This window comes from Episyrphus balteatus, chromosome 1, assembly GCF_945859705.1.
Source record: "Episyrphus balteatus chromosome 1, idEpiBalt1.1, whole genome shotgun sequence".
Taxonomy (NCBI): domain Eukaryota; kingdom Metazoa; phylum Arthropoda; class Insecta; order Diptera; family Syrphidae; genus Episyrphus; species Episyrphus balteatus.
In genome coordinates this window covers 131,656,574-131,717,882 of record NC_079134.1, presented here as the reverse complement: position 1 = coordinate 131,717,882, position 61,309 = coordinate 131,656,574, and the positions used below count along the sequence as shown (strand labels likewise).

Here is a 61,309-nt window from a genome sequence, read left to right as displayed (position 1 = left end):
GGACATCTTCGGGACATGCTCGGGACATGCTCGGGACATGCTCGGGACATCTTCGGGACATGCTCGGGACATGCTCGGGACATGCTCGGGAAATCTTCGGGACATGCTCGGGACATGCTCGGGACATATTCGAGACATGCTCGGGACATGCTCGGGACATCTTCGGGACATGCTCGGGACATCTTCGGGACATGCTCATGACATCTTCGGGACATGCTCGTAACATCTTCGGGACATGCTCGGGACATACTCGGGACATGCTCGGGACATGCTCGGGACATCTTCGGGACATGCGCGGGACATCTTCGGGACATGCTCGGGACATGCTCGGGACATGCTCGGGACATGCTCGGGACATGCTCGGGACATGCTCGGGACATGCTCGGGACATCTTCGGGACATGCTCGGGACATCTTCGGGACATGCTCGGGACATGCTCGGGACATCTTCGGGACATCTTCGGGATATGCTCGTTACATGCTCGGGACATCTTCGGGACATGCTCGGGACATCTTCGGGACATGCTCGGGACATGCTCGGGACATGCTCGGGACATCTTCGGGACATGCTCGGGACATCTTCGGGACATGCTCGGGACATCTTCGGGACATGCTCGGGACATCTTCGGGACATCTTCGGGACATCTTCGGGACATGCTCGGGACATCTTCGGGACATGCTCGGGACATGCTCGGGACATCTTCGGGACATGCTCGGGACATCTTCGGGACATGCTCGGGACATGCTCGGGACATCTTCCGGACATCTTCGGGATATGCTCGTTACATGCTCGGGACATCTTCGGGACATCTTCGGGACATGCTCGGGACATCTTCGGGACATGCTCGGGACATGCTCGGGACATGCTCGGGACATGCTCGGGACATCTTCGGGACATGCTCGGGACATCTTCGGGACATCTTCGGGACATGCTCGGGACATCTTCGGGATATGCTCGGGACATCTTCGGGACATCTTCGGGACATCTTCGGGACATCTTCGGGACATGCTCGGGACATCTTCGGGACATGCTCGGGACATCTTCGGGACATCTTCGGGACATGCTCGGGACATCTTCGGGACATGCTCGGGACATGCTCGGGACATGCTCGGGACATCTTCGGGACATGCTCGGGACATGCTTGGGACATCTTCGGGACATGCTCGGGACATCTTCGGACATGCTCGGGACATCTTCGGGACATGCTCGGGACATCTTCGGGACATGCTCGGGACATGCTCGGGACATGCTCGGGACATCTTCGGGACATGCTCGGAACATGCTCGGGACATGCTCGGGACATCTTCGGGACATGCTCGGGACATCTTCGGGACATGCTCGGGACATGCTCGGGACATGCTCGGGACATCTTCGGGACATGCTCGGGACATCTTCGGGACATCTTCGGGACATCTTCGGGACATGCTCTGGACATCTTCGGGACATGCTCGGGACATGCTCGGGACATCTTCGGGACATGCTCGGGACATGCTTGGGACATCTTCGGGACATTCTCGGGACATCTTCGGGACATGCTCGGGACATGTTCGGGACATGTCCGGGACATGCTCGGGACATCTTCGGGACATGCTCGGGACATGCTCGGGACATCTTCGGGACATGCTCGGGACATCTTCGGGACATGCTCGGGACATGCTCGGGACATGCTCGGGACATGCTCGGGACATGCTCGGGACATGCTCGGGACATCTTCGGGACATGCTCGGGACATCTTCGGGACATCTTCGGGATATGCTCGGGACATCTTCGGGACATGCTCGGGACATCTTCGGGACATGCTCGGGACATCTTCGGGACATCTTCGGGACATGCTCGGGACATCTTCGGGACATGCTCGGGACATGCTCGGGACATGCTCGGGACATCTTCGTTACATGCTCGGAACATGCTCGGGACATGCTCGGGACATCTTCGGGACATGCTCGGGACATCTTCGGGACATGCTCGGGACATGCTCGGGACATGGTCGGGACTTCTTCGGGACATCTTCGGGGCATGCTCGGGACATGTTCGGGACATGCTCGGGACATCTTCGGGACATGCTGGGGACATATTCGGGACATGCTCGGGACATCTTCGGGACATGCTCGGGACATCTACGGGACATGCTCGGGACATGCTCGGGACATGCTCGGACATATTCGGGACATATTCGGTACATGCTCGGGACATGCTCGGGACATGCTCGGGACATCTTCGGGACATGCTCGCGACATCTGCGGGACATGCTCGGGACATGCTCGGGACATGCTTGGGACATACTCGGGACATGCTCGGGACATGCTCGGGACATCTTCGGGACATGCTCGCTACATCTTCGGGACATGCTCGGGACATCTTCGGGACATGCTCGGGACATGCTCGGGACATACTCGGGACATGCTCGGGACATGCTCGGGACATGCTCGGGACATCTTCGGGACATGCTCGCTACATCTTCGGGACATGCTCGGGACATCTTCGGGACATGCTCGGGACATGCTCGGGACATCTTCATGACATGCTCGGGACATCTTCGGGACATGCTCGGGACATCTTCGGGACATATTCGGGACATCTTTGGGACATGCTCGGGACATATTCGGGACATTGTCGGGACATCTTCTGGACATGCTCCTGACATCTTCGGGACATGCTCGGAACATCTTCGGGACATCCCTACTAACAATTTTGCTTCTATAATGCTTTACAGAAGCAACAATTGCATCTGTTAAGCTTTATATAACCAAAATTGTTTGTCGGGATGCTCGGGACATCTTCGGGACATGCTCGGGACATCAGCATGTCCCGAAGATTTCCCGAGCATGTCCCCAGCATGTCCCGAATATGTCCCCAGCATGTCCCGCAGATGTCCAGAGCATGTCCCGAAGATGTCCCGAGAATGTCCCGAAGATGTCCCGAGCATGTCCCGAGCATGTCCCGAAGATGTCCTGAGCATATGTCCCGAGCATGTCCCGAAGATGTCCCGAAGATGTCCCGAGCATGTCCCGAGCTTGTCCCGAAGATGTCCCGAGCATGTCCCGAAGATGTTAAGCCCAGGAAAATATCTTCGGTCTAAACAACTAAGCCCACGAGAAAATCGACTACAAAGTTTGGAGCATCTGAATTTCACCCTTTTTTTATGTATTTTAGCATGAAAATTGAAAATTAACTACCGTTGCTGAATAATCTATCGATTCAAATGTTAAAACTCCTTTTTTGATGTTGGAAATCTGTTTAATTAACGTTTTTCTGTTTTGAAATAGAACATTTATGTGATTTCCTTGCATTTCGAGTTGATTTTATTGTTCTATGTTCGACATACAACATTATAGTAATGAAAATAACCAACTTACAGTCAAGACAAACAATATTTTTGGAGTATTATATTTTAAGCTTTTTGTTGTTGTTTTTTTTATTAAAAAACATAAATTAAATGAAGTGCATCATGCCCAAACAAGTTCAAAGATTTCAAATTAGTATCTCCCAAGAAATTATCAAAAAAAAAATTATAATTACACAGCAATTATTTAAATAAACTATTGCTGATTATTGTCAGTAACTATTTCAAAAAAGCCATAATCGACCTTTCAATATTGCTTTAAAGGATTTTATTTTGGAGTCCGGCAGCTTATTTATAAATGTAAAATATTCTATGTAAAGCCTAGTATACAGTTCTTCTAGCAAAAAAAAAAAACCAATGCATTTTTTATGGGAGAGATTTTTTCCCAAAACAAATATTTTTTAACTCACCACAGCTGTAAACCAAAATTGAAAAAAAAAAATTATACTCACCACGATTTTTTTTCTCGCAAAACAATGTGCAGCCCATTGTTTTTGAGGAAAAAAACTTACAACTGTCATCTGTTAAACACAGATATTTTTTTTTTTTTTTTCAAGAAAAAAAATTTTTTTTTACCACTCATTTTTTTTTATCGAAAAGAACTGTATACTAGACTTAAGCCTGGTACGCTGCTCGCGCTAAATTTTAGCTCCCATACAAATTATCTAAAATTTTTAGCCTAGATAAAATGGATCCCATACAAGTTATCGATAACTTGTATGGGAATTTTATCTCAGCTAAAATTCAGCGCGAGCTGCGTACCAGGCTTTAACTTAAAAGTAGTCATTTTTGTATGGGGTTCAAATTAGGCAAATTGTTCTATGTCAACTAAGAACTTTATAGTACTGAGTATAAGCCATTCGAAAAGTGAATATTTTGTGGACACAGTCTTGAAGCCATTGAAAAGACGAAAATTTTGATAAAAAAAAAGTCATTTTTAGTAGCACAAAATGTACTTAAAAAATTCCCTAAGGGAAATTTTATTTTACCAAAAAAAAAACCTCCTACATCCCTGCAAAAAATCAATATCACTCGCAGCCAACTTCACTTTTCATCTGTCAAACAATTTTTTTTTTTTTACAAATACAAAAAGAAAAGAGTTGACTTTGCGAGTGCAGGTTTTTTTCATTATACTCTCTTGTTATATATTTCTTTTGTGTTCTTCGTTGTGTAGAAAAAAAGTTACAATTTTTTTTTTGCAATTGAAAAGAAAACCCTTTTCCTCAAAATTAAACGAGTTTAAATCGAGAATTACAAATAAAAGAAAAAAAACCCATCCCAAATGCGTAGTGATTGTATATTTTTCAACAAAATTTACAAATAACCTTTATACCAAATAGCCTATTTTGGTGTCTCGTTTTGTTACCCCACCCAGCTCCGAATGCATACTACCAACCAAAGGTGCACTTAAGCCCGTGTGTGCTTCACATTTTTTCTTTATTGTTGTGTATTGCCTTTGTGAGTTGCGAGCTAAGTTGGTCCCCCAAGGTGCTCCATCATCAAATGTAAAAAGGAAAAATCCATCTGTGATTTGTGAAACAGCTGCAAGGAAAAAATTAGAAAAAGAACAAAATGTCAGCAGACTCTGATATGGATTATTCGGATAATGATTGCGAGTACGATGATTATTACAACTCAGGTGAGTCCTGCGATAACCATCATCATCTTCATCATCAAAACCACCCTTTTTCTGTGTGTGTTTGTTATGTAGTTCTGGTGCACTCCAGTCCAATCTTTTTTTTTTTTTATAAATATTGATTTTTCATTCCTCTTTTTTCCTCCTCATCATAAAAGACGAAGTTGGTTGGAAAATGAACTGAGAAAAACGCTCCAACAAACGAAAAAATCAATAAAATACTCATCGTTGGGTCGTTGTCGTAATCTGGTTTCTCTCGTAGTTTTGCTGCTGCTTCTGCTGCGTTTTCTGCTACATCATGTGTTTAACTCTGTTTTGGTTTGTTTTTTTTTTTTTATTATCCCTTATTTTCTAGCCTCCACTGATTTACTTTTCGTGGTTTGGCATTCGAAAAGTTTATTGCCATTGAAACTATACACAAACTCCAAATTGATATAAATTGGCCTTCGTTTTTGGTGTTTTTTGTTTCTCCCCTTTTTTCATTTTTTTGTATATATGAAAATATATAGTTCCAATCTATGTTACTGATGTTTCTTTTTTGTTTTTACCTGTCGTTTGTTGTCTGTTGGTCGTCTACCTAAATACAGCGTTACCGTTGAAAATTTTTGAAAAGTAGCTAAAATAATCGCTTTCAGAACAAAAAGTTCGCAAATCAGAAAAAAACAAAAAAGTTGTATTATAACGAGGTTTTTTTTAACAACAACAAAATAATTAGTTGAGAAGCTAAAAAAAGTTTTCATTTTACTAATATATAAAGTAGAGATGCCGCGAACAATTAGGCCACTATTCGGTATTCGGCCTATTCGGCCTATTTTTCTGGTATTCGGTATTCGGCCGAATAGTTTAACTATTCGCCTGAATACCGAATACCAAATGGAGAAGAAAAAAGACTTAAATTATAATACCAAAATGTGTGTTTTATTAAAAAATTGTAATTTTAGTACTTGTAATCTACTAAAGGCAAGTTGTGGTGAATGAAAACTATTTGTTCCGCATTTGTTGTGTAGTAAACGATTACGTTTATCTTCGTAGACTATTCCTGCTTGGAAAAATAGTCTTTTACTGTAAACACTTGTCCCAGGAGAGGAAAGGTAGACTTTAGCAAATGTTGTAAAAATTGGAAATTTTGTAGTATGTGTTGACCACCACTTGTAAGGGTCCGCTGTTCGATCTTGGCGAACAGTCCTCATATCAGTGTTGCCATGAAAATGTTTTGAAAAATCTGCTGAAACGACGAAAAAAAATTTTCAATGCAGACTTTTTTTTTTAAATTTGGGACACTCAATTTGAAAGTTTGCGAACAGGTGTCAGCAAAATTAATAACGAGAATATTTTTCCTCGCTCAAATTGTTAAATTTTCTTAATAGTTGTATTGTTATCCATTTTCCTCTATAAAATTAAAATCGTACTGAATTTTTGTTACCTACAATTTGCATTTGAGAAAATGAAATGTAAAAATCAAGAAGGAAATTTATACAACGTTATGAACAAACTCCAGCTGATTTGAAAACTATAGTTAAATAATAGAAAAAATTGATAGTTTTGGCAAAATAAATGATGTCTTAATTCATCCTAGGCCTTACTTTAATTACCATTTTATTAGATTTTTTGGAAACGTTAATTATTTATTTCCAATTTTTGTCTTCTTCCCAAAGCCTGAATAATTCAATCTTGTTGATGCGACATTTGAAATGAGATAGTTTGCGTAATTATCTCAATTGGGCTCTAGTAAAAACAGGCTATTAAACACTGTTAAGATTGATATCTTCAAGCTGAGTATAAATCACAGAGCCTAAGTGCTTATATTCAGAAAGTGAATTTGTGTTGATTAAGCCTAATCACCTTGATTGGAAAGCTCGCGTTATTTAACCCCCTGAAAACCATATAAATCCGCTATTTAAAGCTGCCAGACTTTTGAATTCGTTCGTTAATAAAGCCCATAAGGCTATAAAACTGGATACTCACATTTCTGTTATACATCCACTCCCAAAATTTGCTTTGGGCTCTTAGACTATATTGTTTTTGCCAAAGATACCAAAGATCACTTGCACATTCGCTTTCCCAGTTGACACCAAAGAATTCCAATTAACAAAACTGACCAAATCAACCACCAACCAATAGCAAAATTTGTCAACTTAAACCCGAAAAAATACGCGCCTACTTGAGTATTGAGTCTGCCTGATAATATATTTGACATCACAATGATCAAACATTCATATTTTTCGACAGAAAAAACAAAAAAAAAAAACATAAAAAATGTTTCACAACAATAGAACACTTTGATTTTCAACAAAAAATTGCGATTAAAAAACATTGTTTGGTCTTAGAATGTTAAAAATTTAGAATTATATGTATTTTTCAATAGTGAATTATAAAAAAAAATTAAAAAAAAATGTTTTCTCAGAAATAAAAAAAAAGTTTATGGTGGACAAACCTTACCATTAATGTGTTTGAAAAATAGATGTTGGCCGATTCTCAGACCTACCCGATATGTGTACAAAGTTTCATATAAATCGGTCCAGCCGTTTCAGAAGAGTTTGATAACAAACACTGCGACAAGAGATTTTTATATATTAGAATAATATATTTAACCTTAAAAATAAAACAATTACCAATATTTAACAAAAAAAAAGTCGTTTTAGACCAGTGCCAATCCGGTTTTCAGAGGGCAAAAGTTGAACAAATTATTAGCAGCATAAGGGTGGTGAGAAAATTTAGGATAAATGGTATATGAAAGGGGAAAAATAAATTGCCCACAAAAAAATTGGGGGAAAGGGGGTGGGTGGGCGAAAAAGTGGGGTGGGTGTCAAAAATCATGGTTTTTTACGATTTATGTCAAAACTAGATGTCCTATCGAAAAAAGTCAAATGCAAAAGTTGTAGGTAATATCTCAAAAACGTGATGTGATAGATTTTTTCTGACTTCGGATTCGAGTTCAGCGCACAAAAAACCATTAGAAAAATATACTTTGGTTTTTATAAAAAAAAACTTTTTGACTAGTGAATTCGAACAAGGCATTCGATTTTTTCTTCCCTGTTCGAATTCACTAGTCAAAAAGTTTGTTTTAAAGAAATCAAAGTTTATTTTTCTAATGGTTTTTTGTGCGCTGAGCTCGAATCCGAAGTCAGAAAAAATCTATCACATCACGTTTTCTGAGATATTACCATGCAAAACCTCACAAAAATAGTGTTTTGGATGTTCAAAATTCAATATCTCAAAAACTTTTCACGTTAGAGCTATTCTAATGCTAGATTTAAATTAAGAAGGTCAAAGGCCATTAGAAAAGTATAATTTAGTTTCTATGGAAAATTATTTCTCGCCAATATTACTGTCATTTACGGAAAAATCAATCTTAAAAATCATTTTTTTGTCTTTTTCAATTTTTCTCAATATTTTCTAAAACAAAAGTATAGTTTTTCCACACAATCTTAAATAATAGGTTTTAATCTAAATAATTTCATTCCAAACTTTTCAAAAATCAAACATTTTTTCGGTAACTTTTTTGATTGAAAAATAGGCTATTTTTTTCAAATTAAATTCGTCAAAAATCCAAAAATTCACTTTTTGCTCAAAAAACATTTTAAGTAGATAGAAAACATAACAAAGTAGTTTTTAACCAAGTTTTGTTAAAATCCAATCATTTTTGTAAAAGATAAAAATAAAAAATCAAAAAATCGTATTTTTGCATTTTTTCCAATATTTTTGTGGTTATAGAAAAAAATTGTTTGAGTAAAAGTTGTAGACATTTATACTACCTACAACTTTTGCATTTGACTTTTTTCGATAGGACATCTAGTTTTGACATAAATCGTAAAAAACCATGATTTTTGACACAAACCCCACTTTTTCGCCCACCCACCCCCTTTCCCCACATTTTTTGGGGGCAATTTATTTTTCCCCTTTCATATACCATTTATCCTAAATTTTCCCACCACCCATATGCTGCTAATAATTTTTTTATTTTCAAAAATTATTGGCACTGGTCTATTTGTGGTTCTAACAGAATAAAATGTTTTTTTACTCGACTTAGGTCCAATTTATTCACACTCCATTAAATTTAAAGTCGCCATTAAAAATGGGAAATTTTAAAATTTGTAAGCGATTTGACAGTTTTATAATTTTTAATGGAGCCTTTAAAAATAATGGAGAGTGAATAAATTGGACCTTAATCATTTACTAATAAAACACGGCTAGTCAAACACTCCAGTAAACTAGCCGGTTGCATTATAAATGCCAGGAATTTTTAATCCTCAAACGACAGACGTCAAAAAAGGCACAGCAAAAATCAACTCGTGAAAAGTCGGCATTACCCATTCCATGTTTTCTTTAATCCGCTGTATTTTGCTTTCCAACAAAAGTAGTAAAAGTCAGAAATATTTTTCACAATTAACTCCGAACTACAGCAAATATGCATTTGGCAAATTTGAGAACTACAATTCCTGCCACAAAAGATATTTAGTAGGAATTAAAAAACTTAACCATGTTGCTGAAAAATAAATGAATTGAAATTAATGAATAAAATGAGAGAACAAAAAAACAACTGTCAAGAACATTATATTTTTAATTTTCTCAACAATTTTATGAATACAAGTTGACTTAGTTAATGTTTTTCTTCCAAATTCCATTGAAATGGCTGATCTCAGAGCTAATGCAACATCTTTTTGAGAGATAGAAAAAAGTCGCTATTATGAAATTTTAAAAAGGTCGCTTTTAATAAAAAGTCGTCACTTGGTCGCTCAGACCTTAGGCTTAACGGTAACGCTGCCTAAATCACTTACCTAGATTGTTACTCTATCTGCTCTCCTTAGTACCTACACACAGGTAATTATTACCTGTTTAAATATTCGACCCAACTATTTATTTCCCATTTATCGCTGGTTTTTACTTGAAGTCTTTTGTCAAGATTCGAAGATGATTTTAAATCAAGGTCAGGGTGCAATGGCACTTTCACACAATGACGACAATTTCAATGTCTAGCACTATTTTTTTTTTTTAAGGCTTGAAAGGTTTTTTTCGCAGCAAGCAAGTTCATATACCTTTATGTGAGTTTATGTCGTGTCTGTTTGGAGTACAAAGAAACACACATTATTCTGTTGTGTATTGTTTCATTGAATGTGTGTTTGTGTACATTTGCGTCATTGCTGAATCAAAAGGCATCAAATGGTTGATTAACTTAAGTGCGATTTAAATATACGACAACGACGATGTAGCGTATATAAAAGGCACGTTTTTCACGTAATTGATATTTGATGATGAAAATCCCTATAATCTCTATATTTTCATTTCAACAAACCAATCAAACCGTCAAAGGTTTTTGAAATAAAAAAATAATATTTTTGTTTGTTTTGTATTTTAGCAGGTTTTTTTGGGTGGACGTTGGTCGAATACATACAACGAATGGGTTAAACTTATTTTAATTGATTTAATTTATAAATGTTATGATAGATTATAGTAGGAAATATAAAATTTAAAAAAAAGCACGCATGAGTGCGGAACAAATTGATAAAAAAAACACATACATAAATAAAATTTTGTCATTAAGGGCGAAACTTAAATAATTTTTGTAGAACATAAACTCTTATTATCTACTTTTTCCTCTGCGTAAACTGTCACATGAGTATTTATGTTGGACATAATACATAAATGCTTAAGTTTCGATTCAGCAAACGGCTCTCAGAGGAATTTTTATGATTAAAAACTGAATTTATTAAAAAAATTTAATGTAGTCATTAGTCAATGGTAGGGGTCCCGGTTTACCCGGGACTGTCCCGTATTTTTTATTTAAGAAACCCGGGACGTATAAGTGCCCCGTATTTTGTAATTTGTCCCGTGATTGTCCCGTATTTGCACATTCTCTGATTTTTGTATTCAATATTTTAAATACTTTGTACGGAAAAAAAAGAAATAGTGGTTGGAAATTAAAATTTTTCGTTGTGCTGGTTTTGTATGAAAATTTTCGTTTCGCCTCTAGACTAGGCTATAGTTTTTTTTAAATGTTCGTCAATTATTTAGTTCAAGCTTCTGTTCTGGTTGCTACACCAGGAAAAATGTATTCGATTAAAGAACAACATATGGAAGAGTAAATAACCCAGATAAGTTTCAAGGCTTTCAAGGACATGTTAAAAATTGTGTTAAAGATCATGCAATTTCAAAATCATTTAAAATAAAATTAAAATGTTAAAAAGCAGCCCTCCCGATTTTGATTAAAAAAATATTTTTTTTTGAAGTTATTAGCAGACATTATTATAAAACCATTTTCTTGATTTCTGATTTCGTAAACGATTAAATGATTTCAACAAAAACGCTTCAAAAAAATCGTTCTTGATATCAAAATAAGAAAAAATTATGAAAAATCATTGAAAAAAAATTGAATTTTTTTTTGAAAAATCAATATTTTCAAAACGATCCAATGAATTTTGTATCTGTCCCGGGTTTGGCTTCCAGAAATATGGTCACCGTAACTATAGGGCAAGTTTAAGATTCGTAAAAAGAATCGAACTCGAGATAACAATCAGACATGACATTACTATGAAAGAGAATGCTAAAAAAGTGGGTCCCGCAATTCCCGCCTGTCTATTTGTCTGTCCCTATTCCCTAGAGGGGAAATTGAATTTATTTTTGGACCAAAATTAACGGTACTTGCCATATGACTAAAATGGAAGAGGTTAAGTATTTTTCTCAAAAACGACTCTAACGATTTTGATTACAAAAAATATCTACATGTACTGTGGCAACTACTTTTGAAACAAAAAGAAAATAGAACCGTTTTCTTGATTTCCGACTTTTAAACGACTTAGTCGATCTTAGCGAAAAATTTTATATAGTAACCGTAATATTAAAATGTCTTAAAATTTTCAAAATTTTCAGTTTTGGATTTTTTAAAAAAATTTCAAATTTTGTTGTTGTTTTGAAAAACCAATTTTTTGAAAACGAGTTATTTTTTTTTTATGTAGCATACCAAATATTTTTCTGAAACTTTTCTGAAGTTTTTATAAAGAAAAAAAAAAACAATTAAAAAAAACGGTTCCTACAATTTTCGAGAAAAAAAAAATCAAAAAATTCTTTTTTATACAAGTCACTAAACTGCATACTCAGTTTAAAAAACTTAAATCATTCAAAAGGTTGTTTTCGTTGTTTTAAAAACACTTTTTAATCCTTTTTTGCAGTTCTTGTAAAATCAATGACAGAATTGAATTTAAAACTAGTAAAGAATTAAAACTAAACTAATTAAATTTTTTGTTTTACATATATAAACGCTATAAGAAACTTAAACATTTTAAGCAGCTTTTAGCATAAGAGCAAGTTTATGCATTTTATTTTATAAAACAGTATAAGCACAGGACATTCGAAGGCAACACAAAAAAGAGACCTCCACTCCAGATCCTCAGAAGAAAATTTGATTGGCTTTTGAAGAGATGCTATGGTCCCAAACTATAAGTTTGTGAAAAACTACAAAATACGTTCATCTTTGTAGTAAAAAAAGTTGAGTAGGTGAACATTGTAAAATGAGCAGAACGTAATATCGAATTAAATCACCGGAAAAAAAACATTGCCAATATGTCTGACTGTCTAGGTGCCATAAAATCACTTAATTCCTACACAATTGACTTCAAGCTAGTATTGGAGTGTATAAAAAACCTCAACGACCTTGGCAAGACAAACAAAGTCACTGTCGGGAACGAGAAGGCAAAAGCGCCCCCTTTAATGAAAAAAAAAAAAAAAACTGCCAAAACTGAGACATTCCAAAATGCTTCTCGGCAATTACAACCAAGAACGTTTCAAATTCTGTATCAGCTTGAGTAGGAATAACCTCAGGATAGTCAGAGGTCTCCTCACGGGCCACTGAAGAAGCCATCTGATATATTTTTTTTTTCAACACTAGTGGTTTAGCCAGGTAGCCCTCGTTGACTGGCTTTGCCACGGTTTACAGGCAAGCATTCGGCCTTATCACGTATTCCATTCGTATCGGAAATTTGCTACGATTCCCACAAAAACAATCACGGAATCCGTTCATAATGGAAAATTTCATACAAATTGTCTCTACGATTGGATTTTGTGATTGTTGTTTCGTGAATCGTAGAAAATTTCCGATACGAATTCGTGGTAACGCCGATAAATTTACAAACTATCTTCTCTTGGGATCTCTACAAAATTTCAATGTATTACTGTGTGCTAATGACCTAGTAAATCTTGAGCAGAAATAATTTTAAAAAATGACCAAAATTACTTTATAAATTTATCACCTAGAAAGGGCTTCTCTTCAATTAAAATATTTGTTTCAATTCATATCAAATTTGTTAAATATTGAATCGATGAGTGAAAGAACCGTTAAAGTCCAAAAAAATCACTTTTGAGTTGAGTATGCAGATATGCTCTACGCGTGAAGACCTACCAATAAGCAAAATAACAGTATATTAGAGAGTCAAATTAATACAAAACAAGACCCCCAATATTTGTCCAATATTAAAAATCGTTTTTATTATTACGTTCTATATCATCAACTCCAATAGCAACAGTTGAATCAAAATTTTACGATATATGTGTGACCTACTTTTGTTTTTTAATTACATTTATTTTCGTAAATTTGACCACAACCAAAGTTCTTATTTACTTTCCCATGTTTGAATGAATTTAAAAATTTATAGCACAAAGATAAAACGCAAACAAAAGTGCAATTTAATTTATTCACCAATCGCTGTTGTTCTTGATTCTTATTTAAAAGTTTGGAATTGATCGTTTGGTATTTTAATTTATACAAATAAATAAATTAAAAAAAGAGAAACAATATTATTTCCACTTTTCTTACGTCGTCACGAGAATATTTTTTGCATAATTCAAACTTTTTTTTTTGTATCAAAATACATACGTTCGTCACTGCCCCAGGTGATTTATGCGAAGTGTTTTGATTGCATTTGCATATTAATTTAGCTACATGATGATTTTAGTCGAAGAACTAGATAAAATGATTTTAATAGAAACAAACATATCGCAACATTTTTTCAGCAAAAGTTATTTTCACTTTAACCTTTTAACGGTAAGGATTGCCTTGTTTTGAGATCAATCTTTGTATACTAGAACATTACAATGTTTGGCGATCACTTTGTAAAACAAAAGCAATTTTCTATTTGAGAGTTAAATCTTCTTAACTAATTGTAAACGCGACTTCGTTCTTTTGGGTTACTCTCTTTAAAATAGCTTTCTCCTTCTTTAGATTCACTATCAACAAAGTTTTTTTCAATTTTTTATTGTATTCATTTCTTCAAAAATTTTAAGTATACCTTAACCCTTTAAATAATTAAAATGCAATTTTGTTGTATCATTTTAGGTGAAGATTGCGATGTGGAACGAATAGATCCAAGAAAAACAGATCCAGAATACTTCGAATATGATTGTCTAACAGTGGAAGAAGTTGAAAAACTTCTCAATGAATCTGTAGAAAAACTCAACACAATCCTGCAAATAACGCCATCATTGGCCAAAGTACTCCTGCTCGAGCACAAATGGAATAATAAAGAAATCACAGATAAATACCGCGAAAATGCATCAGCTTTACTTATATCAGCGCGTATCAAACCGCCTCCAACCACATCAAGTGCCGCCGCTTCATCGTTCGCCTCGTTCAGTAGTTCCTCTTACAAACACATAGCCGTATCCGCACTGTCCATTTCCGCCACAAGCATTTATCGTAGTCAAATGTGTCCCGTCTGTGCGACCACACAGCTCGGCGATAAATTTTATGCGCTCTCATGTGGTCATTCATTTTGCAAAGACTGCTGGTCAATGTATTTCGAAACACAAATCTTCCAAGGAATATCCACTCAAATAGGTTGCATGGCACAGCAGTGCAATGTTCGTGTACCCGAAGATCTCGTTCTGAATTTGGTGACGCGCCCGGTGATGCGCGATAAATACCAACAGTTTGCATTCAAAGACTATGTGAGATCTCATCCAGAGCTGCGCTTCTGTCCGGGACCGAATTGTCACATAATCGTTCGCTCTGGAGAGATATGCGCCAAACGAGCTATTTGCAAGGTGTGCAATACATCGTTTTGCTTCAAGTGTGGCATGGATTATCATGCGCCCACCGATTGTCAGATAATCAGGAAGTGGCTGACTAAGTGTGCCGATGACAGTGAAACGGCAAATTACATAAGTGCCAATACCAAAGACTGTCCCAAATGTCATATTTGCATTGAGAAGAACGGTGGCTGCAACCACATGCAGTGCTTCAATTGCAAACATGACTTTTGTTGGATGTGTCTTGGCGATTGGAAGACTCACGGCTCGGAATACTATGAGTGCTCTCGCTATAAAGACAATCCGAATATTGCCAACGAATCGATGCATGTGCAGGCGCGCGAAGCACTCAAAAAGTACCTTCATTATTATGAGCGTTGGGAGAATCATTCGAAGAGTTTGCAATTGGAACAACAGACGCTTGATCGTCTGAAAGCTAGAGTGAACGAAAAAGTGATGAAGGGGCGTGGCACATGGATTGACTGGCAATATTTATTTAATGCAGCTTCATTGCTTGCCAAATGTAGATATACACTGCAGTATACGTATCCATATGCATATTTCATGGAGGCTGGACCCAGAAAAGTTCTCTTCGAATATCAACAGGTAAAATACATTTTTTTTTTTTTTTTCATGTCTTGAATATAGTCAAATCGACAAAATTGAGGTCTTCAGGTTGGTGACCTCAATTTTGTCGATTTTATTAAGTTAACTCGAGCGATTCCTATGGACCGCTTTTTTTCTAAATCACTTTCTAATAATATACCCGGTCCTTGGAGATATACTTTAGGGCTCCAGATCTTCCCAAGTAACGCCGACTCTTCCTCGGTTTTCGGTGGTCCGATTGATTTTCAGACTAATGATTTCTGCTTTCCTCTAGATGTCATTTCATGCTGATCCCTGATCCTTTGAGAAAATAAGCATACGTCGTTTGCATAACACTGGTTTACAAGGGTTTTGTTGCCGAAACAAAAATATACTTTTCTAATGGTTTTCGGTGTGCTGAACTCGAATCCGAAGTCAGAAAGAACTAATCAGCTCCCTTTTCTGAGATATTACCGTTAGAAAATTTTTTTGAGTTATTCGGACCTTATTATTTTGTATAAGGAAAATTGTTTGAGCATATTTAGTAACAGTTTCTATAAGAACTGTTTTCCATCTTTCGATACCTATTTAAATCTTTTCAATATCTTTTGAATTGCCCGAGATATCTTAAAATTAAGTAAGTGGGTTTGGCTTCATATATCATAAAGAAGATAATGACGTTATAAAATTTATAAAAATACCAAACAACTGAGGATATCTTGGGCAGTAAGAAAGATATCGGAAAGATTTAAACAGATTTATAAAGGTGGAAAATAGTTCTTATAAAAACCGTTACCAAATATGCTCAAACAATTTTCCTTATATAAAAGAAGTACCTGGGTGACCGAGCTTTGCTCGGTATCTTTAAATGTCATAACTTTCAGTGCAAAAAGTCAAATGTAAACAGCAATTTTTTGGAGTGGGTTTGAGTTTGCAAAGACCAGTTTTTTCGCGGGTTACAAAACACCACATTCCCACTTTATAATCCAGTTTATTTACGTTTGAATACACATACGACGATCAGTAATGGATAGAAGGGTTACAGGAATCTGCATTATCGAAAATGCCTACAGCAATGAGATCCCTTTTTGTTCAAATTTTAATTTACGGGTCAGAAAGTTTTGGATAGTGTACATAAAGTTAATCTTTTTTTCAAGTTAAGCCTTGTCGGCTTGTTGTGAGTTATTTTATTTTTATACGTTAACAATAGTTGCATTTAATCAAAAGAAAAACGTAAGACAAAGGTAATGTGTGATACCTAATTAACAAATTACTTAAAAGTTTCAATACATGATCAAAAAAGTCATGATCTAAAAATTTTTGTTTAGTTATTGTAACAAAAAGAAAAAGAACAATGCGTAAAATATGGAACCATCCTTCAAAATTTTATTGAAATCGTTGAATCTGTCTCCGCGAAAAAAAACTAATGTAAGAGAAAATACTTTCAAAATGTTGTATTTGCCTAGAGGAAAAAACCCTCAAAATTTTATCGAAATCTTTAAAGCAATTACCAAAAAACTAATATGTGAGAAAAATAAGCGTAGCTGTGAGCGGATGTTTCTAAAAGTACTTCCAAAACATTTTATTCGGCTAGGGGACCAAAACCTTAAAATTTCATCGAAATCCTTAAAGTTGTTACCAAAAAAAATTCCATGTTAAAAAAGTGGGCGTGGAGGTGGGCGGATTTTTCCAAAAATACTTCCAAACTTTTTACTCACTTAGATAAACAAACTCCGAAAATTTCATCGAAATCCTTAAAGTGGTTACCAAAAAAAAATTCCATGTTAAAAAAGTGGGCGTGGCAGTGGGCGGATTTTTCCAAAAATACTTCCAAACTTTTTACTCACTTAGATAAACAAACCCTGAAAATTTCATCGAAATCGTTAGAGCCGTTCCCGAAAAAACTTATATGTTAAAAAAGTGGGCGTGGCAGTGGGCGGATTTTTCCAAAAAAACTTCCAAAACTTTTGACTCGCTAAGATAAACAAACCCTGAAAATTTCATCGAAATCGTTAGAGCCGTTTCTGAAAAAACTTATATGTTAAAAAAGTGGGCGTGGCAGTGGGCGGATTTTTCCAAAAAAAACTTCCAAAACTTTTGACTCGCTAAGATAAACAAACCCTGAAAATTTCATCGAAATCGTTAGAGCCGTTTCTGAAAAAACTTATATGTTAAAAAAGTGGGCGTGGCAGTGGGCGGATTTTTCCAAAAAAAACTTCCAAAACTTTTGACTCGCTAAGATAAACAAACCCTGAAAATTTCATCGAAATCGTTAGAGCCGTTTCTGAAAAAACTTATATGTTAAAAAAGTGGGCGTGGCAGTGGGCGGATTTTTCCAAAAAAAACTTGCAAAACTTTTGACTCGCTAAGATAAACAAACCCTGAAAATTTCATCGAAATCGTTAGAGCCGTTTCTGAAAAAACTTATATGTTAAAAAAGTGGGCGTGGCAGTGGGCGGATTTTTCCAAAAATACTTCCAAAATTTTTTACTCGCTTAGATGAACAAACCCTGAAAATTTCATCGAAATCGTTAGAGCCGTTTCCGAGATCCCAATTTTATATATATTTATATATATATATACATATATATAAACAATTTTAGCTCGTTTAAAGTTATAAGATAAGGTCCGAAGTACTGCATTTTCTAACGGTAATATTTCAAAAACGGGAGCTGATTCATTTTTTCTGACTTCGGATTCGAGTTCAGCACACCGAAAACCTTCAGAAAAGTATATTTTTGTTTCGGCTACAAAAAAAAAGTTTAATTTTGTTAACCAGTGTAATCTAGGTGTTTTAAATTAGATGTCAGACTCCATCGATTGCCTCAGTTTCCTACACAGTACATCGCTTATCACCAAGGAGAACTAAATTGGACCCAGATTTTTCTCTACGAGCGGTTGCACTAATTTGCTCGTTTTCGTAGGCGCTGCTTGTAACAGTTCTGTTCTTTAGTGTTTTGATCGCGGTACAAATCTCATCTCTAGGGGTTGCCGCTTCTTCAGGGGAACTTTATTTAGACAAAAAATTATATTATTAATGTTTAATGAAAATAATTTAAAATAATAATAAATTAACTCACTTTTTTAAATAAAAATTACAAATATTTTAACATTAAAAAAAAAAAAAAACAAATAAATAGTTTTAAAAAAAAACATTTTTAACAAAGAATAAAAGAAAAATTTACACTTCTGATAAAATTGAGTCTTTTTTTTGTCTAAATAAAGTTCCTCTGAAGAAGGCAGCAACCCCTGCAAGTTAAGTTAAGTCGGGAAAGTTAATGTAACTTGATTGTTTCATTGCAATAATCAATGCGACCAAAAAGTCCGCATCTCTACAAAATTGAGAATTTGGTGTTTGGGCAAGTCAGGTTGCAAATTTTCAGTGTTTTAAAATCGAAGCAAAATGCATTCACTGATCTTTTCCCAGGTGTGAGTTTTTTTGATTTTCTTATAGACTGTTTTACTAGCGCACCAGTTTGCGACATCTTCTGCTTCTGTGAAAACGCTTGTCACGTCGCACACTGCGGGGAACCCCCTTAGTCTTCATGTGGTATGCAGATTCCAAATTCTTCCTCTCTTTCCTTTTTGCAACGACTACCCGAATCTTTAGATCTTTTCTTTCCTTGATGCTTGCCCAGGTCCCGATGGAAAACAAAGTATTGGCTCTTGCAGACCGAAAATTCTTTCAGCAACTGATATGAAAATATTTCTCTCACCACTCCAGTGGTCTTCGATGGAGTCGGGTTCTGAGCAACAGATTGTTTTCATATCGTTAGGTTTTAGCGTGTTAACTCGGTACAGTTCGGCAGTGGCAATTCATAATTTGATTCAATTGAGCGTTCTTTGCTGAAAACCTTCGATTGTCGATCTTGTCGCCCCTGTCGTTTTTGTCGACCTTGTCGTTTCTTTTCTCTTGTCGTTCTTCGTTGTATTTTATTCACTTTTGTCGCTCTTGCCGCTTTTTTCGCTTTATAAATTCTAAAGAGCCCCAATGCGAAATTGAATTGTTTTGCAATTGAGTTTTAAAGATTTTATCAAAATCTTAAAAATAAGTTTTTTGTTTGCAAAATGTATTCACAGTAAAATTAAAAATGAAATTATTTCTTTTTCTTTAACTTTCAGGCTCAATTAGAAGCTGAAATTGAAAATCTCTCATGGAAAATAGAACGTGCCGAAACGACTGATTTAGGTGATTTGGAAAACCAAATGGATATTGCCGAAAAAAGACGAACAACTCTTCTAAAGGATTTCTTTCCAACAGATACGTTATAATAAACTTCCATAGGACGAATTATTAAAAAAACAAAAAAAAAAAAAACAAAACAAAAAAATAACCCTTTTCACATACAAACAATTTCCCAATAGCTAAGATTTTTTTCAAAATGTACAATTTATTACAACTGATCATATACAAACATTAATAACAACAACAATAATAATAATTAATTAACAAAAAAAATATTACAAATATTAAAAAAAAGGTCAATAATGCCTTTAAATTTATCAAACATTAGGGTAATTTATGAATTGGCAGGGTAATTGATGAAACCCTGGTAAATTGCTCTAACACATGTTAGTTCATGAATATTAAATGCATTTTACCCGGGTTTTATACCATTTTATAAATACCCAAAATAGTTTAGAATAGGTACAACAATTATTTTCTATTGCTTAAATTCTCAAAAAACAAAAATACAATTTGAGCTACGTAAACATAATGCATAGGGTTCCAAACAATTTATTTCACTCATGAAATCCCATTTAATTATAAGTATTTTTTGTTTTTAATTTAACTGTGTGATCGTTGTAACTCTGAGGGAGAAGGAAGGGAGTATTATTATTATGTGCTATCTGCAGTTTGACTGAGTGCAAAACAAGCAAATCAAACACAAACAAAACAAACAGCATTTTTAAATAATTGCCCATAGGTCTTGAATAGAAAATAAGTTATTGATGAATCTATTTTAATTCAAATAGTGACGACGACGTCAGTGTCACCTCCTCTGGCGGAGATAGAATATCCAATGTTCAGTTGGTTTTGTTTGTGATTCTTTTGTGCACACACATTAACCTTTGCAATGATACTTTAATTATTATAAATTACATATATACATTATATACATACATTTACACATAAAAATTTATATATTCTTTTTATTTTATTTTTTTTTATAATTTTAAAAATTTTAACAAAATTATTATTTTTCAAAAAACATTGAGTATATTATATATTATGTTCTATTATTAAGAATATAAGATGAAAATAAAAAATAATTTCTAAGATTACTATTATAATATTAATTGCAATTGAAATATGTGAAAAAATAAAATAAAACATAAGAAAAAAAAAATAAGAAATCATAGTTTATTTATTAATACAAACAATACAATTTATTTAGTTGATTTTATATTAAGAAAAAGAAAATACATACAATATTTTCTAGTAGTTAAATGTAAAACTAATATCGATACAATATGAAAGATAATGAAATCGCAAATAAAGTGTATGTAATAAGATAAAACTAATGATTAACAGTTTTATTTAAAATTATAGTTTTTGTTCTCATTTTGTGTCTGTAATCATTGATTCGTTTACATATATAAATTTACAGCAAACAGATTCACAGGATTAAAAGCAGAACTTTGGCATTTCACAAAGTTATTTACTTACCATTAAAAATAAGAAACCAATACTCTGAAGATAACTACATTGTCAGCTATAAATATAAAGTAGTAGTACGAAAGGCATTATTTCATCTTTTTTTCTTCCAAATTGGGTAAATTTTCTGCAGAAATTTGAAGCTATTTATCCTTTGTTTGTAAAGGGCCATCAATAGTGTAAAAGTTTTGAAAACAAATTTTCTCTGTAGAACACAACAAACGAATACTTTTGTTTTGGTAGCCGGGCAAATTTTACTGAGCTAGGTACTGAGTAACTACAAAAAGCACGGCTAATATGTCTAAAATATCCATGGTTCGTATATAACTCTTTAGAAGTATGTAGTAGATTTCAAAATGAACAAACGATTAATAGAACTCAAGATATTAGCGATTTTGTTTTGGGGACTTCTCTTATTTTTTTGTTTTTGTTTATTTTAATTCAAAATTCTCCAAAAATAGAGCCGATATGGTTACTTATTATCTTCAGACTTAGAGAAAATGACAGAGCATCAATCCTTATATTCAGAATGTGAAATATTCTAAATTAAGCCTAATCACATTAATTGGAGAAATCGAGTTGTTTAACCATATAAAGCCACGATTTAAAGGTGTCAGACTTTATTAGAACGCATAAGACTATAAAACTGCATACCTACTCACCTCCTTTCCCAAAATTTTGCTCTGGGCTCCAGCCTACATTGATTATTTTTGTAAAAAATTAGGAATAATACAATTAAATCCTATATTCTCTTAATGATGGCAAAGAAACCGTTTAATTTTGAAATTTTCAAGAAAAATTATTTAAATTTACTGCCATTTAAATGCTTCTTATTTAAGACTTTGACGTGAATCGGAAAGCTGAATAAAATAAGCCCAAAAAAGGCAATGTCTACAAGTGTCAGGACACTTTACTTAAGCAGCGTTTTTAGTGAAATCGATTGGGAAATGTATAAGCAATCGAAAAATATCCGCAAAATTTCGCATCAGTTCTGTTTTTAGTATTTCCCGAATTACACGGTTTACATCTCATTCAAACATTTAAAAGAAGATTGGAAAAATGGTTTTTGAAAAATTCAAAAATTAGGAAAAATTAATTTTTCCGAAATAATTACCAAAGTTTTGGTGAAAGAATTGTAACAAACGAAAATCAATTAAGAAAAGGTAGCCAAAATGCTAGTTCAATATTTGAGTTTTGCTATTTTTTCACAAAAAATAGAAGGCATAGGAACATATTGGCAGTTTACTTTAGCAATCACTTTTGTAATGAAATCCACAGTATTCAGTGTGGTTTTTAAAACTTTTTTTCCCCAAAAGTTAACTTTAAAATCGATTATTTCGAAAACAATTGATAAAAATAACTTGATTTGAAAAATAGTAGAATGGTTTTTGAATACGGTATCATTGATAACTGTAAGTGTTACCGTTGTTTTTTAACTATTTTTTTTTTAAGTCATTTTTTACAATTCTGGGTGCCTAAGTTATCATACTTTGAATGAATTTTTCACGAAAAAACACGTTTAAAAATCTAATGCTAAAATTTAATTATTGGTGAGACCTCCAAAAACAATGCCTGACCTTAAACTTGTTCAAGATCACTGTGTCTCCCCTTTTTGATAGGAGGTCCTCAATTTCTTGGTATATTTTTTTAGATCTTGCACCCACAATCATTGTATGAATAAAAAATGAAATTAACATTCCTACAAATTGCATTTATTTCTACAACTTCTTTATATATAATTTGTATATACATTTAAAAAACGCAGACCACGAGTTACTTTCAAAAAGCAATTCAATTGCATTTTGCTAGTAGAAAAATTATTAGGTATAAACTAATATCTCAAACATTATAACGATTTATTCATATATCTAACTCCGTAATTGTGCTTCATTGCACTTGCTGCTGCTGCGTCAATTGTTGTAACCAAAAAACTCGTGTGGTTCAAATCCACTTAATTGTTCGAATACCGCTCGATTCGGCCCACCACTCCCGTACATCCTAATAAAAAAAAACAAAGTTAGAAAGAATTTTTTTTTAAACTAAATTATACCCACATTGGATCGATTTTAAGTTTAGCTAACGTAGCTCCAAATGTTGCTCTGTAAAATAAATAAATAAATTATATTACATACAAATGTCCTCTTCGACTCACATCGCTGGTTCTATCTTAACCTTTGCCACTGTAGCATCAGCCTGCTCCTGTCTAACTGACTCCTTTTGATGTTTATTGAGATGCTTCTTATAGTTCTGAGATTGTATGAAAGACTTCTGGCACACACTGCACACAAACGGACGAAATCCTTGATGAGCCATCATATGCTTTTTAAGATTGATCCTCTGTGAGAACGAACGATTGCATCGTTCACACTGAAATGGCTTCTCGCCGGTATGAATGAGCTCATGACGACGCAAATTTCCTTGTTGTGTAAAGGATTTATCACATAATTGGCATTGATATGGTCGATCGCCATTATGAACGGAGTAGTGACGTTGCAAGTTCACAGCTTGGGCGAAAGATTTATTACACTCGTTACAGATGTGAGGTCGGACATCGTTGTGTACTTTCATGTGACGCTCTAAATTGCCATGATTGGCAAAGGTCTTTTGGCACAAATTGCATACATAACTATTTTCAGCTGGATTTTGATCGTGTTTCTCTTTTTTATGCATTAGTTGATCGTGTTTTGAGGTAAATGTCTGCAAAAAAAAAAAAAATTGAAAACAATTAGATCCTTGAGTAACCGGTGGTATATGACCTGTATTTACTTGCTTACAACGTCGACACGTATAAATTTGTTTGCATAAATCGTCTAATAATTCTGATGCCATATGCTATAGATCCTTTGGGCTCATTGAAGATGCTTTTTAAATCTGTTCTTAAAAATGTAAAGAAAAACATAATTTTCAAAAAAAAAACGCAGTTATTAGCACGAGTTATATAAAAATGGTAAATTTTGGATTCTGATCTCAAATTGGTAATTAACAATCGAATCGGTACCTATCACCTATTTATGCATTTCAAGCTGTAAACAGCAATGTCTATTTTTGGCAAAATTATTCGGGCGATATTTGGTATTGTATTGGTGATTACAGAAGAAAATACAACGAATTATACGGGTTGTACAAGGAAACTAATCCAACCAAACGAGTTAAGGTGCAGCGGCTGAGATCGCCGGGTCATGTGGAGCACATGGATACCATTGCTCCACCAGAAAGTTTTTGACTCCACCTCAGGGGGACGACGCAGTAAAGGTAGAACACGTCTAATGCGGTTCAAATAAAAGAGGCGACCTCAGCCATGGTCCTAACTGCAGATGTACTTCAGCTTAGGCAGGGTTTATGTTTTGTAAATAGTGGCCAGATAAGAAGGGGAAAAGAATTTTGTCGTAGAAAACACTTAGGTTTATTTTCGAGAATTTACAGTTGTTCAGTTTCCTCGATGGAAGTGCCACTCAGTGATAGTGGCAAGGAGGCAAGTTAATTTTTGAGGTTTTGAAGCATTTAATTCTACATGGTTTCCTATACCCCATTGGATAATGCATTCAAGATCAATCACCTCTATTACGAATGTCAACTGTCATAGTTAATAAAACAAAATTTCGATCTCTTATTATCTAATTTGCAAAAAAAAATGAAAACAGAGAATGATGCCAACCGTTATTATTTGAAATGTAATTGAATAATTTCATTAAAGAAATGATCAGTTTTCCCCCATATTAGATTTTAAACCACCAAATTTCAGTATTTATCAACTATCAATTGATAGTTGACAATCGTAATAAGGGTGCAGAATATAATGGGCCATATTCATACACTGTCTAAGCTGCTTCTAAGAAAGACTGGAATTTATCCTATTGAAATAACATTGAATAAACCCCAGTCTAAGATAAACTGGGCTCTAAAAACGACTATGAATTTGCCCCAATGTATTTATTTATTTTGTAGTGACCTCCTTCAAATAGTATATACAGGGTGTCCCAAAAGTTAACGTCGACAGGTAGGTGGTGACAGTTATCAGAAAAATAATAAAAAAAAATCGGAGCCATATATTTTGTGAGTTATGGGCATTTGAAAAAAAGTCGAAAAAATGGTCACCCTGTGACGGTTTTTCATGTGCCGTGACTACAAATCTTAAGTTTTATCATTTTTTTTTGCTAAGCAACCTTAAATAACCCTGCTACCAAATGCATTCAAAAATTTTAACTCAGCTGCATCAGTTTTAAAGCAAATATTACTTTTTTGCCCAACTAAGTACTAAAAATTTTTACATGACTCTAATTCAATGAACCGTAGTGTAAAAAAAATGCTCTACGATGTTTCGGCAAGTTACCTTAAAAGTTGGTGTGTTTAATTCTCTTTTCAAAATGGTATAATATTGTTGAGAATATTCCATAAATAACCGAGATAAAAATTTTTTTTCTTAAGAAATCTGACTTTTTTATTAGGTAATTTTCCCATTTTATTTAAGTTTTTGTGTTCTGAAAGGTTCTGAAAGGGTAGAACCGTTTAGGAAGGCAGTGTACAGCCATAAATACATATATGATAAAAATAAAATGAAATGTTTTTTGCATTTTCCGAGAACATTTACCATAGTATACTAATATAAATTTTTTAAACCATCAGCAAGTAGAGATTTCAACGAATAAAATGACCACCAACTTTTTGAAAAAAGCTGATATTTTGACACGAGAATGTTCGAATGAAAGTTAGGTTGTTTTTTTGATATTAAGGTGAATAAGGTGAAAAAATAAATATTTTAAATTAAATAAATTACAGTGTATTTGGGACATAATAAGGTAAGTAGAAAACAATTTTTTTGATAAAAATAAAAAAACAAAAACTCGGTTATTTGAATTTTTCACATAAATATTGAGGTTATGTGAAAAAATTGTTAACACAAAAGTTGTACATCTTTTTATTACCTACAATTGTGCCATACAATTTTTTTTCATAGGACTTGTAGTTCCGGAAATCGAGATATACCTTTTTTTAAAAACTAAATTCACCCACTTTCCGAACTCGGCTCGCCCGTAATTTATTTTTCCTTTCGTTTTAATCAATTCACCTTCTTTTCCAATTTTCATCCTACTGTTATTTTTTTTACTTTTTAATGTTTTTGAAGGCTTCGGCCCTGGTCTAATAACACAACAAAAGCGATGGAAATATAGCCAGCAACTGAAGTAAAAGTTGACATATCTCTAGCTTCCGCTAAAAGGTTAGTTGTGTACTGAATATCAAAGGCTGGAGATAGCCCATATAAAAAATGACAACAGCCGAGAGATAAAAAAAGCGAAATCGACCAAAAAATGTCGTGGAATGGGGTATCTTGTTCCTGGAAGCAAAGTTCACCAGTAGCCAAAAATACAAATCAAGTCGGTTTATGGAAAAAAAACGTTACCTGCAACTTGGAACAATCCTAGGGCATTGCAGGAGTTATGTTAGTGTGATTTTTACAAGCCTGGAAATTTTCATAGGTTTACAACTAATTTTTTGAGATTTACTGGTTCAACTCTGATGAATCTCTTAATACGGGGCAAAGCAAAAGTAGTACAACTTCTAGCTGACCAGCCCAGCATTTGTTCCTGGGTGAAACGCATTCTGTGGACTAAAGGTCTTAAGAAATACAAAACCATTAGATTTAAGGATAAACCCGATATGCATTGGGCACAATGTTACTTAATTTATACAGAACAAACATTAGACAACGAGTATACAAATATACTGTCCACTTTCAAGAAAAAAAAAAAAACAGGAAGATCAAATCTACTGTAAGCTTTACCTCTTTAAAAAGTCAAAAAGACAATCATGCTTCATTAAGAATAAGAACGTTTAGTTCACATAATAATCAAAAACTGCAAAATGACTCTTAAGTTGCGCAATATTGTATAAGGTGAACCATATGTTTTCGGCGATAGCTATATCAAATAAGTCTGAAGAGGAATATTTGTAACAAAAAAGTATGGTGTTAAGCAATCGTTTTTAGTTATGACATTAAAAACTCAAATACCGGCTTTTCTTAACCAAAAATGATAACAAACTTTCTTGAAGCTTGTTCTTCTTCTTCAAAATATACATAATTTTCATTCCATTTAATTTGTTATTTACCTTTCAGACGAAGAAGACAAGTTTTGCTTGTTCTTATTTTTTGTTTTTATGGAAAATTGATGGTACACGAGAAGTTGGGTTTGAAATCTAGTTTTTTGAAGCTTTTTACCTTTTTTCGAATTGGTGAAACTCCCTGAAAATTATTTTTTTACTGGATAATACTCTGCAATAAATTTTGATATGAATATTATCTATTTTATTCTTTAAATAAAAATTTTACTTGTTTTTTTTTTAATAATCAGACACTTGTCGTGTGGTGTTGAAAGATGGTGTTGAATTCGCTGACAGGTGGAGTTGTCAAATTTGACATGGAAAAAAAGTGCTCATGGCTGGGGGGAATTTAATTTTATAAAAAAATGAAAATTGTTTCAATTTCGTAATTTTGGAAAGAATTTTTTAAAAAATATATAGTGGACACAAATCCAAAACAACGAATGTGCAAAATTGTAATTCTGACATAAACGGCTTCAAAGTTTTGGAACCTCATACAAACTCATGGAAGCTTGTGTAACGAAAATTGATAATTTGTAGTCTGTTTCACAACATGAGATAATAGCCTTTTCACACCAAACCAAAAACGCGGTTTTTGCGAAAAAACCCAAAAACCTATATCAAAAACACAAGTTTTTCCATACATTTTCCATAAACCACAAGTTTTCGTAAAACACAAGTTTTTGATTAAACTCGCCAAAAACCTGAAAATGAAAACATTCAACTCCAAACGAAATAACCAAACAAACCTTTTGAAGAATTCAGCACAAATTCAGCAGACAAAAAAAAAATGAGAGCAGACAAAAAAAAAAGAACTGACAGAATCAGCTGTTTTACAAATGCAGTTTGTTGATTTTTGCAACTGGTAAGAAATATTTTTGTATTCATTAACAAAATATTCTGTATAATTAATCAAATTTCTTTTCATTAATTGTAGAAAATGGCAGAGCAGAAAAAAAAAACAAAAAAAAAGATGTCCAAACGATCTTCTTCATCAAAAATCTCTTCTCAACTTTACTAATTAAGCTATCTGGATGCTACTTCGAAGTCGTTTTTTTTCCTTGTATTTGGTGTCTCAAAGAGGAAGAAACTTTGCAAAACTTTTATATATTCCTCTGTTTTATGTTAATGAATTAAAATTATTTATTTAAATTGTCAGAGTTCCTTTTATTTGATTAATTTTGTGAGCTCAAGCTGATTTAAGCAATAAAAATTAAATCCCATCGAAAACTTGACATTTGGATGTCAAAATATTTTAAACGTCAAACAAAAACCTGTAAACTTGTAGTGTGAACGCTTTTCAGGTTTTTGAAAACTTTTTGCCATAAACCGCGTTTTTGGGTTTGGTGTGAAAAGGCTATAACATCGTAAATCGTAAAAAACAAATTAAATTTTTTTTATATGATTCTTGGTAAACATGGTAAAATGGTAAATATGGTAAGCAAACTGGTCTACCCCATAAAAAATGTTGACAAATTTACCACTTTACCAGGTTTACCACTGCTTCATGAATACCCCTTATTATTATCTCATTTGGGTTCTAGTGAAAACAGGCTACTGTGCTGCTAGGCCCAGTAACCTGTTTTGTTACAAAATAGTGATTAGATTGAACGATAACAAGTTAAATGACGCATTAAAATGAAAATGTCCAAAAATGCTGATTCGCGGTTTTGGACATAAACAAAAAATACCAAGACTGGAAACTCGGCGGTCAACTGACGTTTGCCTACAAGCTGCGCGGTGTGGTGAATGTCGTGAACCTATCGTTGTGTTCGTGTCCGATGTGTGGTGAATGTCGTGAATCTATAAATGTGTGCGTGTTAACGTCATTTATCAACGTGGTGGCTTTCACATATATTCACAGACAGCACTGTCCACAAAAGGGTTTTGGGGGGAAAGACGTACGAAATTTTCCAGTCTTGGTATTTTTTGTTTATGGTTTTGGATTTGTGTCGAAGATATTCTTTCGCAAGTTGTGGCTGTGGGAAGAACTGTTCTTTTCATTTAAGCAAGTGGGGAATAATCAGATGTGGTCAAAGTGGCACAGTTCACTGAACAAGCCTATTTTTAAACAAAAAATGTCTGAATGCGTCCATTTCATATTTTTCACCACGATTCATACCAAATTTCACCATACTTCATACCTCTCAACAAAAGTGCTGCCGTGTAAGCTTTTACGAATTTTAAATAATAATTTATAAATATAAAAAAAACAACACCAAAAAATACTAAAACTCTCATTTATGGATTGATTATTTTTTATTGATTTTTTTTCGGGTGTTTTTCCTTCCTTTTTACAAATTTACAATACTTGGAATTCTTAATTTGTTTCGGTTGTTTTTGCTGTGTGTCAACTTACAGACAATAAAAACTTTGCTAAATTTTTTTTTTGAACAAAAATAACAAAAAGAGATCAGTACAAAAACCAATTTGAAAAACCGAATAGTACTGAAATAACACTTTTGTTATATTTTTAAACCAGTTCCATTTTCCTTCATTCCAAAAAGGATTAAACTCAAAATAACACTTTTTTATGGAGTGGTGAACATTAATGAGATGGATGATTTTTGTGTGTGTCATTTGTCTAAAACAAAATCTCCACCAGAAATAAAAAACAACAATCACCAAAAGAAATGTCGAATCCATAAGTGTGCGTGCATTTCCGTCTGGATTTAATCTAGAATACACCTTATTATGGTGTGAAGGAACATAAAACCCGAAAAAGTGCAAGAAATAAGTACTAAAACAGTACCCTCAATGGACTGAAGGAAAACGAGATAGGGCAACACTGCTAATGGCAATTCGTGGTGAAAAACGACGGGTTATTTTTCAAACAAAAACAAACAAATTCGAATATTTTTCAGCTCAGCCGAAAAAGTGAGTTTATTTCTTTTATGCATACATGTATTTATATTCTCAGGATCCTATAAACTAAACTAAAACGTGAAATTCCAAAAATCCAGGATGTCAGTATTTTGTTGAAGAAAACTTTTTCTTTATTTTAGGTGATTATAGTCCAATAAGATTGCCTTCAATCAATTCACTCACCGTTCATTTTTAAATACTCAAATCCAAAGAAGTGCCGAAATCCTTGGTAATCGAAATCTCCAAAAGTACACCATGTCTAATCCAATATTTGAGATAATAATACCCGAAAGTTCACGGGTAAAATCCGAAGAAGATGTAACAGATGCAAATGTGGTTATAAAACAAGAAGCTGATAGCAAAGATATAAACTCAACTTGCATCGGGCACATTAAAGAATTTATTCAAGAACGTGAGTAGCATTTGTATTTTTTGATATTTTTTTCTTTCATTAATTTGGTTTTAGAACCAACTGTCCCATAACTGTATGGGACAGAAATAGTTTTTAAAACTACAGTACGTTCTCGATTAACGCAACTCTCGATTCACGCAACTCCTCGATTTTCGCAACACCCCAATTTTTATCATTGTTGACGCAGTAATTGCAATTCTTGTACAAAAATTGACTCGATAAGTGCAACTTTCAATACAAAAATACGATGAACTGACCAAAATTTAACCCTTATTGAAAAAATGTTGATTGTTCAAAAATTGCTAGACATGTCAATTTTTGAAATCTAACAAACTAAAAAATCCAAACAAAAATAACCCATTTTTTCGAAATAAAATAATTAAATTTGGATAAAGAACTAAACATTCGTAATTAAGTACTTATCGTAATGAATGAATGAATTAACTTCCATTTGTTTCGTTTCATATCAATTATATTTTATTCGACAGAAATTTGTTGCATAAAATATATTTGTTAGTGTTGCTTTTCTGATATTTTCGCTTTTCATCTCATATTGAGCCTAAAAATTATTTACTCGGTCATTGCAACAACCTCGGTCATTGCAACCACCCTTGTTTTAATTAGTTGCGTTAATCGAGAATGTACTGTATTTCATTTATCATAAATGATTCGGTGAAGATATTATTTATGTTCATATTAAAAATAAGCTTCGCAGATGGTATATTACAACTTTAAGGTCTAACTAAGCTTCGTGCTTCAAATACATAAGTGGACTAGCTTGGTGGAAATAAAGGTTAGATCTTGGCCTCAACCAGGGCCCGATCTAGGGGGGGCAAGCTGGGCATTTGAACAGGGCGGCAAAAATTATGGGTGGCAAAATCTGGAGAGCAATAAGTACATTAGCTGCGTTCCTTTGGGAATATTCATCTACTGCTTAGTACTTTAAGCTGCTTTGAACTACTTTTACAATATAGGAAAAGTAGTTTAAAGTACTAAGCAGCAGATAAATGTTCCCAAAGGAACGCGACTATTGAAATGAAATAACTAGCTCTTCATTAACAAACTCGTCAAATCTTATAGAGTAAAAGGACCCCGCACATTTTGTATTGGAAGTGGCCCTCGGTGAAATTGTCTGAAATTTTAGTATGTTGTTCTCTTGAAGCCCTTGATCAAAAGTCGACATGGGCAGAAAGTCGAAAAATGGACAGTTTTTAAAATAACGGGTTTTTTCCGATGACTATCTCAAACCTTTTAAAAGGGATAGTAACTCTCTATATTGCGTTAGTTGTCATTTGACCCCTTTATCCACTGAAAAATAAAGATTTTCAAAAATGTCACTACCGCTTCTTATTCGAAAATTTTGAAGCAATTGTTAGGGAAGAACGAAAACTACAAATTGAACAGTGTGATGAGCTTTAGAGTAATTGTATTAAGGTAAAATTCTGATTTTGAAATTTTTCTTCACAATTTGATAGATAGTACGTTGAGGCATTCTTATTATATATAGCATTCGCACTTTTATTTAAACTAAACACAAATTATTTAACCTTTTCACAAATATATTTAACCTTTTAGAAAATATATTTCACCTTTTAGCAAATATAATTAAACTAAAAGCAAATCAATTAAACCCAAAAGCAAATATAATTAAACAAATGTATTCTATTTAGTAGATTACGGGAGTATGATAGAATTAACATAGAACCACAACAGCAAAGCAGAACATGGAATGATTCACAAATTGAAAATCTTGGTGAAGAAGTGAATCTGAATCATATAAAGCTGAGCACTGGCACTTCAATACTGACTCATGAAAATCTCCGCGAAAAAGAATGGGACATATTAAAAAAGCTTGAGAAGAAGATTTTAGAAGACGAAAGACTCCTTATTACACAAGAACAGGAATTATTGCTATCAAGACTTAAAAATGTCGAAAGAAAGATAAAACCAACATCTAGCAAGAGACAAAAAGTTGTTTGTACGGTTACAGAAATTGCCGATACAATTCCTTTATTTTTACCGGGTGATGTGTCTTCCTTGTCGTCAGAGTCCTGGATTAAAAAGGTAGAAAGTTTATGGAAGCTATTCGAATGGGATGAGAGAGCTTTGCTAATGGCAGTAGCTTCTAAACTGCAGGGACCTGCACGACTATGGTGGGACACCACCCCAGAAGTATGTTGCTCATTTAAACAATTGGCCGAAGCATTAAGAGTTAACTTTCCACAACAAACAAGTGAATTTGATATACATCAACAACTGACTAAGAAGGTCAGAAAGTCCAGTGAAACAATCGAGAGTTACTGTTTCGAAATGAATATGCTTGGTAAACGAAATGAACTTGCAGACAAAACCATAATTCAGTATATTCTAATAGGGTTAAATGATCCAGAAATAAGTTGCAGTTTTGCAGGCAGTAGTTTCAAAAATATTGCAGAATTAATTGAAAAAATAAAATGTTTTGAGACGATGAGAGCAAATGCAATAAATACACATCAAATAGAATCCACATCCAATGAACGAGTCCAAGAATACCGAAGCCAACCTACAATGTATTTGAATTCCTCAGGGCAACAGAAACATTCAGTGGTACAACAAAACACCACCACCTGCTACAATTGTAACCAGCCAGGTCACTACTCAAGGCAGTGCACCCTAACGAGAAAGAGATCACGAATCGACAGCAAAAACATTCTTTTTTGATAAGCCAAAGTATTGAATTATTATTAAATGTTAATTGTTGTATTTTTACTTGCGATATAGGTACTATATATCCAGTTATGCATTCGTACAAAAAAAAAAAGTTGAGATAACATTTTTCCTGCCTGCCAAAAAAGTGGGTCCCGGAACTGTCAGTCTGTCTGTCTGTAAACGAAGCTACAGCCCAAACAGATGGACCGATTAATGTCAAACTTGGCATGTATTGTTATTTGGCGACTCTACAGAGGTCTTTTTGGAATTAATTTTTTTGGACCATAAATAACGGTACTTGTCATAATACCGATTTTAGTAAAATTGAAATATATCGAAAACCGCTCCAACGATTTTGTTTAAAAAATTCAAATATTAGTTTTAAGCTAAGGTCTATCTTTTAATGAAAAAATTTTTTTTTGAAAATCATTATTAACGGTACCTGCCATAGAACCGTTTTTTTTTTTTTTTTTTTTCAAATCCGATTATCTCCGAAACTGCTTATTCGATTTAAACGAAACTTTTTGTGAAGAAGCATTTTTGTAATTTTAATATAAGCTAAAAATAAAATTTCCAAAAAAAAGTTTTTGGACTTAAAAAAATTTTGAAATTTTTTTTTTGAAAAATCAATTTTTCGTAAACGGGTCATTGATTTTTTTTGAAATTTTCTTTTTAGGTGTTGATTAGTGATTTCTACAAAATGGCATACCAATTTTATTTTAAAACTTTTTTTCCAAAAAATTATTTATAAAAAATTAGTTCTTTAAAAAACGGCTCTAACGATTTTGAAAAATTTTTTTTAGTTCAGTTTTTTTTTTTAATCTTTAAGAAGGCAATACTCGTCTTCATTACTAGTTCTTCTACACTTAGCTTCCATCTTAATTTAGTGTCCAAAGTAACACCTTAGTACTTTGAGCTAGAAGATAGTTAGGCCAGTTATGAAATTCTAGAAGTATTGGCCCTTAGTAATAGACCCGAATTAAACAAAACTCGATTTTAACAAAAAAAAAAAAAAAAAATAAAAATCGGTGGTTCAGCAACTTATCTTCTGAAATCGGTGTTAAAGGTGCAGTTTAGCACTCCATTTGCTAAAAACATATTTGCTAAAAACGCTAAAGTCATGCTTGAACCAAGCTTTATCCACAGCTAATCCGCCGAAATCAGAGAGTTAAATTCCTGAACGGAGAGTAACCCACGTGTGTAAAGTTGGCCCTTAGAGCCAGTTGTACAAACGTGAATCAGCCTTCGTTCAGAAGTTTAATTCTCCGATTTCGGCAAGTCAATTTCGGTTCAAGTTTGGATGTGGCTGTTTTTACATATAAGGACTTGAAAGCTGCGCTACCTGTTAGGTAGACCGATCCACGAAATTGCCTTAAAAATGTTAAAGAGATTGCATGATAGCAGAAACACCATTCCATACAGCATGAAGTGTTTCCAAAGAAAAGTTCTTTTTTCAATTTTTGGTTTCATCTGCATTGATGATGATTGTAGAAGAATAATGCAACATCGAACTGAACGGGTTGCACAAGGATACTATAACCTAGCCAAACGAGTAAAGGAACAGCGGGTGAGGTCTGATGTGGCTAGGTCATGTGGAGCGCATGAAAAATAATCGGCCCTAGCGAGGTATAGTCGGAGCGGAAATTTGTCCGAATTCCTACGGATTTGAGAGTTTTCACTTGTCGAAAACGTGACTCGAAGCAATATTCAGATGAAATCGGAGAGTTTCCGGGCCGACGTATACCTTGCTAGGGCCAAATACTCCGGCCCATTAAGTTTTCGACTCTAACCCAGAGGAACAGCGCAGTAGAAGATGACCTCATCTTAGCTGGCGCCAACAAGTCGAAGAGTGTGAATCCCTTTACGGGGTGACGTTTGAGATGCTCTCCCTTATAAGAGACAGACGTCGTCCACGTTCAAATGTAGAATTTTAGCTACACAGCATTTTGTGGGAGCCCCCAGCAAAAAAAAAACGTTGTTGGCGTGTTCCATACAAAAATGCTGTTTTTTTAAGTCGTTGTTCGTCGTTAGTTTGGGAGAGGCTTAGTTCTTTTCGGAACGAAATGCAAAGATTCAAGCATCTGACGTCATTAATAGAATGGGTGATAACTAGTTCTAACTATTAATTATCTCGGATTTTTTGGTAATGGCGATATATAAGAATCGAAAAGGCTTCTGAAATGAATCATTGGGGATTCGTAAATTGGAATGCACAAAATTCTCAAATTCTGGAAGGACCCTAAGAAAAATATTTCTTTTAAACGATTACAGCGCTCATATGCGGCTAATAGAAACTAGAAAAATAAATAAACTTCATTTTTGACATTACCAAAAATCCATCAAAATTTGCGTAAAAAAAAAACCAAAAGCACCTAAATCCGGTGAAAATTTATACGTTTTTCCTTAAAAAATTAAATAAATTTATCATAAATAATTCAAAATGATTCAACGACAACGTCAAAGAATTGAACAAGCTGTAACTGAAATGATTGACGATATGGATAAATCACATTTACGTAAAATGCAGGTAAGAATCAATAAAAGTTGCGTGATACCATTTTTGTAAGGTTATGAAAGCTATGCTGTATCTAATGAAATACTTTAAATCTAATCTTTTAAATCTTTGTTTTGTATTTTCAAGACAGACATGCATTTATGTGCTGCACGATGTTGCCAGGATATGAATGCAAGTGTTGACAGTGTCCAGAATTGTGTCGACAGGTGTTCGAATCCAATTACCCGAGCACAGAATTATGTGCAACATGAATTGGGTGAATTTCAAGGAAGATTACAAAGATGTGTTATGGTAGGTTTGGTTTTTGAATAGACATAAAGATCCATGAGATTTATTTCTAATAATTATAGCAATGCAATGATGATGTGAAGGTTAAGATGCCACCAAGTCCAAATGAATCGGATGTAGCAAAGTATACAGATCAATTCGAACGTTGCGCAGTTCAGTGCGTCGATAAACATGTTGGTTTGATACCATCATTGTTGAAAACAATGAAAGCAGTTCTGGCGAAAGGTCCAGACGGTATACCAAACGCTTGAGCATTTTAAATTACAAAAACAAAGAACGTTGATGTTTGGCGCTTCTCCAGATCAAAAATAAAGAACATTTAAAAGCGAATGTACCTAACCTACCGTTAATAAAAATCAAAAAAAGATTTTTTTCCTAACAAAAAGCAGTGTTTTCAATTTATCATAAGTATTTTTTGGGATAAGAGTAAAAATTTATTCAATATTGAAACCACAGGATCATAACTAAAAGTTATATTAAGGATGTAATTAAAAGTACATACAACCAAAGAAACTCTCCTTAAATCACCAGAAAAAATAGGTTTTTCCTATTTAAATTTTTTATCGATTCGGGTAGAATTCATGGACACAATAGTCTTCAAAGTCTTTTGAGCTGAATTTACTTTAACTACCAAAAAATTAATATGAAGTGTGAAACTATTACCGAATTCTTTCCACCAAATTAAATTATGAATTATGGACAGCATAAAATTGTTGTATTTTTCAAACGAATAAGTTATAAATTTTAGTGCTGATCTAATCAACAATTGCTTAAGAAATCATTCACATCAAAATTGTCTACAATAAATAAGTCTAAAAACAAAAGAAAATAAATATTTTTCTGTAAACAAAAACATTGAAGAGCCATGTCCCATGAGACATATGCCATGAGACATTTCCCATGAGACATTTATCATGAGACATGTACCATGAGACATTTCCCATGAGACATTTATCATGAGACATTTCTTTGGCGCCGGGTACAAAGGTGTTAAGTCAAGAAAAATTTTTGTTTACATTGATAACAAAGTTTAATTTATAAAAGAAAGTTTGAAATATCAATGTGATCCATTACCAAATGTGGAAATTCTTTTTGAAACAATATAACACTGTAGAAAAATGGGTTTTCGTTTTCTGTCTTCCTCTTGACTTAACGCCTTATGATCAATTTTTGTATTTAACCCTTTCGAACCCAAGCTATGAAAATCAATATTAAAAAATGTTTTTTCGGTATTATCGGGTCAAAAACATCACAACTAAGAAATATGAATAGCAAAAAGTTATTTTCCAAAATAATAAATAGCAAAACTAATGTGTTTTTCTCATGTTACACGTAAGTAACATGCACTGCCTATGACCACCAAAAAAAGTCGGAGAACTGAGAAAATAACTTTTTATGAAACTATAATGTTTGCTACTTCTTCTAAGCAAAAAAGCAAAACACTTTCAGCATTAACATTTTTTATATCTTTTTTTCAAAATTATGACCATATATAAAAAAAAAATTTTTTTTTTGCAAAAAAAAATATGTGAATTTCAGTCCCTTTCTCGATAAAAAAAATTAAAGGTATAAGACATCCATTTACTGTTAATTCATATAATTCTCATTTAAATGTTCAATATTCTAAATTAATACTTCATGTTTAATCACTTTAAAATAATTTATGTTTGTAATCATATATTTCATTGATTTAAAATTATTTCAAAAATCATATAAAAAGCAGAGCTTGATTCAAAACAAATCACTCTTGTTTGATATTTCATTGAGCAAAGGTTGCCTAGCGCTAACGTTCTCAAAAAAGTATCACACCAGGGGGAGTGGCTTTAATTATAAGCCAACCTTAAATCGTTTAATTATTTTTTATTATTTACGACGTTTTCTTCAAAGCGCCTAAATATTTTACAAAAAGTAGTTCAACGCAGTTTATGGTTGCCAACTCATTTCATTTAACGTAATTTAAATTTCTCAATTATTTTATTAATAAAATTGTTTATATTTATATTTGAAAATACAACAAAACGTCTTTTCATTCATCTTTGTTGGTGATTTAATTTTCTTTTGTTTAATACTTTTGTTCGTTTATCTGTTCAACGTTTACTGCGGTCTTCGGACAGTATAAGCGCCTCAGAATAAATAAACAAAGCTTCGATTTCTAGATTTGTGACAGATAATTTGAGAACTGATACTACACAATAGTGTGTAGTCACACCCACAATCATCAAGGACGAAAATCTGATCCTACAAAGGTATGATTTTTGACTAACTTTTTGTAATAATCCAGTAACTAGGCATTATTATCTTTCAATTAAGCCATCGTAACCTAAAAAATTGTTTAATTTAATATTTTTTTTACGAATTTTTAAAAAAAATTTACATGAGAGTAACGCTGGGTCCGAAAGGGTTAAAAATTAAAAATTAATGCAAAAACAAAGGAGTTAAGTCAACTAGTACCACAAAATTAAAAAAAAGAATTGACTTAAACCCTTTATACCAAATCATTTCTAACGGAAGGAGATACGCTAGCATGGTATAAAAAGAGAAGGTATGATCATTAGAAAAAACTCAGTATCGAGAACTGTCAAAACTTATGGCTACTTAAGGTTTTGACAGCTCAGCCCATTGAAATTGTTGTTGTAAACAAATTTGTCTTGGAAATTGTTGTTGCTTTTGACTCTGCCATATGCCAAACGTCAAAACCTTATTACTCCATTTTGTAAGATGGCGGCTCTAATGATCATACCTTGTCTTTTTATACCATGATACGCTAGAGCTATGACGATAGGACCAAACGAAAGAGAAAAAAAAACTGACTAAAATCCAATAAAAAACCGAAAATCGATTTTTTTGACTTAACCCCTTTGTACCCGGCAGCAAAGATTAATCATGAGACATTTATCATGAGACATTTATCATGATAAACGAAGTCAGATTTGTAGGGTTTTCACACCCAACCTTTGCTAGTTTTTTGTGGCATGATTCTGCAGGGTGGTGCGAGATAGCATGCAGTCATTCAAAATTTTTTTTTTATATAACTTTTTTTTATTTATAAATATATTACGAGTAAATAATATTTTAAACTTAGTAATAAATTAGTTTTTTTAGTTTAGTGTTTCAGTTCAATACGATTAATTGGAAGTAGGCTAAATTTAAATACGTGCATTTTATTTACATCAAAATAAAGCATTATGCTTTACAAAATCGATCAACAAAAACTTTTTTATGTGTGATTGATGAAAAATGTCATCGGAGCAAGAATTATGACCGCAAAATTCATTAGTTTTCCTTATCTTGAAAAAAAAAAAAAAAAATAAATAAATGAGCCAATGTGTAGTGGCCCCGCACTGTGGGGCAACTTGTATGGGAGACCGGGAAAAACTCAATTAAAACTAAACTACTGAACCAATTTTCATGAAATTTGCAGGAAAGGTAGCTAATAGCAAGACAAATCTACACCAATGACCACCCATTGCCACGCCCACTCAGAAAAAAATTATATTAAAAAATCAGAAATCAAGTTTTTGCAGCTGTAAATGACTTACTTCCAATCGCTTTTTTAGAAAAATCAAATTTTTTTGAGTTTATTTGAACATTTTATTAATAAATACCGTTTAAATTTTACATAAATCAAAAAAAAAATCAAAAATTTTCAAAAAAGGAAAAATGTCCAAAAACGGTAGGTATGGCATTTTTTTCAAAATTTAACTTTCTTGGAAACTTTTTTTTGTCCTTGGTTAGTTCTAAAATTTAAACAGCTACCAAGCCTAAACTTTTCCTTCAATTAGCGGAACATTCCATCAAATCATTCCATCCTTTTTTTGGAAACAAGTGGAACTAAAGATAAGAGAATCTTCAAATAACCAGTTTTACTGTATTCCGATTCCGATAGTTATAAATAAAGTCAAAAAAGTGGCTTAGTGAAAAAAACATTTGTTTTAATAGGTAAATGTGCAATGCAGGTTTCATTAACACAAACTCCTGATCCCAACAGCGACTAAATTAGGAAAAACTTTAAAATTGTGGGTTTAAAATTTTTTTTTGCAATCTTATCAAAAATTTTGGGCTGTTTAGCAAAACGGACTTCACATTCAGATTCAGCATACCAAAATACATTTAGAAAGATTTGTCTGGCGAAAATAGCTGCATATTTCTTTTTTGCCTTATTTTTTTTTTTTTGGTTTTTTGAATGACTTTTTCAGATTGAAATTGCTATAAAAACCGAATACGGACGTCTTCGGGTGAGATTTTTTTTTAAACTATTGCTAAGATTCAATACTATCTAGGAAAACCTATCCGCCAACAGAGGCAGACGGAGGCAGTAGTTAAAACCTAATTTGAACCTAAAAAGTCACGAAAATGGAATGTTTTTTTGTCAAAAAAATTGTATTCAATTCTTTTTCGCTAAACTAATGTACCATATTGTTTGTCTATTTATTTTAAGCCTATTTACAAAAAAAATTGGTTCAAACCTTTAAATTTTAAGGAAAATAGATCATTTTGAAACTACTTGTATTTTTATCAGTTTTCACTCTTTTTCAACTTTGAGCGATAATCTCCAGGACCACAATTTTTTTTTTGAAAAACAGTTTTCATTTTCTGATTCTTCAACTAATTTACTGTTAGAAACACGTGCAGTATCAAAATAAATCGTACTTCCGAAAGTTGGGTTTTTTCCGCCTTTTCCCCACTGTGGGCCCCGCAGAGCCATCTACGTCAATATTGCGTGTCAAATATTTTCAGGTGGTTCAGAGAATCTTAAGAGTTTGTGCTATTTTAAAGAGCTAAACGTTCTCTGTATACCAGTCAGAGCTCAGAGGAAGGACAGATTCGTGGTTATGATTTCTTTCCGAAAGTATTGGTACCTACTCCCACGATGTATATCCAGACTTTAAATCCTATCGAGTATTTATGGGACGTGCTTGTGTATAATTGTATGTCATTTCGATATTTTTTCGCATATACAATTTTTTAAGCGAAGCTTACATTTCAGTGTAAAAAAAAAATTGTTTTTTGAAGTTAACATCGTAAGCTTATCATCGTAAGTCAAAGAACTTCAATACACCATGGGAGAAAATTATTTTTTTGCACACTGAACTGTTAACTAGGCTTTAAGAACAAAAGAAAAACTGTAAAAAACACAATAAATAATTTTATTCAACTTATAATTATTTGTAAATGTTTATATATATTAACATTATCATTTTTCAATCGTCTACTATCTCTTCTTTCATAAAAAAAATTACGTATTCGATTTACAACAATTGCATTTTTCAAAAATGTAGTTTATTTTTTTTGGAAAATTTTCTTCGTCATTAAAAAAAATTCACTAACCTTAGTACTTATCCTATTTAAGTTACACTTTTCAGAAATTTTTATCTGAACATAATCACCAGTAAAAATTTCTACTGGTTGCTACTTTTTGATAAACGTTTACCATTTTTACTCCAGAAGGTCACTTGACATTTTATTTTTTTGCCCGAATTTTTTTGGAAAACCGAACACGAATCGAAAGGTGGACAATATAAATGCAGGGAAACAGCAGCGTCTGTGTGGCTAGGATTTTCAACACGATGTAAACCTAAGTTGTCTGAAAAATCAACAATTTTAATTTCGTTAAAAATTGTTTCTTAGTAAAAATGCTCCTTATTACCGTTAATGTAACACACATCATTCAAGGCCATTACTGATTTTCCTTGCTCTTTCAATTCCTCTCCATTGAAATTCTCATCTGCATCTTCAATGCGACCAATATCACCACTAGTGCTTTTAATGGTTTCCTCCGAATCTGGCATTTGATAACGTGTTTCTACCAATTCGCCTTGGAGTATTTTCATAAAACAATGTGAGTCGGAATGATCGTGTATAGCTGAGCCATGGCCTTCACCCCAACAAAGTATCATCAGATTGAATTTGCTATTTCCAGCATCAACTAGATTGCGAGTGTATCTGAAATAAAATATATGTTTTATTTTACTGTCCACCAGGGCGTATACGTGTTTTTTTCAACTTACTTGTAACGATCGAATTTTGCAAATTTGTGCCACTCTTTTATGTTTGACTTATAAGACAGGAGAATATGATTGACCATTTCGATATTCACGTAATTTGTTTCAAATTCCTTGTGTAACGCTGCAATAAGATCTTGCAGGTTATCGATTGATGGACCATATTTTAATGGTTTTTCAATTCCACGAAAATGTTGAGTAGCTTCGCGGAGATAAATTTCTTGAATATTTTCATTTTTGTCGGTTTTGGACAGAGCCATTTTAAAAGCTGAGCGAACCTAGAAAATAAGAAAATTATGAAAGAGGAAAAAAGTAAGGATTTTTTTTTATGGCGTTTACTTTTGAATATCGTACAATAAAAATTTCAAGACAAAAATTTTATTCCTGAGGTCATTTTAAGTCGAAAAACTTAAGGGGTAATTTTCACGTTTCGTCCCGTTTTCGAGCTTTGACGGTTTTTATGATTTTTGCTCTCTTTCCCTTAACTCGATTTATCTTTGCCAAACTACGTCTAATTTGAAAGATTTTACAGTTTTAGTTTGTCTCAAAACATTTTTTTCTACGCACAACCGTTTCTCCGCAATTTTGATTCAAACCCAATTTTTTTCATTTTTTAAGTTGTTTTTTTTTTTTTCACTTTCATATCATTTTATTCAAAAAACACGTGAATGAGTATTTAAGCCCAGTTTATTTTCTTAAAAATAATAAGATTTTTTTTCTGAGTGAATTAAAAAAAAATAATTTTTAAATACAAAATTAATTTAAGCCCTGATTTTTCAATCGTCGTCAGTTAGACTATCAGAAGAATAAATGTCAATATAAAAAAAACTTTTATTCATATGAATAAGCTCTATCTGAGGTTTATCTGACTATTGAAAAATTGTCCTTGAATGAATTAAATCTTTTTCTGAGCTCTATCTGTTTGTTCTTTTTTTAACCACAATACCTACCTCAGAAAAAGTTTTTAATTCATTTGAAGAAATTTTTAATTTAAATATATTTTTTTTTAATTTACTCAGTTTCTTTATTTTTTTTTAACCCTTAACTGATGTGGTGAAATTTACTGACGTATCTAAAGTCGTAGGTCCAGTGGACCCAGGTGTTTTTAAATGATAAAACAAAATACAAAATTAAATATTTTTACAAATTTCTTTATAAAAATTTCAAATATAACATTTTCCAAACCAGTTAAGAAAATAAAAAAAATGGGAAAACTTGTTTTCAAAATAAAATTTCCACTTTAAAATTCAGTCGCAACGGTTTTTTTTTAATTTTTAAAAAAGGCGTGGGTCCCCTGGACCCACCACATCAGTTAAGGGTTAAATTACATTCAGGAGTGTTTTTTATGAAAAAAATCCTATTTTTTTTAAGAAAATAAACGAAAAAAATTACTACTCATTCGCTTGTTTTTTTAATAAAATGATATGAAAGTGAAAAAAAAAATTCCGCCACAACTCAACGGGACGAAAACAGGAAAATTACCTCTTAAGTTTTTCGACTTACAATCACCTCAGGAATGCAGGGTTTTCATTTGGGGCGGTGACTGTGGGACATTCATATATTGTCCTCTTTTGGTTCTTAGTTCTTATTGCAAATGAAACGTTCGTTTCGAATTCTATCCCTGGTTCCATATATCGGAAGTGGGTTTTTCTAAAAATATGTACCTGGTGCAATTAAAATAGTGACTACCTATACATTAAAAAAAACTTTTACATTCACTTGGAGTAGTAGTATAAATTTGGTTTTGCTTTTGTTAGATTCAGCATACAAATATGCGACCAAAAGATTGAAACCAGTAAAAAAGTACTGCAGTGCAGTTGGTTGAATTTGATTCAATTAACAGCTTTCATTCATAATTTAAATTTTTTATACTAATCGCTGACTGCAATGTACTTTGGAAGTAAAAAAAACAAACTTTAAAAAATGTATTTTGCTTTTTGCTGCTTTTTGTCGATTAAATGCAGTTTTATTAAATTTTTTTAAGAATCCAACATACAAAACTGTTACTTTAAAAAAAAAAAATTATCTTAAGTTAGTAAAAAAATAATAACAAATTTAACTATTTTTGTTACAAAATAATAGTGAAGTTTTAATAGAGTTAAATTCCTTACCTCCAATTTTAAAGCATATCACGAAAAGTTGCTCTTTTGTAGCCGGTTTAAAAAAAAAGTACAAATATTTGCAAAGTAAAACTTGCATATGGTAAGATCGAAATATATTACAATATAAAGTCAGCACGAGCAAAAACAAAACAGAAATAAAAGGTTGCCCAAAAAAAAAATTAACAAACAACAAAATATGAGTTATTTGAGCAAGTGCACCTATTTATAATGTTTATTGCAGAATGCTTTTTATTTGATTTTAATTTAAAAGTTTATTCGATTTAGGTCTTTCTTTGAATAAACCAGTTTCGAACCATACATCTTTTTTTAAGTGTGCTACTCTGAATCATTTGTGAAAAAATGGTGAAAGAATAAAGAATAGGAAAAAACCTTATAATGATCTTTTAAAATTTTTATTTGGATTTTTAGGTACTTTTGAGACGACAAAAGACCCTTACGCAAAAGACGGTTTCACAAAAGTTGTGCACGGTTAATTCATTATAATATAAACTTTAAAATAATAAAATTAAAAAAGAATCATATCAAACACATTTGGAAAACCAAGTAGGTACGAATGCTAAATGCTGAAAAAGTTGAGAATGGCCTAATGGGACAAATTAATTCTTGGGTGACGATTTTTTATCGTCAAATTTCATGAAAAAAACCACTTACTTTAAATATAGAAAGATTTTTTGCTCTCCTTTAAAAATTTAATAGAGTTACCCAGTTCGATCTAAACTCCCCGCTCATTTCTCTGAAAAAATAATTCCTGGTTATGTCCTTCTCTAGGGCAACTGATGCTTTCTTTCAGCATTTTTACTGGCAAATGTCATTAAAATTAATTATACTTTCAGCATATCTTTAATCTTTTATTTCGTTCAAGTTCTTACCCATTTTATCAAATCTTTTATACCTTTCAAGTTCTACTCATTATAAGTGTTGATTTTTTGATTCACATTTTGTTGTAAACTCTATGACACACCCTTTTTTAAGCAATGGTTTAGGTAGTGTAGTGCTTAAAGCATACTTCTGATCAGGACTATTTCAAATTAAACTAAAAACTTTGTTCAGAAGCTTAAATGTTCTTAAAATTAATTGTTGATATTGCAATCTATATAAAAATTGTGCTAAGATCACTTCGTGATAGATAAGGCATGTTTATTATGATTAATATTCATAATCTTGATTTTTTTATTTCTTCCAGAGTTTAAAATGTCTTTTTAAAGCAGTTTATTCCAGTTTGTGTTAGGTTTATTTAAGATTATTAAAAAAAAAAATGATAATCATAAGTTATAAATTTATTAGGTCAAAGTATATTATTTAATTCACAGGCTTTTGATTTGCCATAAATTCCAACTGAAACATTGCAAGAAATTCCCAGAAAATTTGAAAGATTATGTAGTAGTTTTATTGATTTGAGGGAGTTTAATCTCCAAAAAGTATATTCAAAAGTGGCATACTGAACCCGAAATGTCCTGACCCTCACGTAAGAGGTTCTTTGTTATCATCCAGCCACATGTTTTTCAGGTTCCCATACCGCCACCATTCTTGAGAACTAACTATACTCACAAATGAGTGGTTATGAGTTGCAAATCTCAAAAGACCTTGTATTTTGTACAGTGCAGTCAAAATACGTAAATGCATTTTAATTTGTTTCCCTGCACCATTTTACTTTTAATCCTCTGTCGGCATACGGGTGCCAATTCGAAAGGATACAATTTTAAAATTAACGATTTTTCAAAAAAGGTGTTCACAAAACAGCCTCATTATAATGGTGATAATATACTTTATAGGAATTGTGAATACAATATTCGAATTCTTCCGAAAATTCTACGTCAATTTCATATACATATTTCCTATAAAATATTGAAACCGAAAAAGTTATAAAAACTTAAAAAAGTAAAAACCAAATTCGCAACCGCGTGTCGGTCGTGTCACAAAAAATGGGGAGGGAAAAGCCACTATAAAACAACGTAAAATCAATAAAAACCATATTGATTCAACTATGATTCGGAATGATTTTTCGTTGAAGATGAACATTTTAAAATCAACGTGGTAAAATGGTTAATTTTTGATGGTTTCGATTCTTTAAGCAACATAAATCAAAGTAGTTCATCTTTGACACAAAGACGTTTCAACTTCAATTTATTTTTTCCCTCAGTATAAGGATTTTTGGTCCTCTGATTTCAAATAAGATCTTTGAACTTTTTTAGCAGACCAGGTTTTGAATTTGAATTATGCAAATTCTTATTTTTGATCATTTTACGAATCAAAGTCAAAATAGGGTTGTTTGAAAAATTGAGAAAATTTTCACAGTGGAATATTAATTTTTCAACAACTTTTTTTTCGATTCTGATTTTTTTTTTTCAAACGCTCCATTTGCCAATAGATAGTAGAAAGATGTAGTTTGTTTTGATGATATAAATGTAAATCGGCCAATAATAGGCCACGACTTGGAAAACACTTCAACGTTTTAAAGTTCATGCGGGTCAAACACAAATGACGCAAGCTCATTGTTAGATTGCTGTATATATTTCGGGGAATTCTTTTGAATCTTTTATAAAGTTCGAAGGAAATTTGGTAATAGATCGATAGCTATACACTGAGTCGATATAACTTTCAACTAGATAAAGATCCCAAAAGTGGTTTTATACTATTTTGAAGATTTTTTTTGTTATTAATGGGATTAATGTTTAGGAAAGGAATATTATTTATGGAGTGTTTCCTTTTTTTATCAAATCTAAGTTTTAAATGTTTGCTTTCCAAATTTTGATACTATAACTTCAGGTAAATTAAAACAACTAATTTTATCGATAAAATGTAAAAAACTATCAAAAGTATTAGAGACTTCTTTGAAAATTCTAAATACTTTTGAAACACAAATAAATGATCCAATAAAATAGAACCGTTGTAGAAGTTTATACATTTAATTTTAATCATATTTCCAATAAAATATATGAATCATATCGGAATATATTCTTAGGAAATCACTAATGTTATTAAATTGTATTACTTACTATTTATTATAGTATCCTTAAATTGATTAAAAATTATTTTTATCCTTTAGCAACTGCGTTGATGATTTATTCCTAATTTCTTATATGACACTGATAGTGTGAAGCACCGATTTAATAAAATGTTAAAACTCTCAATCGAACGATTTAAAGATTAATGATTTCAATTGAGGTTTTTCTGTGAAAACATCTTCGAATTGGATGTTTTCTCGCTCATACGTAAGTATTTTATTTTTCGAAATTAAAATCTGAACTTGTTATCATCTCTCAAAAAAAAAAAAAATTAATATTTTAATCAATGTTTGCAAATAGGAAAGAAAAATTAATTTCCATGTCGTATTTTGAATAAATCTTAATACGAAAGCATTTATAGTGTTGTGTAAATTACGCATTTTTATTTATTTTGATGAAAATTATTGGAATAGTTTTGAAAAATATTATCAATCAAAACCAAGGAATATGTATTTGTATCTGGTGCCGGGCGTGCGATTGTCGTGCCTTTAAACTTTATATTTGATTTGGAATAATCCAGATCGTCCTTAGTATAGAATTGTTATCTATGATTTTATTGTTATTTTCATTACAATGCGGTTCATTTAAATATACACACATAAGAAGAAAGAAGATGTTTTAATCTAATACTTGTTGATTTTGTTTATATTTGAATAGGCTTTATTGATATGGGTATTAGAGAAACATTTGAAAAAGTTACTGGCAACAAATTTGCAGATGGGCACTAGCTCGGTAACTTCTGAAAGAACTTTGAAAAGTTTTGTCTTTTATTTTATTTTAGAAGTTTTATTTTAATGCCTATAACTTAATAAACCTCACTGTACCTGTAACTTAACTAATTGATTACGATTTAAAAATTTGAACTTACTTATCAGCTCTCAATGAATATGACCTGGATTAGCATTCCCACTATCTTTATTTCCATGCAATCGAGAAAAAGTGTGGAGAATTAGATTCAATCTACCTATGTATATAGGGTTATCAAAAATTTAATTTTATTGGAATTATTTAATTTGAAAATTGCTTATGAAGCCAAATTTTAAATTAAACGGACTTTTTTTTAAATATGTCGTTTTACTATCCCTACATACCTAATATATGTTATGTATACAATATAATTTAATAATATAATTTGATTAACACGAGTCTTAGATTTAGGTATTACATTCAAATTTAAAAAATTTATATTGATGCTGTTAAAAAATGTATAGTATATTTTAACGATTGTGTTAAGGTTTATGAAGTTTGGCCGGTATTTTACTTTGCAAAAATTAAGATTCAAAACGTTTTTTTTTTATGTAACATTTTCCTAACCGTAACATTTTTTTGGCATTGATATCCGTATCCGCAGTTGTAGTTTACATGTATCTATTGTTAAAACAACACGTAGCTCCCGATAAGAATAGAAGCTAAATCCAGCTACAGATAGAATTTTTAAAAGGTAAGCCTTTAAGGTCCAATTTATTCACTCTCCATTATATTTAAAGGCCCCATTAAAAATAAAAAATCTGTCAAATCACATACAAATTTTAAAATTTCCCGTTTTTAATGGAGACTTTAAATTTAATGGAGTGTGAATAAATTGGGCCTAAGGCCCAATTTATTGACTCTCCATTAAACTTAAATCGCCATTAAAAAAGGGAATTTTAAAATTAAAAACCAATTTCGTTTAATTCAGTCTCTTTTAAGGATTTTTTTGAAGTTTGGCATAATTAACTAATTGAGCATTAAATTTAAAAGCCGTTTTAGTTAAAACACCAAATTCGACCTTTTAAGAGGGATTTTTAAAGTAAATGGAGGTTTTAAACAGAATTTCTATTTATTCACTCTCCATTAGTGTCAAATGTCATTTCATTTATTGTTTGATTATTATTTTATTTTGAAAAATGTCAAATGAGCTAAAGAAATATTAAAAAAAAACATCACAATTATGAATAAAAGTCCAGACTAGAATTTTTTTGAAGGTATACACATAGGTATGCATTTGTACCATAAATAAGTAATACATTATATAAAATGACTGCGGCTCGCCAGAAATTCTATCATTGTTATCTATGGCTAGAGACAACACTTCATTTAAGATTTTTAATAGACACAAAATTCTTGTCTATTTCGCACAAATAGTACTAGATCTACTAGATTATATTCTCCACTTCAAAACTAATCAGGTTTGAGATGCTGCATAATATAAGCATCTCAAAACATTGCAATTGAAGCCATGAGAAGAAGAGATCCTAAGCTTACTTCTAAACTAATGACGTTAGATGTTATTTGTTATTTGACACCGCTGGAAAAAATTTTAAATTTCACTTAACTCCTTCTTCTCATAGCTTCAATTGTACATAGGTTCTCGAGCATTTTCGCCTGGCGTTTTCAGCTGCAAAATACTTACTGGCCATAGTTTTTGTGGTTTTTCTTCAAATTTAAATCTATTTGATTTGACAAAATTGAAGCTTTTGATTGACAGATTATTTAACAAAAAAAATAAAAAATCCCTAGGATATTTTTAACAGAGTTTTAAATTTAAAGTTTCCATTAAAAGTAAGGACTTTAACTAAAGAAGAGTGAATTAAATGAATTTTTAATGATGTATACTTAAAGGCGTCAATAGTTTAAAAAGGCCGTTAACTAAAGCGATAATTATACAAATTTAATGGAGGCTCAATAAATTGGCCCTAAGTTTATTATTTCCTTTATCTTGGTGCGTTCATAACAATTTTTGTTCAAATTTGATATTTAAGAAATCCTAATTCGGATACCTTGGCAAAAAAAAAACACAACAAGTACCTTTAACCAAAACATTTACCTACTTAAAACATTTCACGTTTCGTTAATTGTTTTGAAATCGGACAATCAATCCAATCAATCAATAGGTTAGTCAAACAAAAAATAAGTTACAAAACTGAAACCTGAATAATCTAAAATCACGCTCTAAGAATGAATTTATTCTCATCTGAAACTGTTGTGATGTTTTCAGTGCCGGTTTAAGCACTACCGGCGCCCCTGGGCAAGATTGCAAGTGGCGCCTCTAAAAAAAAATTCATCTAAAAACAATTTTTTTAAATCACGAAAAAAAGCAATAGCAGATTATGTCTTACCTCTCATATACTAGTTAATGCATTTATTAACAATGTCCAGTGTATTAACTTAAAAAGGTTAACTTAAAAAAAAATTAATTATTCATGTCATTTAGGCTCAATTGACAAGATTACCTTTATCTCTGACTTTTTTGTTTAAACACATTTAAAGAGTAGGTACAGTTGGTTTTATTTGAACAATTTTTTTTCAAAAACTTTTTCAACTAGGTACATTAATGTCGCTTTTGATTGGAATCAATGATTCACTCATTCTGAAATCCAATAAAAAACTTTGAATCGCTTCCACCCAATTCTAAAATTTAATATCTGTATTGGTGAAAAATCAAATATTTTGTTTTTTCACTAGGAGAATAAAAAACTTGCAGCACGCTTCTTAATGATTCCAGGCGCTTCCGGACGGCCAATCGAAAACGACATACCTTTATAAGTATTAGGTTTGTTCGTTGTGAGCTCTAGGGCACTCTGGGTCGCTCCGAATTCGTTGTTAAGCGTTTTTTATAGCTCCTTTTCAACCAGAGTTATTTCCTTTGTGTTCGATGTTCGCTGATGAAACTAAAGCTCTGAGGTGTTCGATGTAAAATGAAAACCCGAGAAACTCTGATTTTTTCACAGTTAATTGACATGACTTAGAGTGCCCTGGAGGGGGGAACAACGAACAGATCTATTTTTTTTATTCTCACACACAAACGTAGTTTTTATGAGAAATGGAGAAGCTGTCAATTTTTGGCATTTCTGGATTTTCGGTTTTCGGGATTTTGGGATTTTGTGTTTTTGGGTTTTCGGAATTTAGGGTTTTCTGGATTTTGGGCTTTCTGGATTTTTAATTTCGGGATTTTGTCCGTCTCCCTTCTGTTTCCTTATTCATTTTTATAGGGGCGCCTTTGCAAAAATTAAATTGGTAGGAGGAATATTAGGATTGCTTTAGTCTTTCAAAAGAAATTGGGGCGCCTTGTTCTTCAAAGATGAACGAAGATTTTGGACACCATTGTCCTTCCGGAAGCCAAATAAATTAACTCAAAATTGGGGGGCGCCTTCATTCTTCAAAAAGTTTAGGACAAACAATACGAGCGCCGTTGAAAATGTAAAATAGAAAAAAATTGGGGCGCCTTTGTGAAAGTAAAAATAAATAAAACATCGATTGGAAAGACTTCGTTATTTATATAACTACATATTGTAAAAGTTTGGGGCGCCTGCGGCGCCCCTCAATTCTTGCGCCCCTGGGCGACGGCCCAGTCTGCCCCCCCCCTAAAACCGGCCCTGGATGTTTTACAGTGGTCCTGGTCCTTGAACACTCTGCCATGCTACTGAACTTAGTTTAAAAGTTTTTCTTGTAATTGTATTTCTTAATCGGGCAATGTCTTGGGATGTCAAGAAGGTTTTTTAACTGTGGTGTTCGAGTCCCGCTCCCTGAGACCTATGCGGGGTAGTGGGTAAAATGGGGTACCCAGGAAAATTCACATTTTAAATTGACCAATCACGTTCGTTCATTCACCGTTCGACGTACCGCCATGATACTTAACAGTCGCCCTGTGGTTAGTGGTTCACAAGTGCTCCAGGTCGAAAAAATTAAAAATAAGTGTTTTACTGCTTATTGCTTATGATATTTTCTTCTGGTTTAAAACATGACTGTGGTTTGTTTAATAACGTAAACTGTTGAGGTTTTGGTGTGATGAACGCTAAAACAAACCTATAATAACGTAGGCATTGTATTTGCTTAAGATATGAATATAATAGCTCTGCGCCTGCAGGCAAGATGGGGTACCCATCATATCCCATCTTGCCCCCAGTGAGACAATGAGAATAATTTATAGTTCTTATTTGTTTTCCGTATTCAAGTATTCAAAGAAGAATAGCCGATCAACGAAAACAGCAAAACGACGTAGATTCTCATCATCTAGAGATGAAAGTGAAGAAGATGAAGAGGAATTATATTCCGTTTACTTTGAAGGGTGGATATAAATTTGATTGTTTCACTATGTAATTTTTTATATTGTTGACGTTTATCCCCTAAATGCGAAAACCTGCATCCAGAGTTATTTTTTTTTAATTTGATCCAAAAACAGATATGTAACGGCCATATTATTCACTAGTTTAAAAAATACATCTGGTTGTAAACAATGTCAAATGTCAAAAATAAATCTAATTCCATAATATTCACTACTTAAATCCAATATTAAATTCAATTTTTTAAATCCAATCTCGTTAAATCCAAACAAATTTAAACTTACCATATTTCTGGATTTTCGTCTCCAGTTGCGTGATTAATCGAATGAAATAAATAGATATAATAAATAAAAAATAACAAATATTTAAATGGTTATTTTATTATAACTCAGTCTTTTTTACACAACTTATATTTAAAATTATGGCAACGCGTTTCGGAATTAACATTCCATCTTTGGGCTTCCAAACTGTTTGAATAATCACATAATTTTTTTTTAGTGAATAATATGAACAAAAAATTAAATCCTTGGATTAATGAAATTCAGATTAAATGGATTTGTATTTAAAATTAACTTTAATCCAAACTTAATCCAGAGTGAATAATATAGCCGTAAGTTTTCGACGGGAGAGGTAGACGAAGGTGAAGCTTCTATATATTTTGAAAACAAAATCATCTTTTGTAATGCTCTACAAAAAGTGTCTATCACTTTATCTCTGAGAGCAATACGCAGAGAGATACTGGGATGTCCATAAGAATGTTAGTTATTGTAAATAATGCCAAACTTTTATATAAAACTTTTAAAATACCTATCATTTTAAAATCTGAAATTTTCAACCTCCATGATATTTTAGATTAATGTTTTCTATTCAAGTAAATTTGATGAATTATACGACTAATTCTTTTCTTAGAGTTGATGAGCTAAATTAGGTTTGCTACAAGTTTTGCATGTCCTTGACACTTCTACCATTAATTGCATAAGAACATAATGACCAATGTCGAAAACAAGTGACATTATTCAAATTTTGTTTTCAACAACAATAGTACAGAATTATAAAAAGTTTTGGATATTTCAATGAGAATTGACAGTCAACTGTGGCGAATCATAACATATTTCCCAGAACCTTTTCATAACAAGACTATCAAAAATTAAAATTTTTAACATCAATATAGGTAGGTACTTACCATGATTATTTCTTTGAAATTAATTTCTGGTCCCAATTATTGTACAAATTAACTATATAATTCAAATCTTATACACAATAATTGCACTAGTTTCACTTTTTTTTAGACATAAGTTTCACAAAATATGTAGATAACCCGCGATTTACAATGAGATACCGCAACAATGTACTCGTACCTACTCGTATTTACTTGCTTCAGATATGTTCATATATTGAACTTTGATTGAGTTCGATATCTGAAGACACCTTGTCGCGTACTTGTGCTGCACCTGTTGGTGTCTGCCAATGGATTGAACATTGAAGAAAAAGTAAAAGAAGGAAATTTGGTTTTGTGTATCTTTGGTTGGTATAACGAATACAAAATAAAACCCATCATTTATGCATCATCAAAATAATAGTGTAAAGGCAAAGCAAAGTAAAGCATGCAACACAATTTACATACATATACAAATAAAAAACAGACATATCTTTCTTATGGTACCTTTATTTGTCTTCTTCTCTAACAGATAGTGCAGGAGGTACCTACATTTTTCTTGCTTACTATTTTAGGGTTGCCATTAAAATGTAATATGTACGATAATACTTACTGGAAATTTTTACCATAAACTTGTCCACATTGTTTCGAAGCTATTAGTATGTTTAACTAGCCTTATCGCAAAAGAAAATTTTACTAACTTTTGACCCTGGAATATGACACCAAACGCTGCATAGTACAGAAATGTATGGAATGTATATATACAACGAACTGTCTTATACCAACTTTTCTATATTCCCTTTTAACCCATTGACTACAAGTTTTTGCTACTTGCACATAAATTATGGATTTTGAACCCACTATTGCATGCCTCAGGGATAATCATGAAGCAAATAATGAGCTCGAGATTGATCAAATTCTTATATAAAGAGTACACAATTTTGGAATCTGGACAGTACTACAAAGAAAAGTTGAACTATACCCTCTAAATACGTGTTTAAGTACTCGGGATTCTTGAATTCAACTAATTTTTCTTGTGCCTAATCATCTACATTGAATCAAATGTAGCATTACTAGTTGTAGTCAGGCCATGCAATCATGAAATTCCTGATGGTATCGACTTTCCAAGAGATGTTAAGTAGGTACGGTGTAATTTGAGTGAGTGTCATCTGTGTGAACACGGGGGCGTATTCATAATTGTCGTTTAACTTATGTCGTTTTCTTTCACTCTATTAAGGAGTACTCTAAATTTTTACTTCTTTTTCTGGAGTGAAAGAACATAATGAGAGTAATTTTTTTTTATGTAATTGTGTGTGACAAGGCAAAAATGGATAATTTCCTTGAAAAAATAGTGATAACAGGCCTAGGGAAAACATTTTATGAATTGAAAAGAAAAATTAATATTAATAACATATGAAGCATAATACACGAAGACGGAACGCCAATTTCCAATTTCCTTTTGATTTTCGTTTCGGTGCGTCACGCGCTTCTACAGGTATTATTTTTTTGAAGACGCAAATTTGACAGTTATTTTCTTTGGTTTTATTTTGTTCTTGTTTTCGTATGACGACTTCTACAGGAAGACGTAGACGCACGAGATGCACATAAGAACAAGAGAGACAGAAAGATCAATTTCTGCTTTGATCTTATCTGTGTCTTGTGCGTCTACGTCTTCGTGTAGAAGCAGACTATGTATATGTATATGCAACGAAAACTTTTGAATAAATTAAAAACGTTACTATACACGCAAATAATACACAACCGACGAAGCAGATTCCGCAACCGACGAAATAAAATAAAGCAGACCAACAATAAAAAGAACAAGATCAAAGAGAAACGTCAAAAAGAGTCACAAAATTTTTTTCCGGAGACTCACGGTAGAAAATCTTCCTTCCCTTTTTTTCGAACTTTATTTCTCCTTTGCTCTTATGTGCGTGTCACGCTTTGCGTCTTCGTGTAGAAGCGGACTTAGTTTTACTTATGGTATATTTTTCATTATGCTTCTGATCGGTTTTTCAGCCTAATTGACACACACTCTTAGTTTGATTTTATAATTGAATCGTTTATTTTCAAAACATGATAAGTCCACTTTTTTTCTAAACTCGTTTTTTTAACTGAATATGTTCTTGGGGGATAACCACACTTGCCTTCAAAATATGAAGCATCTACTCAGTCTATATTCGATTTTACAGCTAAGCGAAAAAAATGTTTATTGTCAAAACATGATAAAAGTACCGGGCTTATCATCTTTTGAAAATAAACAGCAACTTTTTTATGAGTAATTGACTATACATAGAGAAGCTGACTACTGACTCAAAATCTTAAGTTGAAAGCGTCTTTCAAGTAAAACAACTACTCGAAACATTATATTCTATTCCCGAATGCAACAGTTTGATAGACTGAGGCTTTAAAAAAAAATTGTATATTCATTTTAAAACTAATTTCACATTAGTTTATTTTCAAAGTATGATAAGTCCAAAATCGTTTTTATTTTTTATCTTTTAAACAATCGGTCCAAAAAGTAAATACCAAACGATATTCTGTAGCTAAATAAAAGTTCTACAAAATATATTTCTAATACATTTTGCTACACTTAACAAAAGAAAATAAAACGTTTTTTTCTTCTGCTGAAAAATTTGAAATCATGGACTTATCATGTTTTGAAAATAAATGATTCAATTGTAAAATAAAAATATCCCATCAACGCAGAAAAAATGGGATTTTTTTGGCACAGGATTTTTTTTTATTGATGAAGAACACTGGCGGAAAATTTTTTTTATTCGGTTTTTAATTTCATTTCAAAAGAAGTAACAAGTTATAAAATATGAACAAAATTTATGACACCTTGAAACTTTTCTCACTCAGCTCAAGTCAACCTCTCAAAAAAAACACCCTTTGACCAAATATATTTCTAAAAACTTTATGGATTCTTTGTCCTTGCTTCACCTAAGACTTCCACTCCGAACTTAGTCAGTGCATCATGTTTTTCAAATGGGTTTTGGTTATATTTTAAATGCTGTAGTGAGAAAAAACAAGCACCCTTGCGTTTAATTGGCAATAACTTTTCTTAGATTAATTAGATTAACTGTATTGACTTAATGTTGACGTCATTAGATTCAACATCAAAAAATAATTTAAAAACATGCATCATATTATGATTATATTTCAAATTTTTTTTCTTGTTTTTTGTAGGCAAATGATCCTTTATTCTTATTGCAAAAGTAAACTTTTTGCCAAGTTTCGCGAGGGTTACAATTTTTGTAATGCATATCACAACAAAAACATTACTGTTAAAAAAAGAGCCAAGTTCTACTATGTTGAAGTTATTCTAGCACAAAAAGTACTGAAATGTAAAAGTGTACCAAGTTCTAAAGCTTGGCTTTAAATTTGTATAAATAAAATGTTGATTGTTCTCTTGACAATTTTTCTTTTAATTACCGATTTTTAAAGCTATTTGAAAAATTGCCAACTAAACAATCTACATTTTATGTATACAAATTTAAAGCCAAGCTTTAGAACTTGGTACACTTTTACATTTTTGTACTTTTTGTGCTAGAATAACTTTAACATAGTAGAACTTGGCTCTTTTTTTAACAGTAATGTTTTTGTTGTGATTTCACTACTTTTTGCAAGGTATTGCTCAGAGAAAATGGGCGGTTACCACGACCCTTGTGTAAAATTGTCAAATTTTAAATTTTTTCTTTTGTATAAACTACCAGGTCCACCATTCTACCAAATTATAATGTTCTACGAAAGTTAGAAATGCTCTATAATATTTGATGAAAATTCACCGGAAATAGGCAGTTGCCACGCCCCCCCTGGCTAAAATTCTCAGATTAAAAATTGTTTCCTTTGTATAAACTACCAGCTCTACCATTCTACCAAATTTCAAGATTCTACGATAATCAGAAGTGCTCTATAATACTTGATGAAAATTCAGCGGAAATGGGCGATTGCCACGCCCCCTGGCTAAAATTCTCAAATTTTAAATTTTTTAATTTGTATAAAGAACCAGCTCTAACATTCTACCAAATTTTAAGATTCTACGATAATCAGAAGTACTGTATAATATTTGATGAAAATTCAGCGGAAATGGGCGGTTGCCACGCCCCCTGGCTGAAATTCTCAAATTTTAAATTTTTTCCTTTGTTTAAACTATCAGCTCTACCATTCTACCAAATTTCAAGGTTCTGCGATAATTAGAAGTGCTCTATAATATTTTATGAAAATTCATCGGAAATGGGCGGATGCCACGCCCCCTGAATTGAAAATCTCAAGTTTTCGATTTTTTCCTTTGTATACACCACAAGTCCTATCACCATGTAAAATTTCAAGTTTCTACGATATCGGGAAGTTCTCCATAATTTTGATGATCTGTCAGTGAGTCAGTGAGTCAGTTACGGTTTTCGCGATTTTTGAAGTCCTATATCTCAGAAACTACTCATCGTAGGAAGCTGAAATTTTGTGAGGAATTTGGGTTCGGCCATATATATTTTCTGGCGTCTTTGGTGTGGAAGTTAGAGGGGGGTCGAAAATGGCCTGAGTTGTTTCCTGTAAATAAGGGTGTAGTGCCCAAGTTGCTAGAGAACTTGGCTGGGCACTACCGTGTCCCTTGATTTTTTCCTTTTCTATGTTGGCTCTAAAATTAATGATATGGAAACAATATGAAATGTAAAAAAAAGTGTTTGTTTCGAAGATGTTGAGAACAAACAATGATAAAGACTGTACACAAACAATTAATGAAGTATTACGTTATTTTGTTGATAATTTTTTTTATGAAATATAATAATTGAATATAATAAAGAAAAAAATTGGTCTTCGATTTCTAAGAAAACGCTTATAGGAATTTCCTAGTTTGAATCATACCTACTCTCTTAATATTCAAAGAATTAGGTAAAAACTGATATTTAAGTTATTGTTTGAAATAATATCTCTGAACTTGTTTTCATTTTTTTTTTAGAAGTGTGCATCACAACTAAAAGTAGGTACATATTTGCATAGGATTTGCTTTGGCAAACATAAAAAAATTCATGGCAACACTTCTTTTGATGATTCCAAATAATGTCTTCTAGTGTAATAACGCTCTTTTGTACGTTAAAAAAAAAAACGTGAAGAAAAAAACCTATCACCTATTTGCAATACCATTATTGTGTGTTTGTTTTGATCCTTTTGTTCGTTATTATCTCTTACGATGCCACATAATGAAGCGTGTAAAAAAAGAAAATATCTAAAAATATACCTGATGCTTTTACCTGATGCTAATAATAGCTTGAGAATGTTGAATCAAAGTAGGTGGAAAAAACATTGTAAAAAACATACGATCCACTCTCTTGTAAGCAGAGATTAAGCGAGTTAATATCATGTTTTAAGAGAAAAAATTACTACATTATGCTTTGCAAAATAGTTTACATTTTTTCATTAATAAGTAGTTCTGCGGCTGTGTTGAAGAGTTCTTTGCTTTCACAACTTTCAATTTTAATGTTGTCTTTTTGATGCCATTGAACTTTCAACGATTATGAATTTTGTTTATGAATTTTTCGTTTGAAGTAATTGTAGGCGATGAAGTAAATAAGTCTTCCTTTCCGTTTTTGTATGTAATTTATCTGAACAGTTCTATCCCTGCTGCGAAATCTTGTTTAATTTCAAATTAACAACTGTATACTTAATTTAGATTTTTTGGGTCAACTGGTTTCATACATTACAATCTCAGCTATAATTTGTTTTAATTAGTTTTTGCGGTTTAACTTAGAGGGTCACTGTGGTGTATGTGGAACTTTTTTTTTAATAAACATTACAGGCCAGGTTAGAAAACATAATATAAATGGTAGAAATCAATTTACTGATGTTTTTATTTTAAAACGCGTTCCTAAGTGAGTGGCTAGGATCCAAAATACACCTCTTTCCGAAAAAAGATATTTTCGGATAAAAGTTGAAACAAGTTTTGGTTTGAAGATATGAGTTCATAATGCACAAGCCTATGCATTTAAGTATAAAAATTAAATATCTATTTTTTGTGGATTTTCGAAAAAAATCCAAGGTTAAACCCTTGCCGAAAAATATGCATTTTTTAAAAATTTCCTCCAAATTCATCGAGTGAGACATTGAAAAAGAGGTCTCTTTCCGCTCTATTCTCTATACATGGAAAAAACCCCAAAAGATTTTTTTGAGGTCTGGTTACTGAGTTATTTATGCAAGGTTAACCCCTTGCCAAAAAAAATGCATTTTAAAAAATTTCCTCCAAATCCATCGAGTGAGACATTAAAAGAAAGGTCTATTATGGCTCTATTGATGGAAAAAAAAGCAACAGTTTTTTTGAGGTCTGGTTGATGAGTTATAAGCAGTCGAATTCTTTTTTTTTCTCTTCATTCGGAACCAGATATTTTCGGATTAAAGTCTCGAAACAAGTTTTGGTTTGAAGATATGAGTTTATAGTGTACAAGCCTATGCATTTAGGTACAAAAATTAAAAATCTATTTTTTGTGGATTTTCGAAAAAATCCAAGGTTAACCCCTTGTCGAAAAAATGAATTTAAAAAAATTTCTTCTAAATCCATCGAGTGAGACATTAGGTACAAGAAAAATTTTCTTTAAGCTCTATTGTGTTAAATGGAAACAAAAAAGGAGACAGAGATTCTATTATTGTAAGTGTTTTAAAATTAAAACAAAGAACAATTAAGCATCATCTTTTGACATTTTGTTCTAAAATTCTATTCTATATTTTAATTTGAAACAATTTTCAAATAATTATTGCGCATTATGAATCTGACACACATGTTCATATACATGAACACATAATCAACTAAATTACACGCATATGTTACAAAATTCACAAAACATTTTTTAAGTTTCCATTTGCATTCATGTGAAGTAATTTTATGCTTTACAGTCAAATCTCTAAATATCATTCCAACTATCCTTCTTATACGCCCTTATGTCCCATTAAAGCCATTTCTAATGTAGTTCTCATCCAGCTAGTTGCATTTCCTTCCGCACTTCTCCTTCTTCCTCAAAAATTCTATTCACACAAATAAAACTGGCAGTCTCTATATAAACCACCTTAAAAAGTACTTTCAAATTCGCATTCCATTACAGTGCATATCCTATAATGTACCTGTGTGCTAAGATGATGAAAATCTTGAAAATTCTTATAAAAATGACGACCAAAGACATAGTTTTCACTAGGATATACCAGAAATGTGGAGTAGGTGGAACGACGACGATGCACGTACTTCGAGAAAAGTATTTTCTTTCACTTACATACATAATATTCCCTTGGTGTTTGGAATTATTTTTTTATATTAACAAAGTTTTGTTGCGACTATCTTTTCAATGGAAAAGTTACTTTATGGGTTGTGTGCATCTCTATACATAATTCTCAATTATTGTTGGCATGTTAGCGGGTTATAAAAGGGTGTTTTTTTTCAGTTTTAAAGGGTAAACAATAATTTTACTTTTCTGATTTGAAATTGCTAAGGTACTCGTTCCTGTGTCTACCATATTTTACGGAGAGAGGTTTGGTGACTTAAAATACCCCCTGAGCCCAAATAACATTGAAGCTTTGTACGAAAAATCGTTGATTTCGCTGTGCGTTTTTTAGATTGCTTTTGGTATCATTATTGATAATCATAAAGGACCCCGCACATTTTGTATGGGAAGTGGCCCTCGGTGAAATTGTCTGAAATTTTAGTATGTTGTTCTCTTGAAGCTCTTGATCAAAAGTCGATATGGGCAGAGTGTAAAAAAATGGACAGTTTTTAAGATAACTGGTTTTTTCTATGACTATCTCAAATCTTTGATAAGGGATAGTAACTCTATATATTGTGTTTTGCGTCTTTTTTTAGTGGAGTTCATAGGTTTTTAGGGTCACTGAATCCAAAT

At 32.6% G+C, this 61,309-nt stretch overlaps 4 protein-coding genes and 1 long non-coding RNA gene across 8 annotated transcripts; 3 read left to right on the top strand and 2 right to left on the bottom strand.

The window, feature by feature from the left end:
* The first annotated feature begins 4,437 nt into the window (after positions 1–4,437).
* LOC129921312 (potential E3 ubiquitin-protein ligase ariadne-2) lies at positions 4,438–20,279 on the top strand. The gene is made up of 3 exons (XM_056003100.1): positions 4,438–4,982; positions 14,305–15,602; positions 19,704–20,279. The coding sequence occupies exons 1-3, from the start codon at positions 4,916–4,918 to the stop codon at positions 19,851–19,853; spliced, it is 1,515 nt and encodes a 504-aa protein (XP_055859075.1). The 5' UTR covers positions 4,438–4,915; the 3' UTR covers positions 19,854–20,279.
* A 2,651-nt stretch (positions 20,280–22,930) lies between these two features.
* Positions 22,931–27,460, bottom strand: LOC129921310 (oocyte zinc finger protein XlCOF15). Of its 4 annotated transcripts, none has more exons than XM_056003096.1 (5): positions 27,346–27,460; positions 24,007–24,116; positions 23,393–23,937; positions 23,295–23,339; positions 22,931–23,238 (listed from the first exon to the last, which is right to left on the bottom strand). In XM_056003096.1, the coding sequence occupies exons 2-5, from the start codon at positions 24,067–24,069 to the stop codon at positions 23,151–23,153; spliced, it is 741 nt and encodes a 246-aa protein (XP_055859071.1). In that variant the 5' UTR covers positions 24,070–24,116; positions 27,346–27,460; the 3' UTR covers positions 22,931–23,150. The 4 variants fall into 4 exon arrangements, with proteins under 4 accessions (XP_055859071.1, XP_055859070.1, XP_055859073.1 ...); XM_056003095.1 differs by having other exon boundaries at positions 24,007–24,111; positions 27,346–27,446; XM_056003098.1 differs by having other exon boundaries at positions 23,413–23,937; positions 24,007–24,111; positions 27,346–27,446.
* Positions 27,461–28,140: 680 nt separating this feature from the next.
* On the top strand, positions 28,141–28,494 carry LOC129907029 (uncharacterized). Its single transcript, XR_008770918.1, has 2 exons — positions 28,141–28,201; positions 28,274–28,494. It is a non-coding gene; the product is annotated as an uncharacterized LOC129907029 (long non-coding RNA).
* Positions 28,495–35,633: 7,139 nt separating this feature from the next.
* On the top strand, positions 35,634–36,489 carry LOC129905635 (protein FAM136A-like). Its single transcript, XM_055981163.1, has 3 exons — positions 35,634–35,828; positions 35,943–36,107; positions 36,167–36,489. The coding sequence occupies exons 1-3, from the start codon at positions 35,742–35,744 to the stop codon at positions 36,353–36,355; spliced, it is 441 nt and encodes a 146-aa protein (XP_055837138.1). The 5' UTR covers positions 35,634–35,741; the 3' UTR covers positions 36,356–36,489.
* Positions 36,490–41,362: 4,873 nt separating this feature from the next.
* On the bottom strand, positions 41,363–47,388 carry LOC129906541 (cysteine dioxygenase type 1). The gene is made up of 4 exons (XM_055982330.1): positions 47,226–47,388; positions 42,113–42,384; positions 41,752–42,047; positions 41,363–41,688 (listed from the first exon to the last, which is right to left on the bottom strand). The coding sequence occupies exons 2-4, from the start codon at positions 42,364–42,366 to the stop codon at positions 41,504–41,506; spliced, it is 735 nt and encodes a 244-aa protein (XP_055838305.1). The 5' UTR covers positions 42,367–42,384; positions 47,226–47,388; the 3' UTR covers positions 41,363–41,503.
* Positions 47,389–61,309: the final 13,921 nt, after the last annotated feature.

Excerpts from the sequence above, each read along its gene's own strand:
- LOC129921312 (XM_056003100.1), top strand. The coding sequence starts at position 4,916 with ATGTCAGCAGACTCTGATATGGATTATTCGGATAATGATTGCGAGTAC. Across the intron at positions 4,983-14,304 it reads CGATGATTATTACAACTCAG|GTGAAGATTGCGATGTGGAA; the intron begins GTGAGTCCTGCG and ends GTATCATTTTAG. Across the intron at positions 15,603-19,703 it reads TTCTCTTCGAATATCAACAG|GCTCAATTAGAAGCTGAAAT; the intron begins GTAAAATACATT and ends TTTAACTTTCAG.
- LOC129921310 (XM_056003096.1), bottom strand. The coding sequence starts at position 24,069 with ATGGCATCAGAATTATTAGACGATTTATGCAAACAAATTTATACGTGT. Across the intron at positions 23,340-23,392 it reads GTTAAGATAGAACCAGCGAT|AGCAACATTTGGAGCTACGT; the intron begins GTGAGTCGAAGA and ends TTTATTTTACAG. Across the intron at positions 23,239-23,294 it reads AAACTTAAAATCGATCCAAT|GATGTACGGGAGTGGTGGGC; the intron begins GTGGGTATAATT and ends TTTTTTTATTAG.
- LOC129905635 (XM_055981163.1), top strand. The coding sequence starts at position 35,742 with ATGATTCAACGACAACGTCAAAGAATTGAACAAGCTGTAACTGAAATG. Across the intron at positions 35,829-35,942 it reads CACATTTACGTAAAATGCAG|ACAGACATGCATTTATGTGC; the intron begins GTAAGAATCAAT and ends TGTATTTTCAAG. Across the intron at positions 36,108-36,166 it reads GATTACAAAGATGTGTTATG|CAATGCAATGATGATGTGAA; the intron begins GTAGGTTTGGTT and ends TAATAATTATAG.
- LOC129906541 (XM_055982330.1), bottom strand. The coding sequence starts at position 42,366 with ATGGCTCTGTCCAAAACCGACAAAAATGAAAATATTCAAGAAATTTAT. Across the intron at positions 42,048-42,112 it reads GCAAAATTCGATCGTTACAA|ATACACTCGCAATCTAGTTG; the intron begins GTAAGTTGAAAA and ends ATTTTATTTCAG. Across the intron at positions 41,689-41,751 it reads TGATGTGTGTTACATTAACG|ACAACTTAGGTTTACATCGT; the intron begins GTAATAAGGAGC and ends TTGATTTTTCAG.